The sequence below is a fragment of the Ischnura elegans genome, chromosome 2, assembly GCF_921293095.1.
Source record: "Ischnura elegans chromosome 2, ioIscEleg1.1, whole genome shotgun sequence".
NCBI classification, from domain to species: Eukaryota; Metazoa; Arthropoda; class Insecta; order Odonata; family Coenagrionidae; genus Ischnura; species Ischnura elegans.
In genome coordinates this window covers 145,921,173-145,993,261 of record NC_060247.1, presented here as the reverse complement: position 1 = coordinate 145,993,261, position 72,089 = coordinate 145,921,173, and the positions used below count along the sequence as shown (strand labels likewise).

General features: G+C 41.6%; 5 protein-coding genes across 5 annotated transcripts in view; all 5 read right to left on the bottom strand.

Annotated features, from left to right (window-relative positions):
- The window catches only part of LOC124153308, a 5,124-nt gene extending 14 nt beyond the window's left edge, over nucleotides 1-5,110 (bottom strand). The window contains exon 1 of the mRNA XM_046526404.1: nucleotides 1-5,110. This exon is cut by the window's left edge and continues 14 nt beyond it. Coding sequence (XP_046382360.1) covers nucleotides 1-5,110 — 5,110 coding nt within the window.
- A 15,124-nt stretch (nucleotides 5,111-20,234) lies between these two features.
- On the bottom strand, nucleotides 20,235-37,021 carry LOC124153307 (piggyBac transposable element-derived protein 4-like). Its single transcript, XM_046526403.1, has 3 exons — nucleotides 36,846-37,021; nucleotides 35,603-36,727; nucleotides 20,235-20,494 (listed from the first exon to the last, which is right to left on the bottom strand). Exons 2-3 carry the CDS (start codon nucleotides 36,723-36,725, stop codon nucleotides 20,235-20,237), a joined length of 1,383 nt encoding a protein of 460 aa, XP_046382359.1. The 5' UTR covers nucleotides 36,726-36,727; nucleotides 36,846-37,021.
- Nucleotides 37,022-41,439: 4,418 nt separating this feature from the next.
- Nucleotides 41,440-42,048, bottom strand: LOC124153306. The gene has a single exon (XM_046526402.1). The coding sequence runs from the start codon at nucleotides 42,046-42,048 to the stop codon at nucleotides 41,440-41,442; it is 609 nt and encodes a 202-aa protein (XP_046382358.1).
- A 153-nt stretch (nucleotides 42,049-42,201) lies between these two features.
- On the bottom strand, nucleotides 42,202-42,873 carry LOC124153305. The gene has a single exon (XM_046526401.1). The coding sequence runs from the start codon at nucleotides 42,871-42,873 to the stop codon at nucleotides 42,202-42,204; it is 672 nt and encodes a 223-aa protein (XP_046382357.1).
- Nucleotides 42,874-58,170: 15,297 nt separating this feature from the next.
- LOC124153303 (putative nuclease HARBI1) lies at nucleotides 58,171-58,809 on the bottom strand. Its single transcript, XM_046526400.1, has one exon. The coding sequence runs from the start codon at nucleotides 58,807-58,809 to the stop codon at nucleotides 58,171-58,173; it is 639 nt and encodes a 212-aa protein (XP_046382356.1).
- Between the last annotated feature and the right edge of the window lie 13,280 nt (nucleotides 58,810-72,089).

Genomic DNA, 72,089 nt, shown 5'->3' with positions numbered 1-72,089 from the left:
TAGGCAAGGGACAGAGTTTGTTGACCGCCCGCCGTATTAGCCCGGCAGTCGTTCTCACAGTTGCCACTCTCGAAACCCCATCCTCACCGGGGTGGAGCTGCACGATGCGACCGAGGCTCCACCGGAGAGGGGGTAGATTGTCCTCCTTGATAAGGACCAAGTCGCCTTGCTGCATGCTGGGTGCCTCTCTGGTCCACTTGGGTCTAACCTGGAGGCTGGACAGGTACTCCTTGTGCCAACGAGACCAGAAATGCTGTTGCATCCTGGTCACGTGCTGCCATCTGGATAGACGATTGACGGGGATATCAATCATATTTGGGTCAGGAATGGCAGTGAGTGCGTCGCCAATTAAGAAATGGCCAGGAGTCAATGGATTGAGGTCATTAGGATCTGATGACATTTGGGTAATTGGTCGGGAGTTAAGGCACGCCTCTATCATAGTTAAATAAGTGTATGTCTCCTCATACGTGAGGGATGCGTTCCCAACAATTCTCCTGAGATGATATTTGAGTGAACGGACAGCCGCTTCCCAAAGGCCTCCAAAGTGGGGTGAACGAGGAGGAATGAAATGCCAATTGATGCCTTGTGAGGATGAGTAGTGATGAAGTCTTTCCTGGTGTGACTTCGATGAGAATACTTTCTTGAGATCCTTCAATTCCCGATTCGCCCCCACAAAATGTGTGCCATTGTCTGAATAAATGTCGCTGCACTTTCCTCGTCGAGATGTGAAGCGCTTTAAAGCTCCCAAAAATGCTTCTGTCGTCAAATCTCCCACTAATTCAAGATGCACTGCCTTGGTGGAGAAGAAAACAAATACAGATATATAAGCCTTGATTGGCTGAGATCCTCGACGACGGCTAGTTTTGACATAAATGGGGCCGCAATAATCAACCCCGCACCTTAAAAAGGGGCGAGTTGGTTCAAGTGTCTGTCTTGGTAAATTACCCATTAACTGTGGTACAGCCTTAGGGTCACTGCGAAAGCATCTTGTGCATTGATGTACGATCTGACGGCAGAGATTTCTTCCACTTAAAGGCCAGAAACGTTGCCGTATTGACGAAAGAAGCAGTTGCGGTCCAGCGTGAAGTTGCCTGATGTGTTCTTGCATCACGATCAATTTTGTCAGATGATGTTTCGGAGGCAAGACAATTGGATGCTTCTGACTATAGGAAATATTAGAGGAACTTATTCTTCCTCCCACCCGGATCACGTTGTTTTCATCCAGAAATGCATGCAGATTTTTCAAGCTTGATTTGCTGCTAACTTGATTTTTCCGCTGAAGGTCATGAAGCTCATTAAAAAACACTTCGCTTTGAGCTGCTTTGATCAACTGCGTGAGAGCCGCCTCGATTTCTCGAGCCGTGAGCTCTCCCGTTTTCCTCTCAGTGCGTGATTTTGAGGCGTTGTGTCTGAATCGCAGGCAATAAGCCGTTACCCTCTGCAATTTGGATAATGACGAATAGCGCTGGATTAATTGGTTCACCTCCACTGCAATTAAAGCGGTGGCCATTGGTCGTTTCTCGGGGAGCTCTAGCATCTCAATGAATGATTCTGGCGGCCATTCATTTTCATGTCCATTCATCCAAGGCGGTCCTTGCCACCATGATGCCATCTCGTGCAATTGTTGTGGGGTAAGCCCCCTGGAAATGTGATCCGCTGGATTGTCCACTCCTCTGATATGCCTCCATTTGCATTTACTTGTGAGCTCGTGGATCTCGGCAACCCTGTTGGCGACGAAATTTTTCCAATTGGATGATGGTGCCTTCAGCCATGAGAGCACCACTGTAGAGTCTGACCACAGAGTGGGGCTTCCCGAAAACGAGAGTGATGATGAGACCTTTTGAATGAGGTTGGCGAGGAGTACTGCTGCGCAGAGTTCTAGCCTGGGAAGAGTGGTTTTCTTCAGCGGCGCCACTCGCGACTTGGAGCATAGAAGACGCATCATGAATTTTCCATCAGATTTGATGGACCTGACGTATACACATGCACCATAAGCGGATTCTGAGGCATCACAAAAGCCGTGAATCTCATAAACTCTGCAATTCTTCGCAATAACGCGCCGGGGAAGTCGCAAATCATTTAGGCATCTGAATGATTCACGGAAATCAAGCCATTTTGAATGTAGCTCCGCAGGAAGTGATTCATCCCATTCCAATCTGAGTTCCCACAGTCGCTGAAGGAATATTTTTGCCTTTAGAATGATTGGTCCTATAAGGCCCAGAGGATCAAATATCCTCGCAAGATCGGAAAGAACTGATCGTTTAGATACTCGGGCTTTATAATCGAAGTTCTTCGTGTCGAAATGGAAGACATCCGCGTTTGGATTCCAAAGAATTCCCAGGCTCCTGATGGTGTTGTCTCCTTCCGGACGAATCTGATAAGATGCCTCCCTGTGGTTCAATGGAATTTTCTTCAGCAATGCGGGATGATTGGAGCACCATTTTCGAAGCCTAAAACCTCCTCTTTCTAGCAATGTGATAATTCCTTCTTGAACTTTCTCAGCCTCCTCGATCGAGTTGCTGCCTGTGAGGAGATCATCTACGTAGAAATCTTTCATCACCACTGCTGCAGCGCGAGGATCACGATGCGATTCTTCCAGGGCCAATTGCTGAAGACATCTTGTCGCTAAAAACGACGCTGACGCCGTGCCGTACGTCACTGTGTTTAACCTGTAGGTTTCAATTGGCACGCCTTCTTCGTCTCTCCATAATATACGTTGCAAATTGGTGTCAGATGGATGAACTTTGATTTGGCGATACATTTTTTCAATATCAGCAGTCATTGCATACTCATGTATTCTAAATCTAATAATGATGCTGAGCAGATCATCTTGAATGGTGGGCCCTACCATTAATATATCATTTAATGATACCCCTGTTGAGCTCTTGCTTGGAGCATCAAACACAACTCTCAATTTCGTCGTTGAACTGGTGTCCTTCGTAATTGAGTGATGAGGAATGTAGAAGGCGACGCCCCTTGGTGGATGGTCCTTTTCCTCTACGACTAACTCCATGTGCCCAAGATCTCGATATTCCTTCATGAATGAAGAATATGCTAATTTCCTCTCCTCATCCCTTAGAAGTCGCTTCTCAATCATCATAAATCTGCGATTGGCGATTTGCTCAGAATCTCCAAGGTGACTGATGTCTCCTTTGATGGGTAGTCTAACGATGAAGCGCCCATCTGCCCCTCTTGTGGTGTTTTTCTTGAAATGTTCTTCACATTTCACCTCTTCTGCTGAGAATTTTGAAGCAGGTTTGCACTCCTCCAATTTCCAGAAGTTTTTTACCTGGTCTTCCAAGTTTGTCTCCACGCTAAAATGGCATGATGATGACGATGACGCTTCGTTAGTCCGGATTCTTCCTGATAAAATCCAACCAAGAGTGGTTTTCTGCAGGATCGGTGCGATTGGTGATGCTCTTATTTGCCCAATGCACAAAATTTCAAGAAATAGCTCTGCACCTATGAGGAGGTCAACGGCTTGCGTGATATTAAATCCGGGGTCAGCGAGTTGGAGGTTGGATGGTGGATTCCAATTTGAAATATCTACAGGAATGGCAGGTATTTCTGAAGTGATTTTTGGCAGCACTAAGCAATTAATATCAGCCTTGTACGCCGTTGTTCTCGATTTGATCGTCGTCTGCACTATCTGAGCGCTTCTTGCGGACGATCCTCCTATACCTGTGATGCCTATTGCGCCCGCTTTCCTGTTGAGTCTTAAAAGCTGCGCCATTCTTTTAGTCATGAAGTTTGCTTGAGAGCCTGAATCGAGCAGCGCTCGACAAAGATGAGGGGAGCCTCGCGAATCATGCACCCAGACGACCGCAGTGGAGAGGAGAACTGTTGTTGACACCTCCCCCTGGCATGGAAGACTTGCTGTAGTGGACTGTATTTGTGTCGAAGACGGACTGAATGGTGTTGAGTTTGCTGATAGATTGGTCGCTGAGGTTTGGGTCGAGTGGTGAAGCAAGCTGTTGTGCCCTTCACCGCAATGCCTGCAATTGCCTGATGAGCAATTACTTTTAAAATGCCCTCCCCTTAGGCAGTTAAAACACACTCCAAGTTTTTTCACGTCGCTTATTCTCTCAGTAACGGATTTCTTGAGGAATATACTGCACTGATAAAGTTGGTGGGATCCTTTGCATAGCTTACATTTTGATGCAATGGCCACATTTCCCACCATTGACCTGCTGGTCTTTGAGAAAGGTCCCTTCTCTTGATGGCGTGATGTAATGGCGGTGCGAACAGCGCGATGGGCGCCTACTGTCTCCATCACATCGGATTTTTCCTGCAGGAAACTCAGAAGCCTCGCGACGCTTGGCATCTCATCCCGTGGCAACGACGCTTCCCAATCCTGATGAAGCTTCAGGCCAATCTTGGAGGTAATTAAGTGGATAAGGAGCGCATCCCAGGAGTCAGTAGGCTGCCCCATGGCTTGGAGAGCCCTCAGGTGCTTATTAAAGTGATCCACGAGGTTTCTGACTTCCGTGGATGACTCCTTCACTAGCTGCGTGAATTCAAATATGGCCTTCACATGCATGTTTATTATATAGCGCTTGTTTTCAAAGCGCTGCCTTAATAGACCCCACGCGATGCCGTAATTCTGCTCGGAGGTGGCGAGAGAGGCTATAACTTGCAGCGCTTCTCCACGGAGGGTTGATCTCAAATAATGGAATTTTTGAATTCCTGATAGTGACACATTCTCATGAATGAGGCTGTTGAAAGTGTCATAGAATGTCACCCATTCATCATACGCCCCATGAAAAATTGGCAGATTTATTTGCGGGAGCTTCACGGGAGCAACATCGTGGCCATTTTCTTTTGAATTACTTGTGGTGGGTGATTGAATTATTCGTTCGGCCTTTGAGACGGCATCGAAATACGCGTCCTCGAATTCCTCCCACTCTCCGTTGCTTTCCGCATTCAATAATTCTATTTCTGATTGTACATCTTCAAAGGCCTGCCAACAATCCTTAAATTTCTCCAGGCGGAGACGCAATTGATGGATTCCATCAGGAATCTCAACACTTTCCACAACATTCTTAAATCTAGTGACTCTAGCTTTGATTTGCCCGCGTTTTGCAATCAATTCTTTAATTTTCTCTGCCATCGCTCTGAGAAACGTGCCTTAATGGGTCAATTAGCAGTGGGGAAATGACAGGAAAGGATATGCACTCACTGCCTACCTTGTGCTGCGATGGCTGCGTAGTAATGCTGCGCTGCTGGTGCGCCGATGCCGCTGCGGTGACTGATGTGTCCTCCGCTGGTTGGATGGCAACTCTCTGGAGATGCTGATTGATGAGTAGTGCTGATGGTCCTCTGCTCTGAAGACCCCGATTTGAGTGTTTGCCGGGAGATGCCTCGCGATGAAATAATCTTGCGCCGATGCACAAAGATTCCAATTATGATTGCCGATCACTGGTGTGATCCGGCCCGAAGGACCAAAAATGTTCGCGCAATCCGGCCCGAAGGTGGCACAGAAGAAATGCGCGCGGGGACGTGTGCCCCGGGTTATGATGAAATGAAAGGCGAGGACACCTTCATTCGAATTTGGTTTATTCGCGCGCAACTCGCGGGTAAGCGCACGCCGAAAACTCCGCGTCCACACGCTCCCGGCTTTGGTGAAACACTGACTAACACCCACACCGTCGGCATAGGCATGGATGCTAGGGTAAAAGGGTTACTGACCCTGAGTAACGGCACTCCCTCACTCCAAAAGGGTGTGAGTCGAGTCTCCTTGGCGGAGGCCAAGAGAAAGGGGGCCGAAAGGGACTTCGCCGGGCCTTGGAAAATCCCGAGGGCGACACACTCGCCGCAGGGGTGGGGAGGAAATACCCAACATATTAATAAGCCTTTTTTAAGCCAAGCGCTACCAGCCAGCAAGGTACTCAGCTACCCGCTAGCATCTACGTCCTATCAGCGCTCAGAGCATCGATCAAGGTCACCTCACAAGGCGGGAAGGGTAACCAGAAATTCGTCGCACGGACTTTTTCCCATCATTCATACTTAGCCGTCGTGTTTTCGCGCGCTTGAAATTTTTCACTTTTCATTTAATCGCGAAAAATAGATATCGTTATTTAAAAATCTAAAAGCGTGAAATACGTACTCCAGGAGTAATAATCTTTTGATTTAGGCAATAAAAAATAATAGAAAACCACCCTATTCTATACATTAAAATTTACCTTAGACTCACGTTTTCTGCATGTATAAACAGTTCCTAAGTATTAAGGGGATCCATTAGAGAAAACCACCACTCGGTCCGTTCAGGAGTTGCGGGCGAAGGCGCGATGTTTGTGTACTTGATCGGTTGCTTCGGCAACAGAGTGGGATTGGAAAGTGTGTGGCGATTGGTGTGAGGGGGCGGGAGTTTGATGGATGGCCTGGAAAGAGGAGGGGGGGCACCGCCATGGATGAGGAGTTGATGTGGGGAGAAGTGGATGGGGTGCAGAAAGGTGCTGGGAGAAGGAGAGGTAGAATGAAGTCTGAGAGTTCATGGTGAAGCGTAAGCATTATTGGCTATTGGAAGAGCGATACGAGAGATACCGTAAAACAACGTGAAAATAATTCAGCTGTCCGAAGGCATTTTCACTGGAAATATAATCAAATCCTAGGAATCTATCATTTTAATAAACATTTTGGTGAGATGTATCAGGTTCCTGCGTCAATATTTCCTCAACTTCTTTATTTTAAAATTACATAAACTTTTTTTAAACGACAATGAAAACTTAATCTAGATATTATAAGGTATACAGGAAGCACGCTGGATGATGATATGATTAGCCTAGATAGTATGAAGTCTAGGTCCTGAATAGAACTCGTACACTCTAATTGAAATCTAGTTCAATAGCTCTGGTGAGACATAATCGATAGACAATATTCAATGACAAGTGAGACGGAGTTGCAATAGTCTATCGGAAAAATTATGTCCATATATATTTAACAAAATTGAAAATTTCTTCACCACAAACAAGAGTGAAGCTTCAAATATCATTCTTTTTTTTCACGTACTTTTAAATTGGATTCGATTTCCAAAACCAATTAAATTTTCCAAAATTACCTGGTAAAATTATTTTTGTTAAGACGTCAAAATAAGGATTTCTGCCAGGTAATACGTCTTTTGAAAATTAAATATGTCCTTGGTAATAAGGTAACTATGGACAGTACTTACTAGATTATCAAGGAAAGCCTGCATAAAAAAGTTTTTTAAACTTGCAGTCCTATTACATTCCTTAACATTGATTAAAAAAATATGCATTAAAAGTTTCTGGAAGAAGAGAGTTGACGATTGAGTAAAATTGATCCTGAAAGTGCAACGAAGGCAATCGTGCATCCACCCTCGAAGTTACTCGCTGCTCTTCTGTAAATGGAGTTGGGCAAAAAAGGGGATTGCAGAGGGTTCGTCCGATGCCTCACCTCCCACCGTTGCCCGTGGCGATCCCGGAAGGAGAAACCAAGGCTTAGTCTCCAACGGGAGCAATAAAGCGGATGCCCTGGTTTCCGATAGAAAGGCACACGCGGAATACTATCATGGGAAGAGTCGATAAAGGGATGAACCCAGATAAGTTTTCCGATTCGCTGCAGAGTCAATTGCATTTTTTATTCCAAAAAATTCAACGAAATGCTACAAAATTGGTGGCATGGCATAACAATTTTTTCCCGCATAAGCAATACAATGACTTCTTTCGTGTAATCGTTTCCATAAATTATGTGCAAAATACAAAACGGATATTTGTCCATCTTCAGGTTTATGCCGGTATTCGAAACAGCGGGCCAATAAAGAAACCCTCCTTACTGCTATACTCTTAGCGAATAATGACTTGGTTTAAAAAACAAAAACGTGGCTACCCTACCTCTGCGCTGATGGTCAACACCTCTCTTAGCCAATACGCCTTGAAAAGTGGACTGAATTGAACCCCTTGACCAATACTACTTCAGCCATTTATCATGGAAAAATTACGCAAGAAATGAGACTGAATTTTCTGCTACTTTAAATAAATATGCAATAAGGATGCATGATTTATTACAGTCGGTCGCAATTTGATGCGTAGCTATGGGCAAATTCGTGTGTTTGAAAGATTCGATCTTTAATAATCAAGTAACAAGAGCAATTCCATCAATTGATTCATTCACTACGTTATTATGATTCACAATCAATCCAAGGAATATTAGATGCACCATTCCACGAAAACGACAGCCTTTGTGGTTGCAAAGGACTCAAAGATGGGAAATAATCATATGATAAGCAGAGATACGGAAGAAGCATCAACAGATACTTAATTTGTAATTAAATATTATTCTTCCAATAGAGAAGTTTAATTTTGTAAATGGAGGAGAGAAATTTTCCGAGTTTTAAGACTGATTAAATTGATCCTCCTCGTTAGACTAAGTCAACAACAGTTTAGCGCGTATTGTCACGGTAAATGAGAACGGTATATAACTACCTACACTTCGATAGGATTTACTCTGGATGCCGTAATGCGCTGATCATATTTTGGCACTGCCAGATAAAATGTTATTTTATCATCGAAGTGAATCTCTCCTCAGGGCCCCACAAAAAGAAAATATGATTCTGTGGAACTGTATACGTTTTAAAGTGCTTTTTTCCAAATTCACACCCAACAAATGGCACCATTTCAGAAACTAGTGCAATCATTTAACGGATCATGAAAAACCATACAAAAAAGCAAATACACATTTCCCTTCGGTTTCATAAAGTGTATATCGCTGAAATTCTCCTTATACCAATGATCCACTCTTTCTGTACAGACAAAATGTCATCCATCACCACACCTAAGATTTTAGCGTCAGAGCTTAATCGGCAGTAGTAAAGGTCGATTTGATAAAAATATAACCCCAGGTGATTAATAACCCACTTAAATAAAACGTAATAGAAGATTTAATATTGAGATAAATCAATACTTAATCAATAAACATAAATAAATAGGTGATCAAAATTTCAATAAACATTTAAAATAAATATATTTTTGAAAGGAAAGTTAAACTGTTAATTACTGTCAACTCTCTGAAACTATAAGTTATGTATTAAAAACTGAATATGTAGGCTAGATCAAATGCATTATTTTAATGAACTTTTAATTCTATAATTTCTACCTATATATTATATGATTTTAAGTTATCCATTACGTAAGAATTATAAAATTACACAACCCTATATATTGGGAGGGAAAGCAAACGTTACAGTTACAGCGTATTTTCTCCATAAACTGCAATGTATCTTAACCTAGTTCCAGAGGTTTGGTTCTAAAAGTAAATTCTATTATGCCCATTCTATATTATTTTTTTTAAGCCCAATTCTTTTTTCCATGTCCTATTCCAATCAGTTGAGAATCGACGGAAAATAACAAAGAGAGAATCCACGTGATTCATTTCGTTCGATAGTCCTCTCTTTCCCTTTTCTTTTTCCTTCCATTTCCCATCGCATTTCTCCCGGCTACGTCTCAAAGGCCTCAGCACTCATCTCTCCAACCCCGACTTCCTCTCATCTCGGCGTCATAAAAAGTAAAAATAGCTACAAGCCGCCTTTCCCAAATTCCTTTAATCGAATTCCCGGGCGTTGGAAATGTAGGGCGATACAAGGAGATCACATTCTGCCACGAATCGAGTATCTTGCTACCTCGTCCTTAGGTTTCTCTTCGGTGCAGGTATTTTCTTTTCTATCTTCCTGATATTACTTTCGAGAACAATGCCGTAATGCGTGTCACGCCGTAGCCAGATATTTCATAATTTCGCTCCTTCACCTCGTTCAGCAAAAGTACAAAAAAGTCGTGATCAAGAAATCTATTACAGGAGGTTGAATGAATTATTTCAGATTGCAGTATTTCGCATGTTTTGCGAATTATGTGAATGAAATGAGGATTAAAAAATCATTACAATGAATTTTTAGGATCCTGAAAGAAAATTGATACGGGATGCAGACAAGTATAGCTCACATTTTAAATATTTTTTTCGGAATAGGGCCCGATTCACGACAAAATTGGAGTACTACTCCAACAAACATAAACCACTATTGACTGTGCCTCCTATAATAGCTGTCATTAATTAAGTCCTTAATTAGTATTTCTATACCGAATCCTGGAGCCAATCGGGAGCCAACACTTGGTAAACAATGCCGTCAAAATTATGTCGATCAACTCAGAATTCCTCACGTACGTTCATCTCATATCTCATCTTTATTTTTTTATGATCTTGAAATCTGCGGAAAAGAAAAGAAGTAAGTGGCCATGGCACTTGGGGTCGGCGGTAGGGATTTCATCGAAAACAGACAAAGGCACATGTCTCACACAAAAAAAAACTTCAGATGATGAAGGGAGGGAGGGCCATGAGACAGGCAAGGGGCCTCTGTCGCAGGCGGCGATAAACAAGACGGAGGAGGCCATCTACATTGCATTGTCGCCTCGGGGTTGTGTTTCGCCCCCGGCCGGAGGTCTGCGCGCCAGCCGAGAGAATATCGGGTGTCCTCCCCTAATCGGTCCCTTATCATCGCGTCTCGTTACACTCGCAGGGAAGGAAGGAAGACGAATGGTGATGATGGGTGCTGCGGAAGAATTCGGGGAGACAAGGCATGCGGTGGCAATGTATTAATATGAGGGCATGTGACAGCGGCCACAGCGGCAGCAGACTGGTGTGGTGTTTGTAGGGGACGACTGAAAGCTAAGCTCTGGTGCATTAGCAGCGAATACGTTGGATAAGGCTTTCTCGGGTTCCAAGTCGGCTGAGAGGGTCAATATTCCCCAGAGTTTCGAGGCCCAACATGTTTCTGGTCATTTATTTTGATGAAGCGGAAATACTCTGCCGAACATCCGATTATTGGGATAGAATATTTAAATGGGCAATTAAAATTTGGTTGGAAAACAGACATTCCAATAGAGACACTGAGTACGCGCTGATCAACACTTGGGAGACAGTGCTGAAAACCATTAGGTCATTCGAGGACGAAAATCAGCGCCAACCAATGGGAAGAGACCACAACTGCGATTATTATTATAGTATTCTACCGATTAAGGTAGGTTTTCATGGTGTACCTCCCTTTCCTTCCAGCACTGCCTTCTTTAATTCACTGTAAGGCCTACTCTCCTTCAATCTATCTAAAAATCCTTTTCTTTTCCTTCCCCTCCCTCGTTTACCTAACATTCTACCCTCCAACACCATTTTCAACATCCCCTCACCACTAAGCACTAACTCCATCCATACCTTCTGTCTCCTCCGTATCTCTTCTAAAAGCTGCCTCTCCTCGCCAACCATATCCAGCACTTCAATGGGAAGAGACCACAACTGCGATACAAGTAAAAACTACATGCCCAGGTCACGCCACCAGAGTCATTCCTAGATGACGCGGAACGTGTCGGACATTTAGGGTGGGTCGTGTCTATCCCCGGAACACTTGGTTTTCCCGAGGATTTTCGCAGGGAGATATCCTAATGCTTTAATTTAGAGTTGAGCCCGAGATCCTTGGCATAGATCGGAAGCCATAAGTTCCATTCAAAATCCTTCAACTCACCGTTGACGGTAATAGAGTAGTTGAGGGCGGAAAGTAAAAAATACACCGTACAGTTATTTTTTGTTGTGGAAATCATTTACAGTGTAGATACGATTACAGCTGGCCTCACAGTAGCTATGCCCCTTAATTCAGTCAAAAATGTTTTAACAGACGCTAAGTGTTGCCACGAGACGAGACTTGCGCCAGTCTCGTCTCGTTTTTTTAAATAAATTTACCACCACAAAAAGCAATTTCCTTCGCGAACTTAATCGCTAAATCGGTGCCTCGAAATAGGAAAGCCATTGATATAAATTTTAAAAATATATTGATGTGGACACTCATCACGCCAATGTTTGTAAAATTTGTAAAATTTGTAAAATTATTTATTTTATTGATGAATTTTTATTTAATGAATAAACTCGTAGCATAAAAAAACTCAAAAAAGGGAATATAGACACATATATATTGCAGAGAAATCCACAGAAAAATATAATCGTAAAATAAACGTAAAAATATGTTAACCCCTCGAGCGCAGCGGTTATCTAATTGAATCCCATCCCAGCGGCCGGATGAGATTTAGATGACTTCGCCTGTTTGGCATGCTATCTTTCAATAGTTTGTAATTTTCATGACATATGATCAATATCGTTGAAAACTTTTGTAAATATGCATAAAATAATGCGCTTTTCTGTGATAATTTTTCAAGCCATTTTAATAAACATTTATTGTTTTATGTACCTCGTTCTCTAAACTAATAAATAAATGTTCAGTTTTCAAGTAGTTAAATTTATTTTAAATTTAGCTGCAACATCTCTAAATTTCCATGCTTTTTTTATATTATTATGATGTATTAGAGTGATTTGGAGTTGAAATTTCATAGCAATTGGATATTTTCGATAGGATTACCCGTTTCGCCTACTTGAAAATTCATAACTTCGCCCATTTCTTTGACTTCGTTCTGTTATAACCGAATATATCATATAGGTACTTCCTTTCTGTTGTTTTAAACGTCAATATGGAAATTTTCAAATGAATTTACCAAAGTAATTCTGCTTTGTACGACATGATTGGGATAAATTCATGCATAAGCTTACTGAACATTGTCACACCAGTACACGCTGTCTCTTATTTTCCCATGATTGGCACAAACTGCACACTTCCTTTTGGGGGTTTCTTCACAGCAGCAGTTCTCTTTAGGAAATGTCATTCGGTGGGTTTTGATACTAAATTGTCAAAGGAGTGACGGCCATGTCCAAACCGTCCGTATAGAGTTGCATATTTAAAAGCTATTACCTCAACCAGCTACACGCGATGTGATAATCGGGCCAATTTTTTATTCGTGTTTTCCAAGTGAAAATGAAAACATATGAAAATGACTGCGGAATTCAATAGTCTGCTAAATAACTTCATACACCACCTATTACGGCGTTTTCTTTCCATTAGGTACGAATGTAATCACAGGCTCTGGCGGTCAAGGGTGATTGGGGGCCCTCGGCTGGCGCTCATGATGGGCCCCCTCAGCGGAGGTTTCACCCGCCTCCACCCCTCCGGAATATTTTAGGATTTTGAATGTGCCGTAATGGATTTTAATGCTGTTCTGGCTCTCAAAACAAGGTAAAATTTTATAAGAAAAAATATAATGAAAAGTAGGAACTTAACAGATCAATATAAAATTTTCTTATATTTTATTGTTTTATAATCCATTTACTGAATTTGCTCCTTGAAAATTCCCTGAAATTAAAAAACCTCCAGGATAACCTTTTTCGAATAACGCTTTTAAAGAAAAAAGTAATAATGTAAAATATTACGAAGCACATTTTGGGGCCATATAAAGACTTTTGGTTGTTATGCGTTAACTATGTTTCATTATTTTTTTCATGGCATATAGATGTAGTCACAAGTATGCCGCTTTTATCCATACTCGTTGGCTATTGTTTCAAAGCGTAGATAAAAAATTGTGCGAAAATGGATTTACTAATGTTGTAGAAAAATGAAAGCCTGAATTAACAAAAAATATCTCAAACTATTCTTTTTGAAAGGATAATGTTTAACGATATGTTTCGTCCATATAATTCAGCAAAAAAACAGCAGGAAACATATTAGGATACATTTTTAATATTTTAACTTTTTTTGATTTTGATATTTATTATAGAAAAATGATGCGATGTTAAAAAAATATTTTTACGAGTAACTGTAAAACATTAATGAACACGATAAATAATTCAATTAATTTTTGCGCTTTCCTTCTAAGTCATTATATGTTCAGGGACTCGTAAAATACATAAAATATAAATAATTACAACTGTATTAAAACCACCAACTTCTACGCACCTAAGGTAGCAAATACAAATTAGCAATTAAGATTCACTGTAAACAATTGTAGTTTTTTAAGTAATGCTGATATTTTACGCGAAGCCAAGCTTCCTATCCCATTACGCCCTTCAAGTGGCAGATCAGCTGGGGTTTGTGATATCAACACAGAGAACATGCATACGTCAAAGAAACAGAAGCAACGCGCCCGCAGAAAATCCAGAAAAATTGTTCAGGAGACCAATTTCCTAACTTTTTTTGGATCATTTTATTTCAGAGATGTATTTAAGAAAGCCAGTAGAGGTATCCGTGGAGTGCTTCCTCTTGAAGGGCTCAATCCCTCCTAACCATCAGATTCTCGACTCATCAAAAACAGCTACGGGTGTATAGAAAGCTTTACACAAATGTTAAACAAATTGGGTTGGGAGCCGCTAAAGACTCGGAGGCTACGCGATAGGCTTAGGTAGCTTGAATAATTAAGTATGGATATCTTCATGATCGACACGGAGATAATATAAGCACCCCACTAAATTTCCAGGTGCGACACAAACCATTAAAAAAATTGAGATATTTAGGCGAAAGGTTAGGTGCAGGAACTCGTTATCTCCCATGCACGACAAAGAACTCAAATGAATGCTAGGCGTAATTTCGTAAGAACATTTCATTTACATATGAATAAGGCGGGTGTCCTGACATCTCTCGCCACACGCCTATTGAGGCAGCTTGCGGGGACAGGAGGGAGAAGATACGCGAACAGCGCCCAACGACTCACAAGCAGAATAGGCAGCAGTTTTCAAGATGGTACAGTTGAATAAAGAATTTGATTTTTAAGACTAAATTAGTCAACTCGCTGGTTTAAACCGGATTATCATCGAAACACTGAAAAAAAAATCTGAAGGCATAAAATCACTATGAATATTTTATTGGAATGAAATAAAAATTTCTTCATGAAGCAGAGAAATTATATCTTGGCCGCAAATCGAGGGATCTTATTTGAAATCCCAGTCAGGGCGAATGATTTTTCCTCTAAAAAATTTCCTACAAATCTTTTAATAGATTTTTTCTGGAAGTTACTGGCCCCTTTTAGTATGGACTGCATGCTACTGAAATAAGATTTACCTCCGCTAACTGGTGTTTCTGGAGAAAATAAATACGACGACGAGTTCGTGCGAATCTCCCTCGTGAGATGAGACCACGGTGGACACCTCAAATGCATATGTCAGTATATTTTGGGGGCCACTACGCATCATGTGACATTCCATTTTTTTCTCTGGTCCTCTCTTCCCAAAGCCTATCATTTCCTTAGCGAAACCCGATATCCCCACAGGTGTTTCTGGGTAGTCGATGCCCCAATTCATTCGTTAAGAAAAAATATCATATTCCTCTCTTTTTTGATTTTTTTTACAGAGGGTATCGTGGGAATCAGTGCCAAGCATTTCTGACAGGACTGGAAGTAGGGAAGGAAGATTTGTTGGAGGGGGGGAAGCTGCGCGCGCAGACAAATATTCTCTATTTTTCCTCACACAGATCGAGAAATCTTTAGTACACCTTTGCAGTTAAGTGAATGCTAGTTTGGTAAGTGAGAGAGTTTCATCCTCTTTGAAGTGTTAATATAAAACGTGTTTGCAGAAGCGGTGCATAGAAAAGAAATAAGAAGAAGAAAAAACTCTTTTGTGTTAATAATATCTCTAATACGTCAGTGCTTGGCTGAACAAGAACAGTGGTTCCTGCATCGGTTTACTACACAATGAGAGTTTAGATACAGATTCAGGTACGTTGGAATATTCGAAATTTTATTTCAATAGTTTTAAAAATACCGTCTTATGACGCGCTTCGAGGGAACCTTCCGTGCGGTTCTTTCTTCTCTCCACTATTGCGTTTATTTTTTCAGTTCGTTTTGTAGTAGTATTTTAATTTTTTGTGCACTTCGGTTCTATTTTCAACATACATATTGCGCAAAGCGCAATCAAGGGAAAGAAACAATCTACTATTTCACAACCTAAAGTGATACGCATGATATAAAAGTCGGATTTAACTTTAGGTCATAGGGCGGGGGACTGGAGGTCTGTGGAATTCCCCCTGCTTATTTGGGATGTCTAACACTCAAAAAACGGCAGTTATTGGCAAATAATTTGAATAATGAAGACACTACCGTGCACATATAGTAGACCCTTTTCCTGTCTAAAATTCCCCCGTTTACAACTTTTGTGCAAGATTTCATGTTTTTATAACGATGTTCCGAATGATGCTAGATCGCTAACGAGATAAGAAAAAACATCTGCGGAAGTTTACAAAGCGCTTTCTCTTCATTTTTATGCCACAATATTTTTTCTGCCAATGCCGAAAAATGCCACTTTTCATCAATTGTATGTTCACCAATCCAACCATGGCTGAGAGAATACTTCTCGTACATAACGCAATAAATATTAGTACTTTTAATTGAAAAATCGCGAAGAAAATGGTCAAAATACCGCAGTGATAAAGTGAATCCCCATTCGTAGCCATGCGCTACGACGATGAGCGTCCCAACTATTACGTCACGCCGCTTTAAAAGTGGGCGGGGAAGGAAGGGGAGATGTTGGCCACACGGCGAGACATGTGTAGGGGTGGGGAATGACGGGTCTAGTTGTAGTATGGTCTAAGGCGTGGTGGTATGGTATGGGGAGGGAGGGGTGTGGGTAGACGTGCCCCCACCTCCCGCGCGAATTCGTCCTCACCTGATCCCCCTGGAGGTGATCCTAGTGCTAGAAGAGGTCAACGTGGCAAAGGCGCTAAGTAAAGCGATAGTTCACGCAGTCTGCCGCGTCACCATCAATAAATGGCCTTTCTTTCTTACTTTTCATCCCTTGAGTGTCACAAGCGAGACTCTTATTCTTACGGACTATGGCTGTGGAGCAGGGTACTTTTTTTTGCCAATCACAGTGCAATGGAAATAGATTAATGCGAATAAATTATATTCTGCTCCGACGGTAGCAATGTGTAGGGAGACGTTAAGGACCGTGGCAGATATTTATGCCAAAAAATGAAAAACATACACTCAACATCAATCACTCGATCAATCTTCCATCCTTTTTGAGGCATCGCTCGAATTAACGCCGAAAAAATCACTAGTTGAGGTGAATTATTTAATGTGGTGGCTCCAGCGCTTTTTCCTTCTTGAAACGAGTACTTTTTTCATTCACCAAAAACTTCAATCGAAGGATAAATATTCAAACAGTAAGAGAGCGATCGTGATGCAACGAAAATTTCTAGAGCGCAACTCCAACGCTGGATGGATGAACGCCTACGATTATTTGCTATCACGACTGACTTTCTATACAATAAGAGATTGAAATATATAAAGGACAAGGAAAGTAACTATATAAAATAAGCATAAATAATAAAAGGAATAATCAAATAATGTGTTTCGATCGATTCCAACAACGAAGAAACAGCCAACTAAAGAAAATATTTCAAGCACAGCTTTTTTTAATTTCCAGAAGGAGTGGGGGAATTCTGAAGCCAAGAGGGGGTGGGGGTGCATTTTGGGATAGGATGGAGGGGGTGGTATAGAGGATGAAATGAATGAGACGGGAGTTGAGTTCCATCAAGGACGCAACTGGCAATAAGATGCATGTAGATTTTTAAAACCAATGAAAACATCTGGGAAGATTAAAAACTTTTCAAGCTATTTAATATACATAAATTTCGTAAAACTCTAAGTCCTAAAACTTCAATGACGTTAAGTCTTTCTGCTTGGACACTTTCCCTCCTTTTATCTCCTTGGAAGAAAAACTCGATGGGGAAGGGCTGGGGCTCAAATTCAGGCAGTCTTCGGACATCTCCAGGAAAAATTCAAGTGATGCTCAGCAAGTGGAGTAAAGGCCGTTTTACACGGAGCACGTTCTTGCACAACCTGACGTGTGCACGAAGGCGCAGTCAAAATTGCGTCATGTAAAGCGGTTAATCACTATGAGAGTAGCGACAATCGACATGCGAGAATGCGTGGATGTGTAACGGCAAAGTAGCCCTTTTTCTAATTCCATTCATGCATTCGCACAATTCCCCGACATTTTATAAATTAATTCAGTTCTTACCTACGCAATTCCGTGCCCAGTGGCGTAGCCAGGAGGAGGTCCGGGAGGTTCGGACCCCCGGAAATATAAAAACACAAATATTTTACTTTATTAAAGAAAACAAAATATTTAAAAATCATGAACCTAAAAAAATGTTACTTAAACAAATGAAGTTTTTTCGATTACGAAAAGTGTTAAAATTAGTTTAAAACCCATTACTTACTACCCTGTTTTTCGAAAATTCCCGCCCCTGGTTTTGGACCCCCCCCCCCCCGAACGAAATTCCTGGCTACTCCACTGTCCGTCCCCATGTAAAACGGGCTTGAGCCCTTTTTCCAAGAAATTGTTACACCCTCTGTCTAAAATGTGAGCCCTACCTCGTCTCTCCTTCGGTTTGCGGCACTGAGTGAGTCATAACATTATGGTGTAAAAAAACCTTGCCATGCCGTGTGATTGAGTGGTCAGACCTTGGTTCTGAGGTGCGCGCGAGAATGCAATCCCAGCACTTGACGCTTCTCTCGCGATTAAGCACGCGAAGTCCATTCTCCATGGAATGCACTCAAAGAAAGAAACCTTTCAGTGCACCTCTTGCAGTGCCCAGCGATTGCATAATGAGAGTCATTCGTAGCAATATTTATTAATTTTATTTTCTGGTGATTATTTTCTGTCACTAATATATCTGTTATCCACACACAAAAGTGAATGAGACCATATTGCATCCACCCGCTAGCCGCGTCGCCGTACTCTCCGCCGCCGCCGGCCAGAACCAGAGTCGTCCGTGCGTTCGAAAAAACGATTTAAAATTCGGGGTTGCAAATTGGTGCAAGGTTTGACTTTAGATTCACAATATAGAAGCTTCAAAGAACGACATGATATAAGTTACTTAGTGTAAGCCGGTGATAATGTCTACTTATTTTCTACTTTTATGTAAAAAAATGGGTTGAAAACAGGCTCCGCCATTTTGTTATGCATCAATTGTTATTTATGAAACAAAATCTTTAAATACCCTTAAAATGAAAGAATAAGAAGTGTCAATTAAGGTGGTATAACAGTTTTTTCGATAAAACTATTTATAAAACTACAGCACGAGGATAAAGTCGGCAGTTTTCAGAAAAAATCGAGGGTCGTCCTTTTTCGCTAAATATGTTCAGCTTTGACCTCACATATATTGTAAACGTGAAAACACAGGAGATAAATAATCTTGGTAGTTTTGCACAATTTATTTGAGAATGTATATGCGAAGTTTCAACTTCCTATCTAAAAAAATCGATTTTGAGGTTTTGGCCAGCTTTTTCCGATTCTAGCCCACTGTGGGATGGTTTGTTTGAAAGGGAAATTATTAAAAATAATGACTCTTAAACCTTTTGATACACATGAGTCAGTAATTTTGGCTTTCTTCTCTCACTTTGTACAAAGATCATAGTGTCGATAATTGTGAGACTAATGCACGAGTTCATGTCCACGAGCAAAAGGTAGTGGCATTGCAATATTTTAGTTGCAGGCAGTGGTCCGCGTTTATCCATTTTTCTGGGCAATAATTCGTCCAAGAAAGGCGCTAAACAGGGCGAACGTATTTATGGAAGATCAAATTCTGCATCGGCACTTTAATGCACCTGAGGAAGCCAACTGGAACGTTGGAGTATAATTGTCCAGTAAAATAGATAAACGCGGAAGGAAACCCGGATGGATAATTGTCTTGAGTCATTATCTCCGCGGAAGTCTACAAAGGAAATAACGCATGGGGGAGAATTGGGGGGAGTTACGGCCTCCAAGCAATATAAAAAGAGAGTCTCTGATGGCCGTAAAATTTGGCAGCACTCGTCAAATTAAGCAACTGGAGCGAAACCCTAGGTCGGGCTCGCGAGGATACACTCCCGGGGGCAGGGTCTATAAGCGCGAGCTTTTCTCCTCTGCACCCAGGAGGGGAAGGCCGGGAAGGAACAACGAAGGAGGCGCCGCCGCGATGGGAGCCCGACGACGCCTCCTGGGAGGGGATAGGGAAGGAAGGGAAGGGACGAGGAATCCCGCACCGTCACAAGGCAGGCGGGTCCTACCATCAGCGAAACCAGGCATCAGCCATTGCTATCTTAACGATCTTGGAGGATTATCCTATGGGGAAGAATCATCCAACGATCAAATCGTTAGATCGTCAAACTTAGCAATTATTCTACCCGAATAACCGTCCTGTGGAAGTTTACGGGAGTATTGCTTCCTATCCAGGGACTGACACAGCCGCAGACACACTACCCGAACGAAACCTTTGCCATGCAGTAGAGACCTCGATAAGGTAGCCTTGGGTTGTAACCTAGAGGGAGCCTTCGTGGGGCTAATAGGAACCCCACTATGGATGTCGCCTTATTACCACAAACACACTACCTGCGATCCTCTGTAGAGCAAATGGGGACCTGCAAAGGCCGACGGATTATCTTCGCCGCTAAAAACGGGTACTCCTTATCCTTCCTGACTCTGGCCATGGGACCTGAAATGCCCTCTTCATCCTCATCGCGGGCGCGACCCGCTTTTCCCTTGGATACACGCGCCGACTGTAGTTCAGGAGTCAGGGGGCTGCTTACTCGCTCGTTGCCTACGTGACTGCGGTCCACAATGAGCCGCCGCTTTGGGAAGATAACTACTGCCTCGGAGTAAGGAAGAGAGAGCTGAAGAGGTGGGGAGGAAGGAAACAGTTTGAGTGGAAGGGAGAGAAATAAAGGATGGCGTAAAGGGAAAGAGAGAAAATGTCTGTGTACGAAGTGAGAAGCGGCGAAAAGAGGTAAAGAGGGAGTGGGAGGGGCTTTCCTGAAACTAGTCAAGAGTGTATCGCACCACCACAAAACAGGAACTTACGGAATCACAATGGTCACATCGCCGATGTCGTGCGGAATTTTTTTTCTTCGCATGCTACAAATTTGCCATGTTGTTGGAGAGTAATTATGCTGATCTTGTCGGAGAAGAGTGCATGCGACTCGATTTCTAACGTGATTGCTTCAATGTGTTGTTTTTTTAACTTTAGTTTTAAATGAGTCAAAGAAGGAATTATTGATATTTTAGAATAAAATATTACCTTTAAAGGACGAATATGCTAAAGTAGTGCGTAAGGAATGAGCAGGGAATCGGTGCTCAGACTTGAAATTCAGCAATTTCTCAAATAAAACTGAGATCAGTTTATTTCGTTTTCAAAGGAGGAGATCCCGTGATAAAAGTAAAAAAATATAATCAGGGTCATATTTTCTAAAAAAAAAGGGTTTTTTTAAGGAATGTGTTTTTTTAAGGCAAGAAAATTTTTCATTGCAACTCGTATGAAAGATTAAATTGACAAATCTGCCGCAGGTTTGCATAAATATTGTAGGATTGGGTTTTATTAGGAATGGATTAGGTTAGGTCTATAATTCTGTGGCACTATTCTCGCTCGTTTTAAAAACTTATCATTACAATAGTGTCGTAAATGAGTGCGATATAAATGGTGACCTCGATGGACTAAACAAATATTGAATACCTACACTTTATATTAACATATGTTATCACAATTCCCTTATTCGGTCTAAAATATAATCGTCTCATAAAGTATAAAGGCGGCCATGCAAAATAAGGGAAAGAAGGAGTAGAATGGGCTTTTTGTTCAATAGGGTGGTTTCCTATTATTTTTTATTGCCTAAATCGAAAGATTATTACTCCTGGAGTGCGCATTGGTCGCCTTCGCATTTTTAAAGACGATATCTGTTTTTCGCGATTAAATGAAAAGTCAAAATTTTCAAGCGCGCGAAAACGCGACAGCTAAGTATGAATACTGGGAAAACCCCGTGTGACATCATTCTGGTTCCCGCTGCCGTCGAGTGAGGTGACATTGGGGCGAGGATGTGTGCGCCGCTGCGATGCAGGCTGCTAGCAGGTAGCAGAGTACAATGCTAGAAGGTAGCGCTTGGCTTAAATAAGGATTATTAATACCTTATCAAACGAGGGAAACTTTCCGACCTTAAGGCGGCTTTACACGGTGAATGATCATTCGAAAGATCTTTCGAAAGATCATTCGAAGGATCATTCGCAAGAAATTCATTCGCCGGTACCGCTATACACGGTGAAAGATTTCGGTGAATGATTTCGGTGAAATTTCTGCGCAGAAATGATGCGCAGTGGTGCGACTATCGATAGTGTATTTCGATTCTAACGATATTTCCGACCGTTTCTCACCACATGATTTGTTTTGGAACTCGCAGACGATGGAACGCTTTGTTTACATGTGCGCTTTAATATACTTTGGTATTGCTTTGACTTTCGGTGGGGTATGACCCACTAAGTAATGAGAGGAATTAGAACGGTACGTATTGACAGCGGAAAACCACTTTAATAAATCGTGCGTTTTGTAATCCCGCAACGAAGTACATAATTGGTTGTTTTCGCTGCAGAGCAAAGATGATTATGCTTCAAGATAATGTGCTCTGTAACATGTTCATAAGGGAACTTACTCTTCAAATGACTGCCCGAGGGTCTTTTCCCTTCCGATTCATTAAATTATAAAGTTAGTGAAAATATAATTTGGGGAAAAACTGCGCATTGTTACTCGTTCAGAAAAATCCTATTTCAGTCCTGTATTGACGCCGCAGCGTCCAGCTCCCATAAAAAAAGAGCAGAATAAGCTTAAAGCAAAAGCTCCTCAAGGTTGAAGGCCGGTCGACCATGAGCCTTTATGTTTGGGGTCCCTTCGGGTACACAGCCTTTACAATGTAGTCGAACAAAGGTCATTCCTGTGCGAGAGAAGAAAGGTAACGGGAAGAGAAAAAAGGAAGCGACCTGTTCTATTTTCGAAAGAGTGCACTTCAGCATCCTCATACTTTCTGCAATGAAGTTGGCTCAGTGTCATCTCATTGCTTGCTATCGAAGCAGAGGAAGAAATTGGACTGTGATATACATGGGCTAACTTGTAGGCTTTGCCCCTTGAATTATAGGCAACCCCGTGAGGTTGTGACTTCCTAGGTGGGCAAATGTGATGTCATGGCTCGTTTTGGCTGGAATGTGTTCACCGAATAAACAGATATTTTGTCATTAATTGGGAGTCACACCCCAAACTTTAGCGTTCAAATTATTAAATACAGTTTGATAATTGTAAATCAAACAAAATATAGACGCAATCGAGGAGAAAAACGACGATTTTGAACTTTAAAAATCCGGAATGTTTTTTCCAAAATACTCTATTTTGAGGAATGATGTTTGTGAATTTACTTTCTTTCAAAGTAAATATTAATGATTTAAGCTATCGCATGAGTTAATATGCTTCCAAAGTTTATATATATGATCTTAAAATTCCGAGGTGGTGCTAATGGCAAGATGGACGTCATGCGCTCATATCATTCACGGAATCATTCAAGCAAATTAAGGCCGCTTTACACGGTGAAAGATCATTCGAAAGATCTTTCGAAAGATCATTCGAATGATCCATCATTCACCGTGTATAACGGAAATTTCCTGGAAATTTCCAGCGTGAATGATCATTCGAATGAAATTTCAGGCCTTCTCTAATTTGCTTGAATGATTTCCGTGAATGATATGAGCGCACGGCGTCCATCTTGCCATTGGCATCCACCTCGGAATTTTAATATTTTATATAAAAACTTTGGAAGTACAGTAACCTACGAAATAGCTCAAATAATTAATATGTACTTTGAGAGGACATAAATTCACAAACATCAACTGTCTAAAGGCAGTAATTTGGAAATAACATTTCAGATATTAAATGAATAAAAACGTCATTTTTCTCCTCGATTTCGTCTATATTTTGTTCAATTTACAATTATTAAACTATATTTCATGATTTGAGCGCTAAAGTTTCGGGTGAGAGTCCCAATTAATCACACAATATCTGTTTATTCGGTGAACACATTCCAGCCAACACGAGCCGCTACGTTATCTTGGCTCACCTATGGGAATACAATATTGCCTAACTCTAATCATTCAAGGAACTCACCCGAAAGAAATTTCGAGCATGTCCTAAAGGCCGCTTTACACGGTGAAAGATCATTCGAAAGATCTTTCGAAAGATCATTCGAATGATCTTTCGCAAGAAATTCATTCGTAAATATTGGCCTCAGATTTGCAAATTTGTCCGATTTGTCGAGAGAAAAGGTGTCAAAAAATTTTCCTTTATCTCTTTCTACTCATAGTTTGACGAACTAATTCAACCATTTATCTTTATAATATCTTTAGACAAGTACAAGTCCTGCTGCGGGAGCACATGATACCTATTTTATTTATTTATATGTTGAATGCTAATTTTTTGTAGTTGGGAATTTTTTCACAAAACCTTTCTATAGATGAGCAAATGGTTCCGTATTTTGGATGCCACTCAGCGAAAATGTGGATATAAAATAAACTGGTTTGATTGGGGCTCAAATTATGGTGCCTTTGCTCTACAGATGGTTACCTCATCCAATTTTTTTTCGTATGGAGGGGCTCAATAAATCAAATCCTCATGGATCGAAGGTAGGATTTGTAGTTATCATTGTTTCACATTTCTTGAAAATAATTCCCGTTATCACTCAGCATCGGTTATTTTTTGACAACTTCTCTTATACATGTTCCTTGTTCCAAACACTGAAGGAAAGGCGATCCTTTGCAACTTGAACCACTCGGGTAACTGGAAAGTGCCCGCTTGAAGGCTCTACAGCTCTTGGAAAAAACCTCGAGGCTCAATTGTTTATGCTTTTGACGAGGAATCTAAATTGTTCGCGGTCAAATGGAATGAATCCTCTGTTGCATTGCGACCAGAAATCATAACCAATTTACATTATACTTTATACATTATATATATATATAATATATATATATATATATATATACATTACATGAAATGACATTTGTGCCAATAGAAATTCAGGGTTCGACGAGTGGCTAAGAAAACAGGAGAACTATCGGCAGGCACTTCCAAAAAATAAAAAGATTCGTAAACCCTATTAGGCCATAATCCCGGAGCTGTATGGGTGAAATGCCTCCAGAGGAAATGAACCTAGATACCCCATCATCAGCGTCGCGACGAGAAATACTGCCAACTTAGTGACGAGTTGGGCACGAGGAAAAAGGGGGGCAGGGTGGGGGGAGAGAGGCATTAATTTGAAATCCGGGGCCGTTAAACGGTTAACGGAACAACGTAAAAATCTTACTCCACCGGCAGTTCCCAAAATCGATTGGGCAGTTATCCGGGAGGCACTCCCAGAAGCGACACTTTTTTTACTTCCTTTTATCATTATTATTACTATTTTTGAAGGGCCGTTCGGACGTGGATGGAAGGCCTCCGATAATGGGAGGATTAAAACATAAAAAGAGGAGGAGGGATGTAAAAAAGAAATGTCACGAGAGGGAGTCCAAGTGTGTTAGAGTGTGCGAGCCTATATACATACAAACGCTGAAAGAGGTTAGAATATTGGGTAAACGAAGAAGAGGAAGAAAGAGGATAGGATCTTTAGGTATAATGAAAGGGAGAGCGCCTTATTGTGAATTGCCTCAGTTCCGAAGACGCCAGAATTAATGGAGCCTACTGAGGGAAGAAGTTCAACAGAATAATAAAATACAGGTTCGACGCATGTATGCATAGAAACGTATATATATATATAAAGGAATATATTGCGGTAGAAAAGGGAACGTGGCTCTTGCCCAAATGTTACCACGGAGTAAGAGAAGGATGCCATTAACCGGTTCAACCAACTCACCCAACTGCGATCCCCCCCATACCACGTGGCAGGAGATAGAACAACTCGGGGAGGATAGTTCCGTGAGTGTGTGGACTGATAGGCGGGAGGACGAAATGAGAAGATGAAACACACCACGCGACGCCGTTCGCGGCCATATGAAAGGGAATCAAATTTGATATCTCGAATATAAAACGGCAGTTATTTTTACCTCCCCCCCCCCCCGTCGCCTCAAAGGAGGCAGTGACAAACGTCCCGAAAGAGTACTGTGGGGGCGGGCGCGGAAGGCCATGACCCCCGCCTCCTCGTCGTCGGGGGGCAGTTACGGAGGAACGGGTAAAAACGAGGCGATTTGGCCCGCTACGGAACGGCCGCGAGGGCAGATGTTTCATAAATACTCCGCGGGCCGAGATTTTCATGGGCTGATTGGATGGATGATGAGAGAGGCACGGGGAGGGATGTAAAACGGCCAACTCCAACACCTTCGCCCTCCATCGCCATTCCACCCGGGACGACGAGTTCATATCTGCAAATGGACATGGAGGGCGGGAGAGGACCCACGCTTCGTTATTTTCCCAGCGACGGAGAGCTCGAGGGCGGCTCATAATAAATGTCGGAAATCAATGAAGGCCGGGGAGCAAAATAGCACGATGCACGGGGGCGTGTGTGAGTGGAAAATTGTTCCTAGCCGCCACTCGCCCCAGGCCACTCGACCTCACGGAAGAGGACAATCAAAAGAGATGTTGGCGCCGCGACGAAAACTAGGCTGGGAGTCTCTTCCGGCGGGAATTAGGTTTGAAAGTCCAAATTCGCAGTCGAAATCGACTTCACGCCCGACCTAATACAATGCAGATATCGTGAATTTGAAAAGAAAACAAAATCTGCGGTTTAAATCAAAACATTACAAAGCCCCTTATTCGAAACGAGGGAAATATTTCCTCGTGTTTCTGATTCCGAAACAGAAGCATATTGATGGAACGGACACATAAACACACTTTTAATTTAAGAGGTGCTCATAAAGTTGGACGGGATTAAATTCGATATTTTCAATCACAAAACAAAACTGAAAACTATTTTATTAACATTTCAAAGAAATAAATGGAAAATATTGTTTATCCACCAATCCTGGTTAACAAACCGCAATCAATTGATTAAAAAATATTAATATCGGCTAGATTATAATAAAACTGAATGGATACTTTTTATATAGAATAATTTTCTGCTACGAATATTCCATCGGTTTTTCCCCGCAGCAAAAAAACTAATTTTAGAAAAATCTTCTCGGGATACCGCGCGGGTTAGAATATTTAAGAGCGCCGACGTTTCGGGTACCGACTCGCTACCCATTCTCACGGCTACTGATGGAAATTCGAAAAGACCGTTGAAGCCCAGCGTTAGGATGGCAAAAAATTGGAGATATCCTTAATGATCGGGCGTACCGTAAGTTGAATGGTGATCCCACGGACTCAATTACGAGGAAGACCATAACTTTAATTAAAAAGTCAGGCATTTCTGAAGAAGTGGCCAAAAGTATTTTTCCTCATGCTCCGGCACCTCCCAGATTGTATGGACTACCGAAAATACACAAGGAAAGTGTTCCTTTAAGACCTATTGTGAGTGCTATTGGATCTCCCACGCATAATTTGGCTAAATATCTTACCGGTATTTTGTCTCCGTGTGTAGGTGTTTGTGAACACCACATTAAAAACTCTTCGCATTTTGTGGGAATCTTGGAAAACCTTTCTTTGGAGAAGACGGACACGATGGTCAGCTTGGATGTTGTTTCCTTGTTTCCGCGGGTACCCTTAGCTGATACGTTCAAACTTCTGGAGGAGAAATTTGACAGTGGGACGGTAACGTTATTCCATCATACGCTTACTTCCACCTTTTTTAAGTGCAACGGTAGTGTCTACGAAATGGCAGATGGAGTTGCAATGGGATACCCTTTGTCACCAGCCATTGCGAATTTTTATATGCCAAGTTTTGAAGAGAGAGCACTTTCATCTGCTCCGTTGCGCCCTAAATGCTTCCTCAGATATGTTGATGACACCTTCATCATGGAGTGGACGCTCTTCACACTTTTTTGGACCATATGAACGACCAACACCCGAACATCAAGTTCACTATGGAGTTAGAGCGGAATAATAAGATTGCCTTTCTTGATGTCCTCGTCCATAGGAAAGATAATGGCAAACTGAGTCATAGTGCCTTTCGAAAACCCACACATACGGATCTGTACCTCAATGGCCATAGTCACCATCATCCTTCCCAACGTGAAGCAGTTCTTTCCACCCTAATACATCGTGCGAGAACAATTTCCGACGCGGAGAGTCTTCCTTCGGAATTGGACCATCTTAAGAACACCTTCCGCCAGAATGGGTACGGAGAGCGGCAGATCACTTTGGCCTTCAGAAAATCCTCCGCAACTGCAAAGAGCTCGGTTATGAAGAAAGACCAACCTAAACCGACAGTCAGGGCCTTTTTACCCTATGTTTCTAGTATTTCGGTTAAAATTTCTAGGAATTTGAAGAGGTATATCATCGAAACCATCCATCGCCCTATGACGAGTTTAAGAGATCACCTCGTCTGTGTAAAAGATCCAATTGGCCTTATGACTCCTGGAGTTTATAAAATTCCCTGTGAGTGTGGTAATGTCTACGTGGGTGAGACTGGGCGAACAATATCTGCTCGTCTGAAAGAACATCAAAGGCATTTCCGACTTGGTCAACCGGAAAAATCAGCCATAGTCGAGCATAGCTTGGATGAGGACCACAAAATACAGTGGGATGACACCAGAGTTTTATGACGATGGAGTCATTTTTGGGACGGTTGAACCAAAGAGGCGATTGAAATAAAACTTGAAAAAAAGAAAGTAAACAGAGACACCGGATTTTCTATCAGCAGCTCTTGGAATAGAACCCTTAAAAGAGTTATGCTTGCCAGAGCTAAGTCTACTCTGTTCCACGGTCTTCCGCGACAACAATCGGATCTCGACCAATCCGGCTCCTCCTAACGCTGGGCTTCAACGGTCTTTTCGAATTTTCCATCAGTAGCCGTGAGAATGGGTAGCGAGTCGGTACCCGAAACGTCGGCGCTCTTAAATATTCTACCCCGCGCGGTATCCCGAGAAGATTTTTCTAAAGTTGTTCGCCGGAAAAGTGTAAAACCATATATAAAACACTAAATACTTACAATAAATAAACCACAAATAATTTCTAAATTTAATCAAATGGAGTACTTTATAATTTATCACACCAATTGTGAATTTCATATGCATCCTCCTTCGTTAGTAACTAAAAATCAAAATGAATACTCCTAGGTTAAGTGACAAGACCAAGCAGCAAGAAACACACTGCTAGGACGAACGAAGAGCGCCAAAGCTCAACACGGGAAATACGACCACGATTGGGTGACTGGAAATAGATGAGAAGACAATCGCATCCATTTCAGACTCACTCACCATGGCCAGGCAAGAGAGGAAACCATTGAAGTGAGAGTTTTTAGGCCTCATCGTCACCCAAAATTATCACTCTTGCATGATATACGTGAATCTTGTTTGTAAAGGGATCGGTGGATAAAATTGGAGAGTGATAGGGACTAATAACGTCAATTAGGCGACGAAAATGAGATGAGGAGCACTAACAGGAGCTAATGAGACCCGTGGCCAGATTTGCTTCCTGAGATGGGCATGATAAATATTTCAATGAACGTAAGAAGGAGGAGGAGGTAGGAAGAAAGGAGGGGGATTGCGGTGGGAGGATTCCGTACCCCTTCCCACCCTCTAAAACCCTCTTCGAAACCTGAGCAGCGAACCACGGTCACCGTTAAGCCTCGTACACGGAGCGCAGACGGGCGACCTCCCCAAAAAATTTAAATCTCCTTCCTCTCTATACGGCAGTTGCCTCACTATGCTCACAATCCTCACCTCTCTCCCACAATCACAGAGTAAGACTATACACCTCAATCATCTGACCCGTCCTCCTGTACGGATGTGAGATTTTTGCACTATCAACAAGCATTCGAAAAAAGCTGGAAATCTTCCAGAACAAAACCCTCCGCCTCCTCCTTAACCAATCCCGCCTAGTCAGAACATAAGAAATCCGATCAAGACACAAACTTCCCACAATCAACACGTACCTCCATAAACTAGCTAATAACTTTAAGTCCAGACTCGGGGCAACCCAAAATACACTACTCACAAACATCTGGGATTATGACCCAACAATCCCTACTACATACAAACTGCCTCAATTAATTACTCGTCTATGAGTCTTTCCTATATCTTTCTTTCTTGTAGAATAGTCATTCAATGCAATGTATAAATAGGCATTTATAATGTTATGTCTATAAAAAAGATGATGATGAAATTAAAAAGAAAAGAAAACAAAAATACAAAAAAAAATTATAAAATATGGAAAACAAAAAGAAAAAATCATAAAAGAAAACAAAAATTTATACATTTAATTCAAAGAAATGAATAACAAAAAAAGAGAAAATAAAAGACAAAAAAATCATAAGAAAAAAAATATATAAAAAAATATATAAATAATAAAACAAAAAAAATATAATAAAAATTAATAAAAAGAGGGTAAAGTAACTCCACACTCATCATCCAAATTTAAAGGTAAATACCCCAATTACCAAGGTAAAGAAAACCTGCTATTAAAACTTTAATTACGTACCATTCTATTCATTTAATTTCAATATGTAAATGTCAAATCCCATATTAGTTATAAGCTTCTGCTCACACAAACAAAACACTACCCACACAACATAGACAATTGCGCAAACAGAATTGTAATCTCCTGTAATCTGGCTGGTTAGGGTGAAGGAATTCACCGGTACAGCGGGACAGCGCCTCCGGCGCGTTAATTAATGAATGTGATCCTCTCTCTACGACACCCACCCCTGCCCGTCGTCCCGTCTTCTTAATTTTCTAATTGATTTCCCTAGCTTCTTCCACCCACCCCACACCTCAACAGTTTCCCTCCCGCCCCTCTTCCCCGCCCATTCGCAAGTCGACCTCTTAATTCCGTCAGGTGGGGAGGAAAAGTTAACTTTTGAGTCAGGGGGGCTCGGGGGGTTGCGGGAAAGGGGATGGAAAGGGGTGGAGGAGAGGGGAAAATGAGCGACCAGCCGCAGAGAAAAGCCTCCGGTGAGGAGAGAGAGAGAGAGAGAGAGAGGTGACGTGCAGCGCGGCCAACGGCTGAAAATTAAAACTACACAAAACGCCCGAGACGGATTCGGAAGAAGGTGTCATGGAAGGAGAGCTCATTGGCTTTTATTTCGACGGGGAGGGAAACTAATCAAAACGTCTTCAGCTATTCAGTCAAGAGGCTAATTCCCACGCCTGGATATTAATTTTCCTCCTACTGTACCAAACCGGTATTAATAAAAGTCGAGCGAAAAGAATATTAACACGCAAAAACTTCGCCTGAAATACGCAGAAAAACACGAGGATGTGGCAAAATAAAAACGTTTAGACTTCACGTATTGAAAGCAGAGAAATTCCAATGATTGCCCATTGACTAATTATTGATACCACAATGGAAGTAGAAAACATCGAGCACGAATAAACGAATTATATACGAGTGATTGCACACACAGCTCGAAAATTCCAAATGTAGGTCAGTGCATTTCCAACTACGGAGAATTCGAAGGCAAGTGTCAGATATTAAATAAAAACCCACGCAAACAGCTTTCGAATACGAAAATGCTTGAATATAAATTGAGAGAGAAATCTTCATCGGCCGCGATGTACAACTTTTAGGGCTAAATCCATCCGAATATATTATTTCCATTATGCCGGGAAATTCAAACGGCTCAACTCCGTGCGCGTGTAATTGAAGAGCAAATTTTCGACGGCAAAGGAGAAACACACCAACAAATTCCAGCCGCATTGAGAGAGTCTTCGCGTAAGGGAAAAACTCATATTAAAAACTTAACATCAAAAACCTGTTTTGCAGCCAGAAAGTCTTTTTCTCGCTCATAACTTCCTCCCTACTCCTCTTTTCCCCCGGTAAATCCCCGGATCCGCAGCTATTTTAGAAGAATAGTATTTCCTCCCACTCTCTCGTCTCGCGCCCGTCAAAAAAATCTTGAGGGCGGAGAGGGACGGAGGCTGGAGGCTGAGCGTGGGGTCGGCGTATCTGCTTTTTTTCGACTTCTCTCCCGCCTCTTTTTTTCTATATTTTCCAAGGGATTGGAGAATAAAGGCTTTAAAAAAATAAAGGAATGGGAAGGGTTAAATTCGCGGGGAGGATAGGAGTGGGAGAGGGTGGGACTTCGTAGAGGAGTAGGGGAGGACGAGGTAAGATAGATTCTCTCTGATCCTAGATCCAATTCCACCAGAGGGGGAGGAGTAGGGTTTGGAGAGAAAAACAGGAAAGACGACAGACCTTTTCAAATTTTTTGTACATTTTTCCTCTTTCTCTCCACCACTCCTTCCCCGAAAGGCTGCGTCGAAGAGAACGGGAGGAGAGTGACGTGTGCAGCGGTGGTATTCACGAAGAAGTCCAGTCGAGGGCGGAGAGAGAGAGAGAGAGAGAGAGAGAGAGAGAGAGAGAGAGACAAACACACACGGTGGAGGCCTTTTCACATGAATGGCCGCGCCGTAGGCGCGAACTTGACAGCTGTGCCGGTGAGATATTTCTCACCCTAACCAGCCAGTTAACAAATAAAGACAGAAAATGGCGTGCGTGTATCGTTGTCGGTGTAGTGATTTGTTCGCGAGAAAGAGAAACTTAAAATTAGAATAAACCTAGATAATTACACTATAATATAAACAAAAATATTAGACATGGCATTGCTTTGAGAAATCGATGAATACATTGTTACATAGAGATGTTTGTGGCATTGTGATTTCCCAGCACATAAAAGTAGAAATACAGAAGCAGTTTGACATAATAAGAAAAGTAGAGAATGATGAGTGGGAAGAATGATTTTTTTCCCTTGCAGTGGTTTAATTATTTTTTTATATTTTTTTATATCTATATATTTTTTTTTCGATTTTTTATAGTACAGTATGTACTATCTTTTGTCATTTTTTTTGATTGAATATAATTTATTTATGATATTAGTTTTTTTATGTTTTTTTAATAATGATATATAATTTATATTTTTTTCAGGATTATTTTTTACCACTGCGTTATATATATTTTTTTTCGGACATGTGCATACTAGAGTTTTATGAAAGAGAGCCAGTTAAGGACAGTTGGCTGTAGAACAAACAGATTTAAATGCAGTTACGGAATAAGTTCATAATAATTAAAGTACTTAAAAATTAGTGATAGATATTGGTCTAAAGCTATAAGATTTTCAAGAAGATAGGAAAGACTCATAGAAGAGTGATTTGGTGAGGCAGTGTATACTTTGTCGGGATACTTGGGTCGTAATCCCATATGTCTGTAAGTAGTGTGTTATTCGTGCTCTTCAGCCTGAACTTAAAATTATGTACAAGGGAGGAAACGAAGTCATTCATAGTCGGAATGTTGTGAGCGGAGAGAACGTCAGAGAAACGCACGAGTTTGCTGATACGGAGAAGATGGCGGAGAGACTTATTCTGGAAAGTTTCCAATTTATTACGAATGCTCTTATTCTTCGCATAGATCTCGCACGCGTATAGTACAAAAGGGCGAACTATGGATTTGTACAATCGGGCTATTGACTGATGAGAAAGAGGAGAGGTAGGAGAGCACAGACAAGAGATTGCCTGCCGGACTCCGATGGCTTTGGAGGTAACGGATTTTAGGTGAGTGATAAAGGTAAGCTTGCCGTCAAGAATGACGCCGAGAAATTTGTGCGTGGTAGCTCTTGGAATCTTTAGCTTGTTGATGTGTCCGTCGTGTGACACGGTGGAGGGACAGCAGCCCCGCTTTTAATGGCGAAATCTCGGACAGGGCGGGAGAGAGCAGCGGGAGCGGGCAGAGAGAGAGAGAGAGAGAGAGCACGGTGGACGGGAGACAGACGGGGGGCCACGCTGAAAGGGGATTTCTTGGGAGTGGAATCGCCCTCGCTTCAAATGACGGCTCGGGGGAAACGGCGGTAACGAACGGGCAGACGGATAAACCGTCGCACGAAACTAACCCAACCGAGTCAAAAAACCTTCGCGCAGAACCCGCATTCCCGCTAAGGGAAAAGGAACGCGCGGGAGACGAAATCAAGTGACACAAGACACTGACACAGAGAATGTCGAAACGTATTGTAACGATAACACAAGAACTGCAAGAAAAATGTTATTATAGACAACGAATGTACGAAAGAAGAAGAAAAATGTTCAAATTGGATAATATGCAAGGACAATAGCTCGTGCGATTCCACATATTTTCAAGAGCCAACAAAGTGAGGCTGAATACAATAGCAGACGATTACTAACGAGATTAAGATGGCAAAACATTTTTAATAAGTCTAGATAAAAACGGAAAAAAATTAAAGAAGAGAGGAGAAGAGAAATCTGGAGGAATCTGAAGAAGGAGAGAAATACATCTCCGGGGTCACCGATAGAATCGCCAGAATCCTCCAAAAAGGCAACATTAAGACTCGCTTCTGCACCGTGAAGAAAATTCAAAATATCCTACCTTCACCGAAGGATAGCCATCCTCCTCCCCTTCAATCTATGGGAGTGTATGAGGTTCCCTGCTGCTGCGGCAGAAGCTACGTGGGACAGAGCAAGCGTTCAATCTCCCAAAGGCTTAACCCTTTAACGGTCAAAAGACTTGCGATTTGAAAAAAGTTACAAAATTTGGCAGGGTGCATAATGAATATTTTACATGATTAAATAAAAAGTTTTTTTTCTAAATTTTTATCCCAAAATGTTATTTTTTACTATAAACTTTAAAAAATTTAGAATTTTTGCAAGTTTAATATGTCCTCTATATTTTTATCTACAGCCACCATCTTTTACTGAATGATTTATTATTATTTCATAAATAAATAACTATTTATACAATTTTTTCCTTATGCGTTTTTTGTTGCATATTTAACATTCAACTTATTGCAGTTTCACGCGTTGAGGGTTGCGTTTCGTTCAAGGGGCAATCATTACTTCACCTTATACATTTTGGTACAATGATAAACCTTTCTGTGCTGATTCTTTCTGATAAATATGAACAAATTATCTTAGATAATTTTTTTTATTGGGAGAGTGAATGAACTTTTATCTCCTGCGTTTACAAAATACTTTACATTGACAAAATACTGATAAAAAAAGAATTTTCACTCCTATAAATAACATAATTTTGCGCATTACGACTTGTGAAATTGACTGAAACAGTCCTTACACAGAGCCACATTGCATTCTTTACATATTACGTTGCTCCTTTTCTCTTTCTTTTTGGTACTACAACTTGCACATCTCCGATATGTTTCAATTTTTTCTGGCATATGCAAACCTACATTCATAAGTCGAATTGTATTTTTCACTGTTTCAGCACCGGTTGAGCTTCTTCGCTTTTTTGCATAGCCTTTCATTGGCAAATAACCTGATTTTTTCTTAGAACAGTGGTTACCAATTAGTTCATTCACCAGTTTTGACCTGTAATTTAGATGACTCAAGTGTTTTTGCCCCTTATGCTTCAGTATTTCTTTATACACAATAAAGCTATTCACTATGGCACAGTCAAAAAAATAGTAAAAAAATTTTACCCACCATCGACGTGATTTTTTCGCGATACTATATGTAGATAGGTATTGATCAAACCTGTCTACTCCACCCATATATTTATTGTAATCCACAATAGCCTCTGTACATGGCACTTCTTCGCGGTTGCCAATTCTATTTCTCCTCAGAACTTTAGTAGGATTTGCTGGATTGTGCATCGTACTCACTACACATACAGGTTTTTTTCCACGATCGAGCCACTTGCATACACTGATGTCCCCTGCCATGGCATAGTCAATATCCATCTTCTTCATCTTATTATTCTTTACCAGCTCGCCATCAGGAAAATATTTTCGGTTTGGTCTTATTGTTGCACAACTAAATAATTTTTTTTTCAAAAGATCGGACATAAGCAATAAAGAAGAAAAAAAACTATCAAAGAAAAGACAATAGAACAATCCCTCAAGACCTTTGATAAGTTTACTAACCACTTTTCCCCCGAGACCTTTAGCGGGACATCCGTCACCATCCCTCCCTGTATATACATCAAAAGAAACCAAATAGCCGGTAGCAGCACAACACATAAGCCACACCTTGAATCCCCGTTTTATTGGTTTTAGAGGCATATACTGCTTCATTGTGGATCTCCCTTTGAATGCTACCATGCTCTCATCAATAGAAAGGAACCTAGAAGGTGAATATGCCGAGGGAAATGTTTCGGACAACTGATTCAGCAACGGGCGAATTTTATAGAGGCGGTCAAAATTCTGTGACCCTCTGGGGGGCATTTTAGTGTTGTCATTGATGTGTAAAAAGCGCAATATTTTTAAAAATCTATTCAATGACATGATACGAGCAACTCGTTCACAATGAAAGTTTTCATCTGTCGACCAAAACAACCTGATGCTGGGCAAGTAATGGAATCCCATAAAAATAATAATCCCTAGCCATGCTTTGAGTTCCTCAACGGTTAGTTCTAAATTCTGCTCGTGTTGTTCGGCATACAAATTAGACTGTGCCACAGCTTCAACGAGAAATGCATCCGTGATGAAATGTAAGAGAAATGCTAGCGGAGAATGTAAATCTTTCGGAGCAATATTTGGGCCTATATGCTGATTGAATGAAGCATCAGTGAACGTTTTAGGATCTCTCCCCCGTTTACTCCATCTGAACTCTTCTGTTTCATCATGGTCGAAGATCCTTACTCCACCTTCGGGTTCACTTTCACTGGAGTTAGAAAATTTCCCTCTTATAGACTGCACTGACACTGAGGACGAATCACTGCTGTAATCTTCGGGAACGTAATCTGAGTCATCAGACTCCGACTCACCCTCAACAACTGTCTTCAAGGTACTAGCCTCGATCTTCCTTTTCCCCTTGGCTTGAATGCCCGATGTACCAGGGATCATGGACTCGGGCGACAATCGCACTGGGATGGACTTCCTTGCTTTCTTTGCAGTACAATCTCTTTTTGATTGAACTGGGTCTCCGTCATCGGCATCTGAGTCTCCGCCGAAGTCTGAATTACATGCCTGATCATCTGTAATTTCCAGCAGTGCAAGCTCTATTTCTCTTGCCGATAAATTTTCCATGGCTAAAATTTGAGGAATCATTTATTCATGAAACGAAATAAAGTAATGTAGAACTGTGTGTCAACGAGAAAAATTATGAAAAGACTTCGGTTATCAACATGTAAAAAAACATGAACGTACCTCTTTGAAAATAATCCCCTATTTTCTAGTATCTCTCTTCCAACTGTGCAGCAGAGGTTCTGCTCTTTGTAAGTTTCTGAGGAAGACTGCTGCGAAATGAGCCTACTGAGAAATATCCTTTTCATAGCTACGATCTCAAAAGGACACAAACTAGACATATTTAGTTTTTGAAAGATAATTAGCTGAGCCTGAATATTCATCAAGTCGACCACTGTTTAGTGCAAGCGATACAATGTAAATAATTTGAGTTACATTTTACCCACTCGTATATCGTGAAGATTTCCTCTCCAGCTCTATATTTGTCAACAGCTGATAACAAGTAAGCGGTTCACCTAGCCGAAAAAAGAGCCGTCCGTCTTGCCTGCTGAGCTAGTTCATCGCGTGAAAAAAAAAATGACGTCACAACTTGGCGGAGCCTGGGGAGGAGAGACCACTCAAGAGCTGCGCTAATCGCATAGTTACGTAATAGTTGCAACAATTGTTATTTGAAATATTGCATATTATATTAGAATAATTGTAAAGAATGAAATAACTTGAATTGTGGTATAATGAAAATAACTTCAACATGTAAATATTCGTAAAAAAAATATTTTGAAAATAAATTAATAATTATCGTAAATAAAAAATATAAAGTGAATAAAAGAAAACGTAATTGAATAGTATTCATTTCATAAATGTAAATTACTAAAAGAGTGGAAAATATAAATACCAATTTTATCGCGCAAAAAACACAGAAATTGGATTTTGAGGAAAAACTATGAAAATAAGCAATTGTCAATACTTAAAAAATGCTCCTGTCTAATTAATAACTTTTAAAAATACATTTAAATTAATTTCACAAAGATAGAGAGACAAACAAACAAAAACAATCAGGGTTTAGATGAGGTAGCAAAGAATTCATTCACGTTAGAAGGGGGTGGGAAATTATTATCCCAATGACCTATAAAGGGTTAAAGAGCACGAAAGAGCGTTACAATTACATCAGTGGGACGCATCAGCTGTCGCTGAACATTTTGCCTCCAGCCCTGGGCATAGAATAATAATGTTTGACGCTACACGGGTATTGGCGAAGACGGAAGAATATCATCCGCGCCTTATACGTGAATCCATCGAGATAGCGAAAAGGCCAAATAACTTTAATAGGGAGGAGGGGTATAACCTCAGCCGTGTGTTGAGAGGGTTCCTAGCCCAATATAATGACCAACGGCTATCGCCTAAAATTCAAATCCGGCACAACAATGGGTAGCGAAAAAAAACATAAATAATCTCGGGACAAGAATAAATTCCTTCCATTCTCTTGATAACGCTCCCAGTAGGAGGAGTGAAACGTTGAGTGAAAATGTTTTCTAAACAGCAATACACGAAAACCTCCACCAATTCTATTATCTTCCTGATATCCTTAATACTGTATCCGTTTTCCTCTAACGTACTGCGTAAATAGTTGAATTGCTCTACCTGCTCAAGTTTTTCACCACCCACCTTTACCTTGAGTCTCACATTCCTCGATCGTGATGCTTTACAAAACCTCATAACCTTAGTTTTCTTGTGATTGATCCTTATCCCATACTTCGAAAAAAAATGAAATTCTCACTGGGTGTCGGGACAGACAGTGGCGAATTTTAGACGCTCCGAATCCCACCGCGTTCACATTTTCTTCCTCTCTGTATCTGTCCGCCTTGCTCGCTCACCACCCAATCTGGCTGCAACATACGTTCTTCCCCAGGTGCGGGTGACAGCGAGGGCTGCGGAAGATTTTTGCGGAGGATGCGCGAAAATACGCGGGAGATGGGCGGTCGCAGCAGCCGGCATGCCACAGTTGGAATGGGGACCGTGTAAAAAGCCTTGGCGCCTCCCTCGCGAAAAATCATTACACGAATTTGACACGGTTGAGTGGAATGAAGACTGAGGCAGTGGCACCGAAAGCCGTGAAGAGAGTCATCAGCATCGGAGTTATCACGAAATCAAGTAAAAAAGCAAACACCAGAATGAGATTATTTCCTCCGTATGAATAAATAATAAAATAAACATAGTGCAAAGAGTAAAAAATGTGCCCCATGTAATTAGAGAGCTAATAAAATCTCAATTGAGGCTAAAGATAGATTTTAATAAGGATTTGAACGAAAGAGTAGCACCGCAAATATGCGATTATCTTAGATCATTAATACCTAATGCCAAATAATAAGCTTCAAGCGATGAGCGCATGATTTGATTCTCTCTAGATAGATTGCTGCGTTACCTATGACGCTTCATGGCACATTGACCAACATTCCATTTAAATTGCGTGAACCGGAGAAAAAAATCTATATTAATTAAATTTTATCGAGCGGAGTTCACCTTCCACATTTGCAATCAATAAATATTGAATATATCAAACGTCTTTTATGGATTTTTGAGGGCATGAAATATGATTATCACGTCAGGAAATAAAATATCAGTTATTTCAGCTTAAAATACGACCCGAATTTAAAGGCTTCATGTAAGATGCAAAAACAGTTTACCACGTCTCATGCTTCGGAAACATGCATGAAAATCCTAATAAAAGAGGCTGCTTCAAACCGACTAATTTCTCAAAAAACTCATTTTAGAAAAAGTATTCAAAAAGGATGACGTTAAATAACTGACCAGCCAATAGGAATTATTCCCACTACTAATCATCGAGAGAAGATTCTCTTCTTCAAAAAAGTTTGAGTCTCAACAAACATAAGAATTTCCACCATTTTCCCTGTAAGATTAAGAGGAGGAGAAGACACGAGTTACAATCCAAACGAAAGAGACCACCATGAAATTGGGCAGATGGCGAAACAATACACCCAAGGCGCATCATGGACACAATTCGGCGCCGAGCGATTACGCAAACATCGACTGTTGAATGCGATTACGCATCGAAGAAAATAAGGAATTAATGGATCCGACTGGAAACAAGGTGATCACCGATTAAACCTAATAATTCAGGCGGCGGATTGGCGGAATGATAGGGGAACGGAGGCGGGGACAGAGAGAGAGAGAGGGAGAGAGAGAGGGTGGGAAGACAGGGCGAATGAAAAATGGTGAAGTGCGGAAGAGGGATGCGTGCGAATTTACGGGGCAAAAAAAACGACAGGATTTGGAGGGAAGGGGTTGAGGAGAGTAAGAGGTAGAGGCTGGGACGAGGGTGGAGGCAAAAATACAGAGATTAAGGAAAGAAAAGAAAAGGGATAAGAAGAGTATAAAAAAGCTGATCATTAGCAGATTGATGATGGAAACAGGACCAACATTCAGCTCAGAAGATGGTGGTCCTCACGTGCAGATAAACAGCTTTCGCACGTGAAAAAGAGAATCGCGATGATCAAGATTAAGATGGAAAGAGAGGCGAATGTAAGGCGAAGCACTGCAAAACGTGACGCGAAGAGCGGGGGACATCAAAAATAATGAAGCGGACGAGATACGAAAAAAAGGTTATGCTGTTAAAAGGGATGTTATTGCTTTGTTAAGGGCTATGATAGGGTAGTTTCCTTCATCAAAGAAACCGAAAGGCATTGATTGCGATTCGTTACCCACCAGTAGTGTATACGTAATATATAAATTATTTGGTTTTAGAAATACCGGTTTTGACGAATGGCAATGGTCCATTTTTATCCTCATTTGAAAAGGGCCAGATTGGTGCCCATGCGATGCCACTCCACGTGACGTCACAGGGACCTAGTTCTATAGGAGAAGATAGGAGTTATACATCGTCTGAGATTACCAATGCATGCATGAGGCGCATAGCTCAGGGAAACATGTCTCAATAATCACCTATTAAAACTGGCTAAGGTCGGAAATATTTCTTCGTTTGATAAGGTATTAACAAAACCTTTTTTAAGCCAAGCGCTACAACCCAGCAAGGTACTCAGCTACCCGCTAGCATCCTGCGTCCTATCAGCGCTCAGAGCCTCGATCAAGGTCACCTCACAAGGCGGGAGGGGGAACCAGAAATACGTCACACGGAGAGATTTCCTTACCCGTCGCGTTTTCGCGCGCTTGAAATTTTTCACTTTTCATTTGATCGCGAAAAATAGATACCGTCATTTAAAAATCTAAAAGCGTGAAATACGTACTCCAGGAGTAATAATCTTCCGATATAGGCAATAAAAAATAATAGGAAACCACCCTATTGGTATGGTAAGGGTTAATATTCCGAGAAGGAGTGGGTAAGCATAGAAAAGAGCAGGAAAGAGAGAAAAAAAGGACTGAGTCGCAGTAATGGCCGGGGGTACGCGAACAGGTATCGTGGAAAGCTCACGTAAAGAGATGCGCCCGAAAATTAACGTCCGTAAAAATAAAACAATGCTTAAAACAAATGGGGCCACGGGAAATAGGGGGTAATGATATATGAGAGGATTCTTCTTTTTTATTCAAAGATTCCACCCAGACTCGAGAGTTATGCGATCATTGGTTGGTTAAATATAATCGGGTGTTTTCCCGGCGTAGGTGTTGGATGAAAAGTTCTCGGGCTTTCCACCGGGTAATAAAATCCTTCTCCGCCGACGTTTCGATGTCTATTAGGGGCATCATCCTCAGGGCAACTGAGTGTCGAGACAAAATTCGAACTTCATTTATAGGAACGGCCAGGTGGTCAGGTGCCGTGTGATTGGTCGGCTTCGTCGCGTTGGGTCATCGTGCGCTCTGATTGGTTCTTGCCATCTCTGGTTAAGCGAATGGTCTTCAACACCGGTTTCCACGAGCTGCTTAGGTTGAAACCACTGTCGCGATTGAAATTGTTGGGCTCTAGTCGGATCTCGATGGCTTCCTTAACAAGTCGATCCCAATAACCATAAGCCCGGGCGATGACCGCCGTCTCCTCGAACCGGATAGGGTTATCGCAGCTGATGCTGTGCTCCGCGATGGCAGACTTTTCGGGTTGTCCTAGTCTGAGATGGCGACGGTGCTCTTTCAGACGTGTTTCAATCGTCCGGGCCGTCTCACCCACATAGACCTTACCACAGCCGCAGGGCACCCTGTAGACTCCAGATATCTTGAGGCCTCTCGGGTCCTTGGCTTCCACAAGAATGTCCCGTATTTTAGAAGGTGGCTTGTGGATGGTTTGGATGTTGTTTCTCTTCAGTATTCTCGAGATCTTCCCAGAAACTGAAGAGATATAGGGAAGACAAGCCCTGGCAATAGGTGGATCAGCCGTCTCCTTCGTCATGCGGTGCCGTGTACCAATGGCCCTTTTTAGGGCCATCGAGAACATCCTGTCACCGTATCCGTTAAGTCGGAAGGTTCTTCTCAAATATTCCAACTCAGAAGGTAGGCTGTTTTTATCTGAGATGACTGTGGCACGGTGGATCAAGGTGGAAATGACGGCCGCTCGTTGAGAGGGATGGTGATGACTACCTCAGTGGAGGTAGAGGTCCGTATGCGTAGCCTTCCGATATACACTGTGCCCCAGTGTTCCGTCCAGTCTCCGGTGAACCAAGATGTCGAGGAATGGCAGCCGACGGTTTTCTTCAACTTTCATGGTGAAAGATATGTTGGGATGTTGGCCATTCATGTGATTCAAGAACGCATCCAAGGATTCCCTACCATGGGGCCAAATGAGAAAGGTGTCGTCAACGTAGCGGAAAAATACCTTGGGACGGAGTGGAGCAGAGTTCAACGCCTTCTCTTCCAAGTGTTCCATGAAGAAGTTCGCTATGACGGGGGATAATGGTGACCCCATGGCAACGCCGTCTGCCTGCTCGTAAAATTCTCCACGGTACTGGAAGTAAGTGGAGGTCAGGGTACGCAGAAACAGCTTCACTGTGCGGTGGTCAAACTTATCAGCCAGGAGTTTCAGCGTGTCTTGCAGAGGGACTCGGGTGAAGAGGGAGACCACATCGAGACTGACCAGCAGGTCATTCTCGTCTGTACGAAGTTCCTCCAGTGTTCCCACAAACTCCGCAGAATTCTTGATGTGGTGCTCACAGCCTCCAACATAGGGGGACAGGATGCCGGCGAGATAACGTGCCAGGTTGTAAGTGGGGGCTACGATGGCACTCACGATGGGTCGCAATGGAGTCCCTTCCATTGGTTGGTTCAATTCCATAGAAAAAATGGTGGAGAGAAATGAACCTTACTGGAGTTGATAGCGTTTACACGGTAACAATTAGGGTTCTTCGTCAATCACTTCAACATAGTTTTGCTCCTTTGTTCCCGCAACTGCTTTATAAAGGCATTGTAAGGCGAATGGAGTGGCCTATTTACCCTTCAGTACTCTAACATACAAATCTGTCACTTCAGAAGCACACCTATAGACCATCAAACGACATTAGTTAACTAATATTGACAAAAATATAGAAAATACCTGGGGATTAATCAATGCATTCAACTCAACACTATTTCGGAGGATACGGTAAGTATGACTGCTCATGCATAGTAGTAAAACCTTGCATGCACAAATTATGATTAACTAAAATAAAAATATATTTTAGAGGTCAATGAACCTATAAAACCTATAACATGACCATACGATAATTAAGCATACTCGTTCGAGCTTCATTTAAATCATAAATATCTCATTTCGAGTCAAACTCTCAGGCCATACTTCGTAGGCTTGTTAATGTATCCAGTAGAAAATATGAACCCCTATTTTCCAAACAAATCTCATTGTTTCGGAGGAATTTTAACATCTTTTCCTACAGATATTCAGAACTATTTTCTCTAATGCATATAAGAAATAAGTGCACCAAAATAGTATCTTAACAAGAATATAAATAGCCAATGAATTATTAGGAAAACGCCGTCGCGTAAAAGCTGATAGTCAGTCTTGAAGAGCGAAAATAGGCAGTTACCCTCGATAAATCAGGAAAATGGTTTAGATAGTAAATGAATGGGAGGAAAAAAAGAACAGAAAATTAAAAACTACGGCATAAATTTTGATGTGGCTTCTTGGCCAAGGGCCGAAATACGACCGGAAAGGAAAACCAGTCGGAGATCTTAAAGAGGAAACGCAAAATTCCTGCTCCAGATTGGAGGAGAGGAAATCACTGTGCTTCTCATTCCTCTACTAAAGATTTATTCCGTCCTAACTCTTCTATTTTAAAGAGACAATTTTCCACTATAAAATGAAGCAAAATACGTCTTAAGAATGCCATTTAGCCTCAATATCAACAAAATCAAACCACTCATCCAATAAGAGAGGATACTAGAATTTTTTCCTTCGTCAATCGCACGCATTAGAGAAATAAAACATTGAAAATGATAAGGCAACATTAGGTGTAATCGACTCAGTATAATTTGCCTTACTAGCATCAGATATAACACAGGAATTCGCCAGCTTTAAGTCGAAACAAAAAAGTAAAGAACCAAACCTAATTATGAAAAATGCCTCCATATGTGACAAAACAATTACTTCACATTTAAATGACGCATAAATATCGTGACAGTACATGAATGGAAGACGGCTATTACGAGTGATGTGATAAAACGCGGACTGACAAGGAAGCTGTTGGTCTAACAAGTACCCAAAACGCCGCCGCTAATGATGTTTTTAGAGGCTACAAGAAAGAATATTTAATTTGCTAACGACAGAGATTTAATTTAAAAGAAGAGGTTGGCTAAGACCAACCAGCTCGTAATGCGACAACGCACGGCGGCGAACGACGACAGCACTCTCGAGAGAAAATTAGAAATGCCTTTGCGGGGAAGGAGCGCTCATCGAACGGGAGGCGATCGAAACCACCGAGAGAACCACACGGCCGAGAAGGGGTGCACCCGAAAACGCGTCCCAACTTTTTAGAATCCCCCTTTTTATGGAACTGCCCCATCTCCACTGAGCGCAACTTTGCGATTGGAAGATGGGAAGGCGGACGCTAAACTAGAGACACATCGCGGGAACGGGAGGAGTGAAAGCGAATAATGAGCCTGAAAAGGAATAAATAAGCGTCCGATGGAACGGATTGGGATGGAGAGAGAGAGAGGGAGAGAATGGGAGAAAGAGAGCGAAAGAGTGGATGCAACGGGAGAGAGAAGAGAGGAGAAAAAAACAGGCGAGGAGGCTCGCTCGACGCTTTTAATGGCTGAAAGGCTTTTCGGTGACTAGGGGGGTTGGAGGGGGTGGTAGGGGTTTAGAGGAACGGGGATGAAAAGTTGGAGAGGGTGCGGGGAATAGGCAGTAACAATCCACGCTGCGCCGGTGGGGATTTATTACCCCCCAGGGGGTGTGGGAGGTTAAAACAGCGCATGCGCGCTGAAGCAGGATGAAAAATGAACTCGCGCTGGCAATGGAAACAGAATAGAAGAGTCCCCCTCTCCCCCCCCCCCCCAACTCCCTCGTATATCACTGGGAGCGCGCTGCTACACTCGCACACAAACCCGCAATAGCAGCCAGGCCCCAAAATTTCGTCGAGGCACCCAAAGCCTCCACCCAATCCCGCTCGCTCGCCGCACCACCCCCTCCGAGTGCAGACGAGAGAGAAAAGAGGTGGCGAGGGGATGAGGAGAGGGCTGAATTTTCGCGAGCCCTCCGACGAAGAGACGCAAAGGGAGGAATACTTTGGAACTGTGGAGTGAGGACGGAGTCGTTCCGAGGCGGAGTGGGAGGGATGCGATGGAAAGAAGAATAATAAACTTTCCCTCGACCGCTCTTTCTATTCAGTAAAGGCAAAACAAGTTAAACAGAAAGTTAAACCAAACCTACGAGGACAGAGTTTGGAGTAGGGATGGAAGGCAGGGATTACTAAGGCAAATCTACAGGTTAAGTTGGGTTTACGGTCGACACTACTAATTACCTCGGCTTGTCCCCATCCCCACGTTGAATCTTGCTCCTCATTTTTAGGTTAAGACTTCACGAGGATTCAAGAAGAGGAAGAAACTTATAAATGTTTCAATCTCTTTAATCGTTTCAGTATAAATTGAATGCATACAATTCGTTAAATAGAACTTCCAAATGCTAAAATTAACTAAATAATAATGGAAGGAAAGCTGTTAGCATTGCTTTTGGTAGATGCAAAGGTACGTTAACACACGATATTTACTAATCACTTTAGTATGTTCTCTTTCCACATTGAATCTCATCCAACGGTAGAGCATGAGGCCGATTATTCATGACGGGGAACGAAACACAGAAGTGAGCAATAAACTGTTTCTCCGCCACTCTCTGTCCCTCTTCGATAGGAGGAGAACATGCTAAACAGAACTTTGAGTAAAACTCACGATGCTAGAGTTTGGGGTAGGTGGGAATGGAGCGGGAGGTGACGCGAGATTGCGAGCGATAGACGCGACCCATCCCACTCGGTAGACACTCTTTTCAAAAACGGCAATAGTAGGCCGTCCTCGCCATTCCCCCATCCCTCCTCCACGGGGCCCTAGATTCGCTCCCAGCCAGCCCCGTGAGAGCACAATGCAGCGACAAGACTCCGGGCGGCGAGCCCTAAGGCAACCGTTGCCCAGCACGCGTTGGATCGCGGATCGAAATAAAACCAGGAAAGCCTCAGGAGAGAGAGAGAAGAGAACCGATGGAGGACACAGAGGACAAAGGAGACGAAGATCTGATGCAGTAGGATGCAAGTGCATTCTAATTGTAGGCCCAACACGGAAAAGGTATAAAAATAAAACTGCGAAAGGCTTGGGAAGTGAAATACGGCAGAGAATAATAACATTCTCCCCAATTCTCTCCACCAACATCACTGAGTGCAGAATACGATAAAAGCACTTTGAATAAAACCGTAACATTCTAGGTTCAAGATATTTTTTCACAGAGAATTAAACAATATTTCAGTTTGCCCGCCCCGCGTGGTGTCCCCGCATAGAGGGAGAGATAAATGAATACCAACTAGAATACACTTCTGTGAATATTCACCAATCTTCTTTACCCATCATTCCCCTCATGTTCACCGAAAATGTTTCCGAGCGTCCACTTCCACCAAGCCCTTCCGAGCATCAACTTGCCCCGCGGAGCCGCGTACCTGGCTCACACCAAGATTCGCCCCAGTGAGCGAGAGAGGGAGACGTAACGATTCAGGCAGAGGGCGGGGGATCCGAGGATGAAGGTGCATCTCAATCGCAGGTATGGAGCGCGCACAAAACACTCGGCAATGCTCCTCTCCTCTCATTTGTTACGGAATCGAATTCAGAGATGAAACTCGCGACGAAGTAATTACTTCACACGGATCCGCCGGATTCGCTCGCGCATCCCCGCCACCACTCAAGCCGAAGGGATTTGCGCTCACATCCCGGCCAAACGACAGCGAAGAAATGATGGAAGGGAACACGTGGGATAATTATCCCAGGGCGACCGATTACACCGGGCAAAGCCGACCACGGGAGAGAAGAGTCCAGGGAGCGGCGCTGTTTAAAGTCTCAAAGTCTTTACAGTCTTGCAGCGAGAAATAAACGTGTCATTCCAGAAAAATCCAACAAGCAGTTGAGTATTCGGTGCCCTCCCCGTTAGATTAAAGGGGGCGGAACATTTAAAATACTACAAATTTTGCATTAACACCTGCTGCCTCACGCTGGTAATAATAACACTCCAGACATAACGAGTGATTGATGACACGTGACTAAAAATATATCTGCGCAAGTAAAAAGCGAGGGCATAAAAAAGCGGAGAAGAAATTGATATTATTTTCCTACAGTCAACAATTGAAGTAGAAGTTATGCTGAAAAAAACAGTGGTGCTGTGCATTAGGCTGGCCCTTATTTTTCAGAATTGCGAAAAGTTATGTTTTCCTAGTCTCAAAATGATCCAAATGGGGTTTAAATTCACGTGTTCAAATTTGGTTACTTTAAAATAACGGCAATCCGTGCCCCAAGGGCCCTAAGTACTAAGGACCCTCAATTGAGTTTTTTGGGGTCAAAAAAGTGCTATTTCTATGTAAAACGTAAAAGAAAGTTCCTTTAGTTTAGGACCGATTTTCTATTTGTTTTGACCTATCTCTAAGCATTTAGGAGATATCGTCCGTCGTAATGCAATCCATCCCCCAGGGCGCCACCCCGCACCGCGGCGCCGCTGAAGTAAGGCCCGCACCGCGGCGCCGCTGAAGTAAGGCCCGCACCACTTACTAGAGACTTCCCCTCCCCCCCCCTCCCCTCCCACGACAAAGACTTTGCTCCTGATGACAAGATTTACATGTCAGTGGTACAGAATTGAACAGGTTGCTCTTCTTCTGTCATGGTTAATGTTGTTAAAGCCTACAATTGTAAGTTGCCGGGCGCTGTCGTCCTCGTCATCCGCAGAAGGATAAGGAAAGTCGCGCAGAAAGAAAGGAGAAGTCACATGTCGGGGAGAATCACACTTTATTCTGCTTTGGTTTCCTTACAACCGTCGACTGCCTCGAACTGCCCCGCGAGCTGCCGTCTCCCTCTTGTCAGCGTTTTTCCGTTGTTTCCCAGGTGCGTTGCAGGCTCACGTTCTTAAGAAAAGATCTCTTACCTTACGTGGCCATGCGAGCGCTTCCTGTCTGTGTTGAGAGGTAGGGGAATCGTGAGAGCGAAAGGAAAAGGTTTATCGCTGAGCTGGTCTGGGAATAGGAAATGAGGTAAGGAAGACGGCAGTCGCCCCATACACAATGTCAATTTCAACCCTTCAACGCCGTCCTATATACTGGGTACTCTGGTACCAAGCCCTCAAACCTTAACCCTTTCGAGACCGCGGAGTTTTCGTCTTAGCTTGACTGCTGTACCGAGCCCCAAGAGACTCTTCTTTCTCGTGGTACGGAGCATTTTTGGAGGGCATTCGTTAAGAAGGGTCTCGTTGAACCTTTTTCGACCCCTCCACGGTGGGACTCCGCATTATCTCGGACTCCGAGAGTAGTTGTGCTCCCTCCTTTCCGGGTTTACGACCATACCTGCGGCATTGGTTCGCGGTCAACTTATGTATTGCTTATATGTATTTAGCAAATGGATAATTGTTCCTTGCACGTAAATTACAGACTTTGAATTGAATTCCTCATTTTTATCTGAGCATTGTCAAATTTTAAACGAAGTTCTAAGGCCATTATTAACGCATTTAATGCGGCAACAATTTCCATGTTTATGTTTATAAATAACTCGAGATATAAGTTAATATTTGTCGTAGAATTTCATTTAAAAATTGTAAACGCTGCTCAAAAGACGAATAATTCAATTCTAAGTGTATATTCCTTGAGAAATGAACAAATATTTATTTCTAAAATTGACTGTATAAACAATTGAATGACCGCTGTCCCTTACCGCTGAGAAGGATGAAAAAAGACGAAGGGTCCGGGTACCTGCTCCCGGATTCCGAGGGTTAATCCTAAACCCCGAAGCGTTGGGTCCCGAGACAAAGGCGACCTAAACCCACGACCGTCCTGAAAAGGGGAGAGCTAGAAAACGTATATTTACGGGTTTCGTTTTCTTGACCGAGAAGCTCTCACACGTATATATACGTCCGTGGTCTCCCGGGTCAGGAAACGTTCACACGTATATATACGTGTATGGTAGGGAAAAGGTTAATTTTTTGCCACCATACGGCCGCGAGCCATTCCAGCATGCTTTGTTCCGAAGCACTCTTTATGTAAAAAGTATTATAAAAATGTGATGCAATTGTGTCCGTGAATCATAACGGATTGAAGGAAATGAGCAGAGCTTCCAGGGCTCCAACAGTAGATAGACATATTCGAGAAAGAAGAATATGAGGCAGTCAGTTCACTGATGAAGATCAATGTGGTGAAAAAGTTAATTCGTGTGCTTAACTCGCAAAGGATAGGAAGTGCTAAGTTTTTTTAGAATTTAAGGAGAAAAGTGGTGAAATAACTAGTTTATCATGAATACACATGACGTTCATTTTAAGAATACGCCAACAAGGAAAGACTAAATCCAGGCATTGAACCGGTTGGAAAAGGAAGAGAAGAAATACTTGGCTGAAAGTTACCTACAGTGAGAGTAGTACTGCGTGTTTTTTCTATCACCTAATGGGTTCGAAATGTATGGGACATAGGGGGAGAAAAACCGTAAGAAACGCGTTTTATCCATGGTACAAATCGAGAATTCCTGTTACTACGGATAATAAGGCGATTCAGAAGTTAGAAAAATTACGCAAAGAATGGATGAACACATAGATAGAGAGCGCGGACTACAGTGGAGTCAAAGGGGAGGGAATCTTTTGTGACAAAACTTGATGATTTGTTTGACATAGCAATGAGCGGTACCGTTGAATTTCTGACGCACGAGGAGGAAAGAACAGTGAATCTTTCAGATAAATGTTCTTGGGCTGAAGAAAAAAATTCTTACGCAATCAAAGAGGAGCACGAAATGAGTATTTGATGGAATACATTTCAATGTATTCAAGAAGAAAGAAAAATATTTGGTTCTCCGCTGTTGTTGTGCTGCGTCTGCTTCCAACAGTGACCCGCAGTTCCTGAAAATAATTGCTACGAGTAATTACGAAAGTGTTAACCTGGACATAGCGAAGCAGAACAAAAGAGGTTTTCAAACTACTTGTGGTACCTGAGTGAGGAGTTGGTAGGCCTGTCATTCTTTGACGGATCCTTTTCTAGGAGCGAATAGGAAAGAGTGATACGCCGTATGAGGACATATGAGGTAAAATATAATCCATCGCAGAAGGCATCCTGGCATCCTATAAACATAAAGACATGACTAAGGTTCTATATCAAATTTTATCTCTACTAACACGAGAAAGCTATTCACTGCATTCTTTGATGTGCCCATGCGGGAATGGAATGAACATCTAAGAACGATTTGCAAATTATTCTGGGTCCTCAAGTGGTAAATGATTGAGCAGGGAGAGGGGTGAAACCAATTCGAGATTTTAAATCAGTCACATAGAAGGAATACAGCTTTCAAAATGTATTACTAAGTGTGATTTTCCATTGTAGTACAACCACTAACGTGCGCAAAGACACTTTAGGTGCTAAATATGGTGCATCAGTGAAACATTAGAAATACCCTGAAAATGTATTTTATTGTAGTTGATATGTACTGAAATTCAAGGACGGAGTGAAAATAAATCACTTGGATTAGAAATATTTTCACGGAAATTAAATTCTTTTCAACGTATGCACATTTCTTCAGAGGCTAGATCAGTGGGACCAATTCTTTGCCGTGGGAGGGGAGGAGGTAGAGGGGAAGTGTCTAGTAAGTGGTGCGGGCCTTACTTCAGCGGCGCCGCGGTGCGGGGTGGCGCCCTGGGGGATGGATTGCATTACGGCGGACGATATCTCCTAAACGCTTAGAGATAGGTCAAAACAAACAGAAAATCGGTCCTAAACTAAAGGAACTTTCTTTTACGTTTTACATAGAAATAGCACTTTTTTGACCCCAAAAAACTCAATTGAGGGTCCTTAGTACTTAGGGCCTTTGGGGCACGGGTTGCCGTTATTTTAAAGTAACCAAATTTGAACACGTGAATTTAAACCCCATTTGGATCATTTTGAGACTAGGAAAACATAACTTTTCGCAATTCTGAAAAATAAGGGCCGGCCTACTGTGCATTTCAACTTCTGACAAAGAAAATATCTGATACTTTCCTCGCTACAAACACGAAAATTGGCAGAGGGAAATTAATGAAGTCGCTAAACGCAGAAGGTTAGATAAAAATCAAAGAGCGTCCGAAAAATTGCCTTCCTGCGCTTGCTGATTGTGGCTATTTAAGCGACAGCGCTACGTTTCTTTAAAAAAAGTCATTATTAAGTAAAAGAGCAGTTTTATAACAATTTGTTCGCGAAATATTTGAATCACGAGGAAGAGTATGGATATTTCCGCAGATTTCTTCGAGTCAAGCATGACTACAGCAATCAAGGTTAAAATTTAAGAGTGCTCAGATTCTTCTATGGCAAAAAGAAAGCCAGTTCCAGCAATATGCGTCAATTTAGGAAGAGAACCACTTTCGCCATGCACCTGAATGAAGCCGGCCAATGTAATGCCGGGACTTACTTCGTTTGTCTCCTCCCGAAAGCACATCCTCACGGTGAGTCGCCACTACTGGGCAGGAGCCGCAAAACCAATTACTACACATTTGAATGACTGGCAATTTACTCCGTTCCTTTTTTTACTCCCGTCCACTATTGGCTTTTTCATGTCAGATGGACGCAATCACGGCCCTGATTGACCCGCAAGGACATTTGCACTCTGCAAAGCTTTGCTTTCCGGAGGCAGATAGCAATGCCGTGCCATCCCATTCCGGCGAGCGCATTCCTGTCGACAGCTTTGCATTTGAATATTAAATGAAGCGCATCGGCTTGGTTTTTTTCCAACCTCGCTGCTGCAAGGGGCCCATCGTGTGCATTATAGCCTCTTGGAGGCGCGGGAGAGGGGAAGGAAAGCAGTCCCGGAGGATGGGAAGAAATAGCAAATATGTGAATGGGCGGATTCAGACGTAAATTTGGAAGTATACCTAATATTCAATTCATAATTAATTAATTCATAATCTTACAGTAGAATTATTTAGCAAGGACTGGGCAGGATGATAATAGGTTGATGGGTTGGAGATCACCTTCCAAAGGGTTGTCCTGCGCCAGAGCTCTTAACATGCCGGCACATTCCTCCTCCTCCTCCCACATATATGTCAACCGATTGACCGGAAACTGCCATCTACCGAAATGCCTATACTTCCGCCCCCGGTGGGCAGGGGCGGGCATGACCCACATCGAAGCCACGACGACCCGCTCCCCCGCCTCCCATTTGGGCCACTGCCCTCGTGCCCACTCACACATCGACACTCTCTCAGATCGATAAATATCGATAGTGGGAAATCAATGGAGATGGTGGGGCCGCCGCGACTGGATGGAGGAATGGAAAGAGGAGGACTGGTGAGGGGCAGGGATTGGTGTGAGAGTAAGGAGCCAGAGAGAAGAGGAAGAAGAGCATATTTCTTGAAAAAGGAAGGATTCCCTCCTGAAACGCCATGGCAATCAAATAAGTAGAGAAACAACTAAATGATAGCAGTCTTTCCGGAGCAATTAAAGAGTATTTTAAAAACTGTCGCCACAAGATATCCCACAATTTCTATGGCGTGCCTTGAACGGTAATAGTGAGTTAGGAACAAAATTCGGACATCCGACAGTAAGGAAAGATGTCACCAGATGCCACAAAATTGGAATGTCACGACACTTGACCTTGACAAACAAAATTAGGAACATACGATGGAGCTTTTCCTCTTCACGGTAATGATTTTCGCATTCGCAAATTATCGATGCTGAAAATTATCGGAATAAATATTTTAAAATAATACTAAGGTAATGCGGTTTTGTAAAGCATCACGAGCGAGGAATGTGAGACTTAAGATAAAGGTGGGTGGTGAAAAACTTGTGCAGATTGAGCAATTCTACTATTTAGGCAGTACGTTAGAGGAAAACGGATACAGTAGTAAGGACATCAGGAAGAGAATAGCATTAGCGAAGGAGGCGTTCATGAGGAGGAAGGAGCTTCTGAGAGGATCGTTGTGTAAGAGTTTAAAGAAAAGGTTATTGAAGAGTTTGATTTGGAGTGTAGCTCTCTACGGTGCGGAAACGTGGACTCTGAGGAAAGAAGACGAGAGAAGATTGGAGGCGTTCGAGATGTGGGTATGGAGAAGAATGGAGAGGGTGAAATGGACGGAGAGGAAAAGGAACGACGAAGTGCTGGATATGGTTGGCGAGGAGAGGCAGCTTTTAGATGAGATACGCAGGAGACAGAAGGTTTGGATGGAGTTAGCGCTTAGCGGTGAAGGGATATTGAAAATGGTGTTGGAGGGTAGAATGTTGGGGAAACGAGGGAGGGGAAGGAAAAGAATAGGGTTTTTGGATAGATTGAAAGAGAGTAGGCCTTACAGTGAATTAAAGAAGGCAGTGCTGGAAGGAAAGGGAGGCTCCCAGATCACCACTTAGTACTCCATGGAAACCTACCTTAATCGGTAGAATACTATAATAATAATAATAGACGTCCGAAGCAATGGCGGAAAGGTGGGAGGGCAGGGCGGCGGCGGCGGCGGTCGTTCACTCCCCCGGCGGCGGCACCGACCCTTTTCCCGACCAACTGGCCGCTTTAATCTCAGCCGCACGGAGGGTGACGACCGGGCGACTTCAACAGGCGACGGAAACTTCATCAAGAGGAACTAGCCGAGAGTGCAGGGAGTACGGAATTCTTGAAAAAATTACACGTCACCACTTCCTCACATTCTTATTACCGCAATTACGTAATTGGGTGAGATATTTTTATGCCCTGCACCTATTAATTGCCTACAATGAAAATCTAAAAAACTTAAAAAGGTACATGTAACATAGATAATTAATTTTAATTCATCATTACGGAAAAGCGCAAATAACAGACTTTCACTCACGTCTATAGAAAGGAAATATGAATGTAAAATTTACATTACGAAGACTGCTTGAACAGAATGAAATATTTAATGCGTTCAAACGCCACTTAAAATAATTTAGAGACCGAAAAATATTTCAGCGTGCCATTTTGAAGAGGTGAATTTAAAAACATGGAGTTTCCTTCATACTTCAAAGTATTTGAGCACAAGTAGAAACAAAAACGCAACTTACTAATTTTGGATACAAAAATTTACAGGACCAGGCAAGTGTAACCCGAAATAAGCGCTAGTAGCATTTCTCGTACTTTGACTAATATCTACCACGCTCCTTATGCCCAATTTTAACAATCCGTCCCCACAAAACACAGTCACAAGACTTACTTCATCAGCATTCATCAATGAAACAAATACAACCACGTATTTACACGCGTCTTAATTTGCCTTCCATGAATTAGCATCTTCCATCGGGAGTCAGCTTCATGCATTACAACGAAGACTAGCCCCCCGGACACAAATCCACCGTACAGAGAGCGATATGTAAATGTAAAATACACTTACGATATTTCTCCAAACGGTGCGAAAGCCTCCCGCAAAGTTTGCGTCTCAATCTCTGGACTCAGGTCTCCCACGAATATATGGTAATGCTCTGTAAAGAGAGAGAGAGAGAGAAAAGAAGTAATTAAAATCAAGGGAACACTTTACATTCCAGCATTAAATCAGTCACCAGCATACGCACACCAGTCGCGCACACAAACGAAGGACACGGCCAACCCTTCATGGGAAAATTCAGAATGGCGGAGGGCTCGCGTCTCTTATTTTCCTTTTAGCATTTACGTGGTAAGTGGCTTTTCTTTAATACATCCCGATAATTTTATGTGATGTAAGCTCTATGGGGCTAGCATATGATGTTTTTTTGTATTGCTATGAGGAATAAGGTGCATTGCTATCCTAGGAACCATAGGGACAAAATTGGAGTGTTCTTGGCAGTTAAATCAGCCATAAAGCTCGCGAGGACATAGTTCATATCTAAGGCAGCCGTGATATCTTTCAGTGCCCAAGTGGCCATTTAAAGAAAATATACTTCCTAAACATGGCGTTGTAATTGCCTCGGCATGGGCTTGTGGAAAGGCATTTCGATTATCTCTTGGCACTCTCTTTCCTTTGCCAAGTTAAAACGACATTATTCACTCTTGAGTACCAGTTAAAACTCGCTGCATGGTAATTTTTCCTTGTATTTCATCAAGGTGTGTATACATTTATCATGATCTTCTTTTTTTTAAATAATCATACACGGATACCCTCGCGAGCTCCAGTCGGACATGAGAAAAAGGGGGAAGTGGTCTGGAAAGCGATATATTTTCCGTGGGAGGTTTCATCTGCGACAGATAAAGCATCTACATCTACATAATACCCTGCGAGCCACCTCTAGGGTGTTTGGCAGGGGGTGATCAATCACCAGCATAGTGAAGAAACAGAGTGTCTTATTTCAGAGGTATCTTCTCTTAACCATCGGCATGGGCGATGTTGAGCAGACCGTCGAGGGCTGACACGAATTTTAATTCTCTTTCCATTTGCGACTCAGTTCTTCGTCCTGACTTCTGCAATAATCGCCACTAATGGTAAAGAATTTCCAAATTTCCGATTCTATGCTGAAACTATCGCAATTTCTCCCAAAGAAACCTCCTTTCAATAGAAGTCGAGAACAATATCGAAATTAAAAAAGAAAACTTAAGAAAGTTATAGAAAAGAAACCTTAGCACTTGTCCATTGCATGGCAATTTATAGCCAACAGATATGTTCTCAAAATGACCAATTAAGAATATTTGGTCGGGGTTTAAAATTTCCACATCCAAATTCTACAATGCCGGCACTACATATACAGGCTGGTTTTAAAAAGTGTCTTCGACGCGAAGATCAGGAAGTCGTCGGACACTAAAGTTCCTCTGTTTTAAATATTTCAAAACCCAGAAGCGAAACAAAATTAATTTAAACTCCGCTGCTCATAGCTAAGTTTTGATTCATCAAGTTGGGTGGAGGGGGATAAGAAAGAATAGTTTCGACCCATTACGTTTGACATACGAGCGGAGAGGTTAAAATATTGAGTTTAAAAATCGATTGGCCAGTTTGTGTTCGCCGTACTCCTGTTAATGGTAAAAGTACGAGTGATCAATGGCCCCAATCTAATGGCGGTAGGCCGAACCTCTATTTAATTCAACCATAGTTCGTACTCACAATCAGTGTTGGGGTTGAAACTAAACCGTTCGACAGTGAAGCAAGTGGTCCATGCGGAGTGAAACATTATCTGCATTTCGTTTCGTCCCAGAGTTTCACTTTAGTGTCGACCCGAAGTAGTTTTAACTCCGATTTTGTTTCAACCCTGAGTTAAGCTCCCCCGGTATCCATTTCATTTCGTTTCTGCATTTCGCTCCCGGGAACTGAACTTGAAATTTTACTGGTCTTGACTTACGTTTAGATTCTATTGCCATCCCTGCATGGAAGGATATTGGGATGGAAAAATGAGAGGGAGAGTAGGAGGGACGTGTTACGCAAAAACAAAAAGAGTTATTTTTTCCGGAGGACAAGGGCAAGGACAGAGCGCCAGATGGGGAAGAAGGGTTGATGGACGTAGCCAGGTGACGCCCATCTAGATGAGAGAAGGGACAAGGGAAGAATAAATCCAAAGGGACAGAAATCACGGCCCATATACGCGAGCAACTTCATTTACAGAGTAAATTCTTTGCGTGTAACAAGCAATTTTGGACGCAGTCACGCGCACGGGTACTGTACACCAAAGTACTGTACACCAAAGATGAATTTCGCCATAAAAAGATATTTGACTTAGCCGGTATTCCAACCAAGATCTCCCTACTGCCGGTCACATGTGCTAGCCAGTTACTGAGAAAATAGCTTAGTGCTGTAATTGGCTATCACGCCAGACCAGAAATGGGAGATCCGGGTTCGAATCCCGGCTAAGTCAATTTTTTTTTATGGCAAACTTCATCCTTTGTGTACTTTAATTCCTTATGATCGCCTCACATCGCTAAATGCGTACTCGTTCTAATTCAAGAAACCAGTAACGTAAGCAAAGTTTTTTTTCCTGTTGCTGAAGTCTCGTTTTGAGTTTATGCTTCAGAAAATACTATGTTTTCTAACGTACTAAATATATTCACTTAGTAACCATATATCTGGCTCAAGTATGGAATCTCATTGAGTCATTACAACTCAAAACAAAGGTTGAAAAAGTCTTCAGATAAGCACCTATTTTATTATACTGCATTGCTCCTCAAGTGTAAAGGAGCTTTGTAATGCATGGGGTGACAAATTCGCTAAATTTACGATTATTGGCCGGTTGCAAGAAACTTTCACTATTGGTTCGATAGCTATGGGTCTCATAAAGTTATGGAACTCATAAATTATTTTGGGTTGCAAGAAACAATCGGTCTCATAACCTATCTCCCAATAGTTATTGCTTCGAGCACGTAGTTATTATGAAATCCAACAGATGGCGTTACCGTCGCAACTATAGCAACATAAACAAATTTGAAGAGCGAATTTTGAAAGATATTAAATATACACGAAAATAAAACAACAAGAAAATAAAATACTATCAGTCATTTTCAATTGCAATTTAGAATAGCCTTGTCCATAATAAATCATGACTATTCCAACCCAAAATCTCCTTAACATTATTTGCCAACCAATTGCAATGCATTTTGAATGCTAATGAGGGCTTTCATATCGCTTTGGTGTATGTTGCATTATAACTTTAGCGTGAATCGTTGGGGCTCCAATACAAAGATGCTGCACTCCTAGACACAAATTTAGCAATCGTTTTAGTCAGACTCATTGCTTGGTCCTTTCTGCCAGGCAATAAGCCCAGTGTACATCTTGGCACACAACCCATGTAATTTTATCATTGATTTTATTTTTTCCTGCTATGGCAAAAGTAAACTTTATGTTTTTTTAGTCATTTATTTTACTGAAAATAAGTATGTAACTCAAACAGTAGTGATATAATTGATTCAAAGCAATATAAGCAAACATAAAATACAATATACTGGGCTGTTAACATTTATTTATGAAAGTAAGTTTGGGGTGTATAGCCAAAGTTTAATTGAAATAGGTATCAATTATTGTATTTCTAACAGCATTCCCCAGAGCATTTGGGTTTTCCTCAATAGCTTGATCTTCTGCCTCCCCAAAGTCATCCACATCATCAATATGCTCATCAGGAATTATAGCCAAATCATTCAGAATGGCTGTTGCAACTATTACAGACAATGTTGTATTTATAGTAGTCCTTAGACCAAGTGATAAGCAGGGGAACCTCCTTTTCCATACCCCTATTGCCCTCTCAACAATGTTCCTTGTTTTTATATGGGAAGAATTATATCGATGCTCTGCAGCTGTGGCTGGATTGGCTACGGGTGTCATTAGGTAGGGCCTGCAAGGATAGGCACTGTCTCCCAAAAGATAACCACTACCTAACTCTTTAGCTTCCAATTGAGCACGAATAAAGGAAGAATTGAAAATTGTACTATCGTGCGTGGACCCAGGCCATCGGGAAACAATATCGATAATTTTTAGGTCTGCATCACAAACAACCTGCACGTTGATGGAGAAATAGCCTTTTCTATTGCGGAACAGTTCTGCATTATCTCCCCCTGGAGACTGAATTGGTATGTGAGTACCATCGATGCAACCAATCACAGTAGGAAACCCAGCAACATTAAAAAGCTTTGTTTTCATATTTACGAAATTTTCATATTTAAGGGAAACAAATGTACTTTGGACGGAGGAGGGCCAATTGATGTGTTAATTTCTTAATAATCCGGCAAACTGTTGATTTATGAACTCTAAATGTATCTCCTACAACTATTTGAAAGGTTCCTGTAGCAAAAAATCTTAGGGCAATGAGTAATTGATTGAGAGGTGTGATGGACTTGCTTCTTCTAGTCAGTGGCTTTAAATTATTTTCAATTTTTTGTAGAACGTCCATAACCAAATTCTTATTTAATCTGAATCTTTCACAAAATTCTTCATCATTGTAGAGGTGGAATGGATTTTGTCGCTCCCTTATGACTCTCATTTTTGGTACAACTCTCATTATATCAAGTACTTCTTCATCAGAGGATGTTGAGGACGCTTCACTCTCCTCCATTCTATGAAATTATAAGATAATTAGGAAGTGAATACTCCAATAAAATTCAATGCATGGTAGCATAAAAACATGTTACCATATACTATTTTATGAACACAGGTCACAATATCTAGGTGCTAAAACAGCTTAAATTCAAATTTTAAATTAAATAATGCTTATATTCAAATATTTTCGAATGTCTATCTTCAATGAGAAAAAACTTTGACTTTTCCATTAGTGTTAAATTATCTAGTTGAAGAAACTTGTTCATTTTTTCTGATCCAATTTGTGTAGCATCCATGACTCAAAAATTTCTAGTAATACCCCAGTAGTCTACCACATTAGGCCGATGTTGGACCAAGCTGGCAATGCTGGCTTTCAATGGCCATGGAATGCCAATGAAAGCCCATAATGACCCAATATTGGCTACCCCTTGTAACCCCACATTGGCTACCCCACGAAACACAATATGGGCTACCCCATCTGGTTACATTGGTTTCCCCATGAAACTCAACATTGGCTCCCCATTACATCTATGATGATAAATCACTGAGTTCATTATAATATATTACGTCTCAGCACTTATGGTTCCATGATAGCTTTCCTACTTACATATTCATAGCCCACTTATTTGAGGCTATGTATGTAAAGTTATACTTAAAGACTCTTACACCGTTGCACATAGTTGCACCGTTGCACAATAATAGGGATAACAATAGTTAACGGTGTTTTTATGGCTATGGAAATGTTTTAATTTTTTTTAAATCAGCATTACAAGCTATGAGGGAAAATATTTGTAAATGAAATCCTGTAACTGGGGTGACATGTTCCGACCAGAAAATTCATGAAGCATATCCATAAACTATCAAGAGGCAATAACATGGTTTATTACTGATATTCACTTCAAAATTGAAATTATAAAAAGTTATCACAATATTTACTCTTAAAAATATTCAGAAAATACACAGGCATAAGCAAAATTGCAGCAGATGTAGCTACAACTCAAAAGAATGAATAATAATGTCCTCATAGTAGTACACCAACTTCTATGCACACTTTTTTCCCTTCAATCATAAATGCTAAATGCAAGATATAATTGTGTGATCATCTTTTGAAGATTTTGAAAAAGTGCTGACAAATTCTAAGGAACATTACAAACCTGTTGGATAAATGTGATTTTACCAATCATCATGAGTATTTTTAAATATGTTTGACTTTTCTTTTAAGGAAGATAAAAACAGAATGCACAACAATTCGGCATGGTGTGGGAAAATACCTCTCAACACTACTATAACTCATGCAGAAAATCAATTATTCAATAATAATTGCTATTTTATTCTGAAGAGAATTAGTTCCATGCATTGGTATATTACACTAAATTGAAAGTGAAATGCTGATTTAAGGACCTCGAACATATGTGATCATTTCATCAATGGATAGTATGAAACAAGGTTACTTTCTAATTATGTAATGATCACAGGAGCTATAGAAATCAAATGAATTCCAATTTGCTGAAAATCACTAAATTCACCTTCAGTACACTGTCCTCACGGGTTCTCTAACAGCAGAATTATTGTAGCTGCTCCATCAAACACATATGAATTTATTACTATTGAAGACACTTCAAATAAGTACATGATTGCTTAGATCTTAGCACTTGCCACTGCCCAAACAAAATACTTTATTATTATGTAGCTGAGACAGACAATTACTGTTGGGACTAAATGTTGTAACATTTCATGCCAATTGTAACGTTTTTTACAGGTTAATCACTCTTTCACGATTTTTATATTAATTCCATACTCTTATGTTGTAAACTTTATCGGTCAAAAAAGAATTTGAGACAAACCAAATTTCAATAATAAAGGAAGTTTTCAGTGTTGTCCTCAATGCTTCTATCAAAGTTAAGTAATCCCTCAATTACACACAGCAATCAAACAATTCTGCTCCAGGAACATTCTGAAATACACTTTTTCAAGTTTACTCGAGATGACCCGGATAATTAATGTTCAATGTTCGTAAAATAAACATACGACAACTTTCATACCACAAAGTTTACACTCCGACTGAATTTAACTATTTGCCCTCCTTCATAGTAAAACTTACAGTCGATAAAGTGAACATAAAACACTGCGACGATCTCAAGGATATGTAATATCAATACAATTAGAAGATGAGTGACATCATAATCTTTAAAATCTAAAAATGATGGAATACTAGCTAAATACTGCAAGCTTGCCTTGCCCATACCTGGTAACTGACGAAGTACAATACAAATAACTCAATTTCACAGGATGAATTTACAATTCAGGACACAGATTACCCCTGTTAATTTAAATTAAAGGAAAATAATATCCCTTCAGATGTGTCACGGACGACAAAGACGACAAATAACAGGCGATGCTCGTTCTTGCGTTCTTGCACACGTCGATTATCTTTTTTTCATAGCGCGGCAGATTCAAGTGTTATATTGCAAGTAACGAGAAGTTCTCACAGTATTTATTTCAAATTGTACGCCACACGCCGTCTATTATGACAAAACTCATTCAAAAGCAAACAAAACTGCAATATAATGATAGTTAGAGGTTTTATGAGCATGGTAAAAATCAGTTTCTCTTGCTAAATTCTACTCTTACCTCAGAAATCATCCAACCAGCTGATTAGTCGTCCGCCATTTTCAAGAGTTATGGAACTCATAACTATTTAACCCCGCTCATTCGGCCCGATAAGTTATGGAACGGTTTATAGGACTCATAAAGTTATTGAACGTTCCTGCAACGCAAATTGTTTGGTTGCTTTGGCTTATGAGTCCCATAACTTTATTGAATACATATGTATCGTTCCTGCAACCGGCCCTATGCCACCATATGGGCGATTCCTACGAATCTGTGAGGCAAATTTAACGAAAACTACAAAAATTTCTACTGATTTATGTCAAGACAAAATAATCTTTAGAGAGACAAAATAAACTCTAAAGTGAAAAAAATGCTCTAAAATCTCATATCCATTCGAGATTTTTTACTAAATAGGGTGGTTTCCTATTATTTTTTATTGCCTAAATCGAAAGATTATTACTCCTGGAGTACGTATTTCACATACATGTCATTACAAGTAATACATGAAATTATATATTCAATGAATGATTTATTGCAGTAAAAACGTTATTTCTATTTTCATGCATTTTGTGTAACCATTCTAAAATGGTGATATTGTTTGGTGATACGGTAATTTGATATATTTTCGATGAAGGAAAAACTATAAAAAAAACGCCAAAATAGTAGTATTCAGTCTTTCAATTAGTACAAATATCTCCATCATTATGATTCATAAATTTGTAGTTCATCCATGAAATTGAGTGTTCAGTGAAGAATTTACTGTAGCTAAAAAATTATTTCTACTTTAATGCGTTTCGTTTAATCAATCCAAAATGGCGTCTGTGAGACGCCGCGCGACCAATAGCGTTCCCAAATGTGACCCGACTGACTGACGGAGGGATTGAAGCCTAAGGGCCGTATCCAGAAACTATGCTTCAGCTTGTAGCGGCGCGCACCGCTGAATGCTGTATCCAGAAACCTCACTACTCCAAAACGCTCCAAATGGGTGGGGGTAGTGCTGCCACATTTATTTTGGGCTGGATTGATGACGTAGACAAATTTAGCGACATTTTGAGTCCCTACTATGCGGGCTTTGAGAGGAACTAAGGGCGACAATTGAATAACGAATATCGCAACGCGACTTTGTTTGTAAGCAAAATGGAAACGGGTTGGAAGAAGAATCTCGGCGTAAGAGAAGATTTTGATTTTAAAACTAATTATTGATAGGAAAGTTGTATTGGAGTGCAAGAAAACCAATGCTGTGAGTCTTTCTTTAAAGGCTATGGCATGGAAGAAGGTGGAGGTTGAATTTAATCGGCGCGATGGCGTAACGAAGGTAAGCACATTAGTAGGCCATGATTTGTGAAATTTCAGCGGAGAATCTTTTGTCTTGTTCTTAAAATCTGAATGGAAATTATTGATATAATTTCTCTTTTTTAGTGGTGTTCGTGGAAATAAGGTGTCTTAGGAGATGCGGTATCTCACACGGAATTTATTCTCGGTTCCATGGGATTTTCTTGGTTCTTCAAGTTTCTTCTGTGAATCTGGTTCCGTTCATTGTGTGAAAAGTGTCCCTTTAAATCGGCAAAGTTATCATTGAGAACCAGCTGGTACATGCTGATAAATCTTCGTGTTCAGAAATCTCGCGACGTGTACCAAGTGTCTCGACTAGTGTCGATCGCCGGCCGATGCCCCAGACCCCGCACCCCGAAAATGCACCAATCTGGGCGGAAAAGAGTAACCTCATAAAGTTTTGTTCAGGACACCCTAGTTTCGGTGCTGACTTTATTGATGATTTTTTAAATAAAATGTTTTCATCTGTTACAATTATTGTTGACAATGCGAAATGAAAGGAAAGTGAGCATTTTTTAAAAATAGTGCCGTTATTAAGTTGTACGGGTCGTCGCTGCCGATGTTTCGCTCTAATTACTGACTTCTTATGTCCGCAATGTATAAGTAATTTGATTTGTGAAGTTACAGTTAGTGTATTCGCTCCCGATTTTCTTCGTGTGAACATTTCCTGGACAATTTTATTTGCAATTTGTGTTAATTAGATTTGTGAAGTAACAGTACGTGTCGTGTTGATGTTGATTTTCTTCGTGAGTACTTTTTTTGGACAAGTGTTCTTGTAAAGTGTGATCATTTTATTTATTGAATTGAAAGTGAGTTTTACGACGTTAATAAATACAAGTTTGTGAACTCAGTAATTCTTGTGGTGGTATTTATTGCTGAATAATCCTTGGTGTCACTTGCGCAATTCGTCATTGTGGTTGACAAATATACTCGTACAACTGTCGATTGCATTGGTATAGTTGGATATTTTAGACTTTGAGGAAATATAATAGATACATGTATTGTATTGCAACGTCCAAAGATTTACGTGACATTCATTATGAGATGAATATCATGTGCTATTGTAAACGGACTGCGAAGCAATATGCCATTTCCATCGACCCATCCCTTAAACTTTAACTCATCATTTTTGTGACGGCATAAATCATTATAGGTAAGTTTTCACGTAATTGAACATGGTTTTCAATGGCTCGGAACTGACATTACTTAAACTAGCAGTAACTGAGTATGGACGAGGCTGACTGGAAGACGGCTTTGTTGCTCTGAGTATTTTACGCAAATTTTGGATGTCAGAGGCACAAAGCTGGTGATTGCAACTTTATTTGGGCACTTATATGTAATATTAGTGGTTTTCAAGGAAAGCCACGGTATATACCAAAGTTATTAGCTATTAGAATGGCAAAGTCGACGAGGTTTCAGCATAGTTGCGTTGACAATGGTTATTTTTCGTAAAAAAGTATTTCAAAAGCATCAAGGCGAGACATTAATATGTTCCTAATTTATTTTTCTTTAATTATAAATGGTTTTCAAGGCATGACAGGGCCCGTTTAGAAGTTAATTGCAATTGAAAACGGTGAATCCTAAGAGGTTTCATCTCGGTATTGTTGACAGTATTTATTGGTAGTTAAATTAGGTAAAATATTTACTCATTAGGATAAAAGATGGTTATTGAAGCATTCTTACTATATTTTTAAGTAATAATAAATAATTATCATGAGCTTATAGCCCTTTAAACATCAATAATTATTAATTATAAATGCGAGATGATAAGCAGACGAAACCCGGCGGCCATATTACTTGTAGCGAGTAGCATGCCATGGACCTCACTAGACTTTTGCAGCGGTGAGCGTAGCGGTGCTCGGCCGCTACAGCGGCTCCGTCATCATCTGATGACGTATCTAGCAGTAGTGATGTTTCTGGATACGGGCCTAAACAAGTGCTTTAAAAAGGGAATTAAGCAAGGTCTGGAGCTTATAATCCCTGAAAAAGCTAGCAGGACCCTAAAAAAAGGACGGAGCTCAAATGATTCTAGAATCGCAAACCGAGGGCACGGAATCACATAAATGTCTACGCTAAACGGAGTCAGAACCTCATATAAACTCAATCTACCTTTTTTTTCAAAAACTTTTTTTCGTTCGACTAATCGACTTCTTCATACTTAGCCTTCGAAACGTCGGTGCTGATAAACCCTTTGACCCGGCTGGAAATCCGAGAACTCTTCCTCCAGTCTATTCGCCGGGAAAACCTTAGATCCTTCATGAATACAGTAACTTTGTATTTTCCAAACTTCTTTAAATATTCCACATAAAGACAATTATTTTTTAAATGTTTTTAATCCAATAACTATGCCAATAAAAATGGATAATTCCGACATTTCTTTTAGGATTGTTCTTATACTATGTAATTGACGATCGTGAATCATCCTACACTTCGCAAACGGGCAGAAACTTCAGGATTAGAATGAAACATCCCTATAAATGAACGTATCACATAGCAGTGGTACTTTCAATCTTTGTGCAATGTGCAACGGCCATGGCTGACACCGAGAGTCTTATTGACGAGGCATTTTAAGAAAACATTCCGGAATAACGGGCACGAATAAAAAAATATACCAATTGAAAACGGATCATAAAAGGATATTTAGATATTTCCTCTCGTATAATGCCTTTATCATATACAAATGATAATTAAGAATCCATTCACATCTGAAAAATTGGTGGAAACTTCAAGATTAGTGCGAAAAATCCACAGAAAAAAAACCTTAGAGAAGCACAAGAGAGCGATCCGACTGGGGCAATCAACAAAGTCCGAGGTAGCCGAACACGCAGCGCTTGGCCACATCATCGACCTCAAGGAAGTCAAAATCCTCGCCAAAGTTAAAGGTTTTAAACAGACACTCGTCAGAAAAGCCATTGAAATATCCAAATAAGATAAGAATAATTTCAACAGAGACACCGGCATTAAAATTAGCCTTACTTGGCAACCTATAATAAGAAAAAACAAGCAGCAATCCACTCCTCCAACCTCCGGCTCGCCTCCCCCACCACCTGACGCAGATAACTGTATAAAAGATCCTTAATTCCCATCTCTTCAGAGTCCCTTGAAATAGCGACCAGCATCGGTCGGGAAATGTTGGGACCACCAATGATTTGACGCGGCGACATAGCCCAAAAGTTTTTAATCATAATATCATTGGGGCTTAAGTTCTGTTCCTGACTTAATTCCACCTCGTACAGCAACTTGAGAACTTTGACGCGCCACCACTTTAAAACTATCAGGCCGATCTTAATGAATCTTTGCTTAGGCATTAACTAACTCAAAAAGTTTTTTATAAACACCATTTGTAGTTGCTAGGTGATAAGGAAAGTTCTATTCCCGACACTTTAAGGCTATCCTCGTATAGTGGGCACAGTATTAAGGCCGCTTTACACGGGGAATGGAATTGCGCATGTGAGAACTATGTTAATTTCTAAATTGGCGTGGAATTGAGCGAAAGCATGACCAAAATTAGAACAGGAGCTATTTCGCCATATCACGTCCACGCATTCTCGCATATTTTCTACCAATTCACCGCTTTGCACGACGCAATATTTACTGCGCCTTCGTACACACGTCAGATTGTGCAATCACGTGTCCCGTGTAAAACGGCTTTTATGTGTGCCACCCTCTCTCCTAGCTTTAAGTATCTGAGAGGAAACTGTCGTGGTATTTTATGGGTTCCTTGGGGCTGGCGTGAGAGCGTTCGAAGATCGCGTCTGGAGTTAAGGGAGGATTTTTCAAGGTCAGCCAGATACTTGTTTACAGGGTTCGGTCAGCTGGTCAGACGTCATAATTTTGGCAGACGTCCACCAAAGTCAAGTTGGCATTAAAATGTCCAATCCAGGGGCGGTCTGGCCAAGTCGGCTGATCGGCGATCACCGAGGGCCCCGAGCTTAGGGGACCTCCACAACGCACGCGTCTAAGTATCGTGAAGTGTACCGATATTAAAAATGATGATACAAAAGAAAAAGAATAAGATTCTTAACACCAAAATTTTTTGTAATTATAAAGTTCTGTGTTTTCATTAGTAGCTATGTTTACAACACACTAATAAAAAGAGAGAAAATGTCATTTAAAAAATAAATGAAGATGTTGGAAGATTAAAGAGAACCTGACGCTTATTTGAAAGGGCTGTTGGAAAAGTTTATTTAGACATTTTTATATTTCTTGGAAAAAATTCTTTAAATATTTTAAAAAGTCATAATACATTATTACAGTTAAAAATATGTGAAATGGTATATTTCAATTCCATTTGCCTAGCTGTCTTTTGTCTAACGCATCTAGAATAGCGTCAAAATACTCTTTCCAGAATTGTAATTTCTAAAATTTTTCGGGGGGTCGGCATGATGAGGAGGGCCCAACCGTGACACCCAACCGTGGGCCCTCAATCACCCCAGACCACCCCTGTTTCAACCAGGGGTTTAGCTTAATGGGCCACCAGTACGCTGGACAAATATTGCAGTTGCACTCCCTAGGAAACTTATCCCGCGAGTATCGTTCGCAAAGGTCTCTTTTAACGCCACCCACTACAGCCTCCTGGTCCAGATTGTGATAAAAATACTCTAAAATTGTGTGCTCGCCGAACAATGTCCAAGGTGCAGTCGGAGGTTCTGCTATGCTCCTGCCAGGGTTAAATAAATATCTCCCATAGCCAACGCTAGAGTTGCTACTCCTTAGTGCTGGAACCCTGTCAACGAGACTTCGGCCTAGCCTATAGGATGAAAGATCAATCTACGTTTTGTTCTTTCATTCGGGACATATCAACAGTTAGTTTTTTTCTTTTTATTACAACGGGGCGAGACCTGTCCTCACTTATCCAAACCAAACTTCAGCTTGAATCGCTGAATAAGTGAAAGTACTTGGTAGGGATAATAGTGTCTCCCTAAAAAAGCACAGGATTCGGTTAGACTGAGTGCTCTGCTACTAACGGATAGTCACACTACGTGGTGAACTCTATCTTCACCTATCCAAACAAACCTTCAGGTTGAACCACTGATAAGTTAAGGTATTTGGCAGGGATAGTAGTGGCCCACTAAAAAAGGGATAGTATTGGACTAGGCCGAGCGCTCTGCCATCAAATCGAACGGTTTCCCGTTCAAATCCTGGGCGAGACATCCCAGAAAAAAACAAATGTTGCGAGGTGGCCGAGGGGGGATTTTTTTTGAACCACTCGAGATAATATCGAGCGAGAAGAACACCAAGCAAGGGGTCTGAACTGTGGCCTATGAGATATTTTAGGGTTTTAAAAAATGAGCTGAGTATTGCCAGATTACTTTTTCCTCGCCGTGAATAACCTCCATATGATAGAGAAATGAGCGGAGCAGAAGCGACTCCTCGGGATAATAATCTGGTGGCCTCCCCTTACCTTTGACATCGCATTACTACAGCTACTAAAATGAATGTCATCACGCCCGTACTGAAATATGTGTCGCTGTACCGATCAGGATAATCTCCACACTAACACATACAAGGAAGAGCTGCTGGCCACTACCCTGGCAAATGAGGGGCGTAATTGTTGGCAATTGGTAATTAATGAAATTAAAATTCACTAACTCATGATTAACTTTGTGGTATTCCATTATAATTTTTCTTTGATATCACACAATTCCTTTCCCTTGGGCTACAACCTTGTCGCGGTGGAAAGGCTTGCGCGTTCCTATGACCCTAAGAGCTGCACTGGCGGGATTAATTCTAAATTATTCCCGGTAGGGCCACCCATGCCAGATAGGTCGAAGGGTAGGAGCCAGACGAAAGGTAGTCCACGTGATGGTGTCACGTAAAAAACACTGTTGGAATGGAAGTGGGAAACCCTACCACCTATCTCTTCCCTGTAAACATGGAGTACAACCAAATGAGCCTTGGAATCTCATCGCCCGGGACCCGTCCGCAAAGGGCGGGTGTCGGGCACGGCAGCGAGGTCGGCAAGGTCATCGGGGTCACCAACGTGCGAAATCCTTGCAGAGACTTATCATCATCATCATCAGCTGAAGCAGCAATGAAGAAGGAAGAAAAGAAGACCAAGAAGATGGAAAAGAAGAAGTCGGCTATTAATGAAGGGACGTGGAATGTAAGGACTATGATGAGGGCGGGGAAGTTAGAAAATATCAAAAGGGAAATGGATAAAGGGAGGATAGATATCTTAGGATTATGCGAGGTGAGGTGGAAGGATGGCGGGGACTATTGGAGTGATGGGTATAGGGTTATATATAGTGGAGGGGAAGAGAGTCAGCGAGGGGAAGCTTTAGTACTAAACGGGAAGATGGGTAAGCGTGTGGTAGGTATAGACCAGATAAGCGATAGGATTCTGGTGGTAGAAATTGAGGCGCGGCCCACCCACCTTGTGGTGGTCCAAGTTTACATGCCCACTAGCAATCATAGGGAAGAAGAAGTAGATGAGGTGTATGAACAGCTCGAGGAAATAATTAGAGACACACCGGGTAAGAAAAATCTGGTAGTGATGGGGGACTGGAATGCCTCAGTGGGGGAAGGGAGGGATGGGCACGAAATAGGAGTTTTTGGTCTAGAAATGCGAAACGACAGGGGAGAGAAAGCAGCAGAGTTTTGTAGGAGAAACAAATTATTCATCACAAACACGTGGTTCAATCATCATAAAGGGCGAAGGTACAAGTGGAAAAGTCCAGGGTATGTGGGGAGATATCAAATAGGCTACATTATGGTAAGACAGAGGTTTAGGAATAGTGTGAAAAACTCGCGCAGCTTCCCCGCAGCGGATGCGGATTCGGACCACAATCTAGTGCTCATGAAATGCAACGTAAAATTCAAAAGACTTATGAAAGTTAGGAAGGCGAAGAAATGGAACGTAGAAGCCCTGAAGGGGAGTATGAGGAGAGAATATCAGGAACTAGTGGACATTAGTATGCGGGAGATTGAAGGTACTAAGACTGTTGAGGAAAGATGGGATAATATTAAAACGGGAATAGTCAAAGCGGCGGAGAAGTCAATTGGTTATGTTGACAGTAGAAGGATAAAGAAGCCGTGGATAACGGAGAACATGATAAGGGAAATGGAGGAGAGGAGGAAGTGGAAGAACGTGGACACAGAACAGGGAAAAAGAATGTATAGGGAACTGAATAATCGATTACGACGTGAAACTAAGAGGGCAAGGGAGGCTTGGTGGAAAAGACAGTGTGAGGAAATAGAAAAGTTCCAGGAGGATGGAGAAATAGGCGCGTTGTACGCCAAAGTTAAGTCGCTATCGGGCGGCAAAAGAGGACAAGCCATGTCTAAATTAAGGCTAAAGATGGGAGGATGCTAACCGAGCAAGAAGAGGTACAGAGTAGATGGAAGGAATACGTGGAGGACCTGTATGACGGAAGAAACTGGCCGGAGAGATTGAGTTTAGAGGATGAAAGTGCGGTGGAGGAGGATAATCTTGGGCCGGGGATATTAGATTCGGAAATAGAGAGAGCACTTCGTGATATGAAGGCTAGGAAATCAGTAGGCGTGGACAATATCCCGTGTGAGCTTCTGAAGAATCTAGGCAAGGAAGGTAAGAAAAGGTTTTTCGAACTAGTGCGCAGGATCTATGAGGAGGGATGCTGGCCGAAAGATTTCGTGAAGACGGTTTTAATTCCGCTTCCGAAAAAGAAGAAAGCTGTGGAATGCGGAGATTATAGGACTATCAGCTTAATATCGCACGCGGCGAAAGTGGTGCTGAGGATATTGAACAGACGAATGGAGGCGAGGGCAAACGAGTATTTGGGCGAAGATCAATTTGGTTTCAGAAAGGGGAAATCAACTCGTGATGCAATAGCAATAATGACGTCCCTCGTGGAGAGGAACCTAGAATACGACCAGGACGTATATGCATGTTTCGTGGATTTTGAAAAAGCGTTTGATAGGGTGAACTGGGTAAAGTTAATGGATATTCTCAAGAGAATAGGTGTATATTGGAGGGATAGACGACTGATTCGTAATCTTTATATGGCCCAGACTGCGCAAGTGAGGGTAGCGGACGGAGAATCTGGGTGGGCAAGCATTGGCCGGGGTGTGAGGCAAGGCTGTCCTCTATCGCCGCTGCTCTTTAACGTGTACGCTGAAGAGATGGTAAGGGAAGCGTGGGATGAGTTAGAAGTTGGGATAAAAGTGGGAGGAATGATGTTCAAATCAGTGAGATTCGCGGATGATCAGGCGCTGATTAGCCAGTCAGCAAGGGGGCTTCAGGCTCTAGTGGATGCGTTATACGAGCGTTGCGAGGAAAATGGGATGAGGATTAATCAAAAGAAAACTAAGGTAATGCGGTTTTGTAAAGCATCACGAGCGAGGAATGTGAGACTCAAGATGAAGGTGGGTGGTGAAAAACTTGAGCAGGTTGAGCATTTCAACTATTTAGGCAGTATGGTAGAGGAAAATGGATACAGTAGTAAGGACATCAGGAAGAGAATTGCATTAGCGAAGGAGGCGTTCATGAACAGGAAGGAGCTTCTAAGAGGATCGTTATGTAAGAGTTTAAAGAAAAGGTTATTGAAGAGTTTGATCTGGAGTGTAGCTCTCTACGGTGCGGAAACGTGGACACTGAGGAAAGAAGACGAGAGAAGATTGGAGGCATTCGAGATGTGGGTATGGAGGAGAATGGAGAGGGTGAAATGGACGGAGAGGAAAAGGAACGACGAAGTGCTGGATATGGTGGGTGAGGAGAGGCAGCTTTTGGATGAGATACGGAGGAGACAGAAGGTATTTATGGAGTTAGTGCTTAGTGGTGAGGGGATGTTGAAAATGGTGCTAGAGGCTAGAATGTTAGGGAAACGAGGGATGGGAAGGAGAAGAATAGGATTTTTAGATAGATTGTAAGAGAGTAGGCCTTACTGTGAGTTAAAGAAGGCAGTGCTGGCAGGAAAGGGAGGCTCCCAGATCACTTCTTGCGTACTCCATGGAAACCTACC

Bases quoted from the DNA above. Each gene is read 5' to 3' on its own strand.
- LOC124153307 (XM_046526403.1), bottom strand. From the start codon at position 36,725: ATGGAAAATTTATCGGCAAGAGAAATAGAGCTTGCACTGCTGGAAATT. The intron at 20,495-35,602 runs GTCTTGAGGGAT...ACTCCGAGGCAG, and splicing joins GGTTAGTAAACTTATCAAAG to TAGTTATCTTCCCAAAGCGG.
- LOC124153306 (XM_046526402.1), bottom strand. From the start codon at position 42,048: ATGGCCCTAAAAAGGGCCATTGGTACACGGCACCGCATGACGAAGGAG.
- LOC124153305 (XM_046526401.1), bottom strand. From the start codon at position 42,873: ATGGAAGGGACTCCATTGCGACCCATCGTGAGTGCCATCGTAGCCCCC.
- LOC124153303 (XM_046526400.1), bottom strand. From the start codon at position 58,809: ATGAAAACAAAGCTTTTTAATGTTGCTGGGTTTCCTACTGTGATTGGT.